Source organism: Pristiophorus japonicus, chromosome 16, assembly GCF_044704955.1.
Source record: "Pristiophorus japonicus isolate sPriJap1 chromosome 16, sPriJap1.hap1, whole genome shotgun sequence".
In the NCBI taxonomy this organism is placed as follows: Eukaryota; Metazoa; Chordata; class Chondrichthyes; family Pristiophoridae; genus Pristiophorus; species Pristiophorus japonicus.
In genome coordinates, this window is record NC_091992.1 from 50,920,604 (window position 1) to 50,992,692 (window position 72,089).

Here is a 72,089-nt window from a genome sequence, read left to right on the forward strand (position 1 = left end):
TCTTATATTTATGGCCCCTAGTTTTTGAATCCAGAAATGTCTTCTCTATGTTTACCCCTATTGAACCCTTTCATCATTTTAGAGACCTCAATCAGATTCCCGCTCAGCCTTCTGAGAGTGTGTCAGCTGTGGCTCAGTGGGTAGCATACTTGCCTCTGAGTCAAAAGGTTGTGGATTCAAGTCCCATTCCGGGAAATTGAGCACATAAATCTAGGCTGACACTCCAATGCCGTCCTGAGGGAATGCTGCATTGTCCAAGGTGCTGTCTTTCGGATGAAACGTTAAACCGAGACCCCGTCTGTCCTCTCAGGTGGGTTTAAAAGATCCCATGGCACTATTTTGAAGAAGAGCAGGGGAGTTATACCCGGTAATATTTATCCCTCAAACAACACAACAAAAACAGATTATCTGACCATTATCACATTGCTGTTTGTGGGAGCTTGCTGTGCGCAAGCTGGCTGCCACGTTTCTCACATTACAACAGTGACAATACTCCAAAAGTACTTCATTGGCTGTAAAGCGCTTTAAGATGTACGGTGGTCGAGCAAGGCGCTATAGAATTGCAAGTCTTTTTCTTTTTTTCAGAGAAAAGAGCCCTAGCTTGTTTCCTGCTAGTTATCTCTCAGTTTTGGTATTATGCTTGTAACTCTTTTTCCAGTGCCTCCTATATTCCTTTTATGTGGAAACAAGAACTGTGCACAATCGTCTAACCCAGACTACACAATTTAAATTGCTCCTGTTCTGGACCAGAGAGATTGATTTGGCAGTCATTAACAATTATCATGCCATTAAAAGGGTTCTTGGGCCATTAATTACCAGTTGCAACTTTCTGCGGGGAATTGGATGAGTAAATCCAGCATGTTTATACAAAAAGGAGGGCAATTAAAAGAGTTCTGAATTAGAAGCTGATGAAGTACTTGTAACTTGTTTGATTGTCAAAAGGTATACAAAGAGGAGGGTATTTAAAAGAAATACAAAAGCAAAATACCGCAGATGCTGGAATCTGAAATAAAAACAGAAAATGCTGGAAACTCTTTTTGGAGTTTATCTGAAAAACATAAAACATTAAAGCGTGCCACCCGACCTGGATGACACACCAGACATTCTCAGCAGGTCAGGCAGCATCTGTGGAAAGTTAACGTTTCAGGTCGAGGACCCAAAGAGAAGATAATTAAGCAGTTATAACTTCTTTGACTCTCTAAAGGGTGTACAAAAAGGGTGTAGTTCAGAATTGCGAGCTAGAAGTTGATTAAGCAGTTATAATTTGTTTGGCTCAAAAGTGTACGAAAAGGGAGGGTGTAGTTGTGAGCTGGAAGCTGATTAAGCAGTTATAACTTGTTTGACTCAAAAAGGAGGAAATTGGGGTGAAATGTTGTTTGTGCAAAAGAGCCAGTCAGTGCTGGTGATTGGCGGCATTTATCAGAATGTCCTGAAGTTGCAAGATGTGTTTCCCAGCCGGGTCACATGGCCGACGCGCGGCACGCTGTCACAAGCCCGCGCGGGTGACGGTGGCGCATGCGCCCAGGGGCCCGGCGAGCGGGATTTGCTCAGCTCGCGGAGCAGTGGCTGCCGGGTAATGGCGCGCATGGGCGCTGACTGAAGTGTCCGGTAATGGCGGACAGACCGAGAGGAGAATGGCGGAGAGTGAGCTGGGATTAAAGCCGCCGCCATGTCTCCCGCACGCAAGCGGTCGGTGATAACCTGGGCGGCGGGGCTGGGCTTGGCTTTATTGCTTTCCTTCTACATCTTGGGCTGGTACCTCTTGGGCCTGCTGGCCGTGGCGCCCGCTTGGGTTTACTACTCGTCCCTGCAGGGGCTAGGCCCCAGGCCCGGGCCTCGATTTCTGCCGAGTCGCCTCAAGGCGTTGGTTCTCGGGACGCGTTGGGCCGACGCGGTGCACAGCAAGTTGAACGGCGGCGGCCAGTGGAGAGGGAGAGGCCGGGGCGCCAGAGGCAGGCTGCAGCCGGGGCTGTGGAATCCCAGCCGGGCCCAGTGCAATAGCTGGAAGTGGGAGGCGGACTACGAGGAGCGAAACTCGCTGGCGGCGCTGGGTGCGAGCGAGCGGAGTCCGGCCGACCTCATGATGGGCAGTTACCTCTCGAACGAAAGCTCGGCGCAGGCCACGGTTGGCAGCAGGGAGCTGAAGAACCGCTACAGTCGGCCGAATCCCATCCCGAGCCCGACTCGGAGGTTGTCCTTTGGGTAAGAGCCTGGAGACCAGGGACCCGACACCATCCGCTCACACACTGTACTGTGATCACCGCCTCATCCATTCAGCTTGTACCTCTCAAGCTTCTATCTCACGAATTGCTCAGGTGCTAAAGTTATCCAAGGCAATTCATCCCTAATTTGCTGAGAAAGTAGTTTAGATCCGAGTTAATGTATCATTTGGGACTGTTTCACTGGGTTGAAGATGGAATATAGGAATAAATATTTTTTAAAAAGCAAATACTGGAAGTTTGCATCAAATCTGCAAAAGAGAACGCAGGCTTACGACTTAGCTAATAATTTTTCATAAGACTATTGAAAACAATAGACTGTTTCATAAAAATTGTGTATTTGCATTATTTTTTTCCCATGTCAGTGATGCAGTGATTTCTTGTGGGCACTTCAAACTATACATATTTAAAGCTCGTGAAGAAAAACATATTTTTATCTTGCACCTTTCATTAAAGCAAGAGAGCATTGCATTTATATAGTGCCGTTCGCTATCTCCGGACATCCCAAAGTGCTTTACAGCCAATTAAGTACTTTTGAAGTGTAGTCACTGTTATAATGTAGGCAATGTGGCAACCAGTTTGCACAAGGTCCCACAAAGAGCGATGTGATGACCAGATAAGCTGTCTTAGTGATTTGGTTGAGGGCTAAATATTGGCTCGGTGTTTGCGGAGAATGCTCCTGCTCTTCTAAGAGAGTGCCATGAGATCTTTTGCGCCCCCCCTGAGAGGGCAGACAGGTTCTCTGTTTAACGTTTCTTCTGAAACACGGCACCTTTGACTGTGCAGCACTTCACTGGGATGTCAGCCTGGATTTTGTGCTCCAGTCCTTAATATCCAGTGAAATACTTTTTGAAATATAGTCACTTGTCGGGGAAGCCATATCCAGGTATATGTTCTTCATGGTGGCATATTTGAGATTGCCACTACATAGCTTTTGTCTAGCCCTGTTTACAAACTATTTAGTTTGTACTCTGCTGTTGAAAACATATTTAGCCTATAAAAATATAAATGGAATTGAGGAGAAAAGGGATCTGGGGTGCAGTTACACAAATTACTAAAAGGAGTCACGCAGGTTAATCAAAAAAGCAAACCTAAGTACTGGGGTTTGTTTTGAGAGGGATAGATTGAAAAGCTAAGCAGTAGTTGTGTTAAACTTGTATAGAATGTTGGTTAGATCACACTTGGAATAAGAAACAGGAGCAGGCCATTTGCCCCTCGAGCCTGCTCTGCCATTTAATAAGATCACATCTGATCATGGACTCAGCTCCACTTCCCTACACGCTCCCCATAACCTTTTATTCCCTTATCGCTCAAAAATCTGTCTATCTCCGCCTTGAATATATTCAATGACCCAGCCTCCACAGCTCTCTGGGGCAGAGAATTCCATAGCTTTACAACCCTCCGAGAAGAAATTTCTCCTCATCTCAGTTTTAAATGGGCGGTCCCTTATTCTGAGACTATGCCCCCTAGTTTTAGTTTCCCCTGTGAGTGGAAATATCCTCTCTGCATCCACCTTGTCGAACCCTCTCATTATCTTGTTTCGATAAGATCACCTCTGATTCTTCTGAATTCCAATGAGTATGGACTCAACCTATTTTCATAAGTCAGCCCCCTCATCTCCGGAATCAACCTAGTGAACCTTCTCTGAACAGCCTCCAATGCAAGTATATCCTTCCTTAAATACGGAGACCAAAACTGTATGCGGTACTCCAGTTGTGGCCTCACCAATACCCTGTACAGTTATAGCAGGACTTCTCTGCTTTTATACTCTCTCCCCCTTGCAATAAAGGCCAACATTCCATGCTGTGCATAATTCTGGTCTCCCAATAATGAAAAGATCGACACTGGAGATGATGCAAAAATGATTTGCCAGATGATACCAGAACTGAGGTTATACTGATCACGAAAGATTGTACAGGCTGGGGCACTTTTCTCTCGAAAAGAGAAGACTTAACTGTGACTGATGGAGGCCTTTAAGATTATGAAGGGGTTTGGTAGGGTAGACAGAGAGGAGATGTTTCTACCTGTGGGGAGAACAAAAACTAGCGACCATAAACACTCTTCTCTGCAATTGTTCTGGGTCCGCGGACCATTCCAATTTTCGTGCATGTGTGGTTATTCCAAATGGAAAGCTGGCAGGCGGCCTGTGCGGGAGCTCCAGATTGCTATACAGCCATGCAGATTACAGGGAACACTGGCCAGAAGTATAAGATAATTACCATGCAATCCAATAAGGAATTCTGGAGAAACTTCTTCAGCCAGAGAGTGGTTAAATTGTGGAACTTGCTACCATCAGTAGTTGAGATGACAAACATAGATGCATTTAAGGGGAGCTAGCTTTAACAAATTAGGGAGAAAGGAATAGAAGGTTATGCTGATAGTTAGATGAAGAGGGGTGGGAGGAGGCTCGTGCGGAGCATGGACCAGTTGGGCTGTGTGCTTCTGTGCTGTACATTCTATAAAGTAGATGATATAAATGGTAGTGTTCTAAATAAACAGTTCACAAAGTTACTGGTGCATTAATGTTATAAGTAGGTAGAATTTGATTTAACTTGCCACTGTTTTAATACTAGGTTAGAATCAGATTAGTTTACCATAATTCTGTCTGTAATGTTGCTTTTAAACGAATGAGTCAGCTCAGGAAACTGAAAAACAAGGGGGGAATTGAATTTTTAGAAGCAAGTATTTGTTGAGATGTTAAGATTCTAGGTGAAATTAAAACTGAATTTGGAGATTTAAAAAAAATTAAGATGTATAGTCCCAATGTTGCTTGTGATCAATCTGTTGGGTGAAAGATAGATTACACAAACCCATACCATATATAAGCATAAGTGCATTATTTGTCATATTTTAATATAATTCCTCAGCCTCAGTTGCCGAGATGGGGCATTGCTCATCTTTAGATGCAATGGCGAGGTGTTTTGTTGAACTGAAGGGAGAGATGATGGCCAGGGTTCTGCTATGGGTTGTACCACCATCCCATGCCAGGTAAATAGAGTGGTGACAAAGACTCTAGGGTCTGTCACCACTCTCTGTTTAACTGACAGTGGTGCTGATATAGGATAGATGGCAGAGTGTCCACCAGCTCCTTTTTTTAAGTTATCAGTAGTAGCTATATTATAGAACTCTTGCATTAGTCTATCACTTTTGGTGTGTTGGCTGCAGTTGAATTATGATGGAGCTCAGAAGGTTGACTGGATGACCTGAACTGTGTTGAAAAGAATGGAGGTATGTTTCCAATATTATGAATGTGCATATATAGTGCTGTTGCCATTCACCATTTGGAGAGCAAAACTTTCCTAAGTGGTTAACGACTGCAGCCATTGTGCAAAATTGCAGTGAAATAGGGCAGCAGGTTCTTGAGCAAAACTCTTAAACTTTCCGAGTCTAACAGAAACTGTCGCATATTGATTTGGCAGCATTTAATTTGCTATTTAATTTATCCTTGCACCTAATGTGTGGTTTATCATATTAGCGTTGCACACAGGTGCATGTCTCAGTGGTGGTGTGAAACCAGTAACTGCAGTTAAAACCACAAGTTCTTCAGGACATAAACAGGTGGAATTGAACTGCTAACCTTTTCAGCAGCAAATTGAAGCAAAGCTATCACAAAAGTAAAGTGGGTTTCTGTCTTTGAGTCCTCATTTATTGCTTTTCAAAGTTAAGTTTTAGAGTTATATCTTGAGTGTCAGTAGGTTGTGAAACCAAAGTTGTATGTCAGTACACATAATGACTAGACACACACATTTATTATACTGTTTCCTTTGTAATGCAGTATTCACAGCTGTTAGGGTGCTGATGCCAGCTTCATGTGTGCATTTGAGAGAATCCTCTGAAACAGAGACTTTTGATTCAGAGTGTAATTTTTCCCACATTCAGGCGTGTCGGTCACAAAATAGATACATATGCAGAAGGCCAATCTGCTCTGTCTACTTCATCCAGTAAACCATTCTCGCCATACTATCCAGCTTGATCACTTTATGTGAAGAACATCTTTGACTTCAGTCCTATATATTTCTTTTCTCTGTGACCCTCTGCTCCCTTGTCCTACTGTCAGGGTTTCGTTTGCAGTAGTGTTCCAGTTTACTGTATTGTATCATTCAAGAACATTACTTCTCAGTTGCTTCCCTTCGTGACTCATTAGTCCAAGTTTCTTCAGTTTTTCCCCATAATTTGATAGGTGTTTGCACTGCTTCTAAGGCTTAAATATGTCATCTCGGTGATGAGAACTTGTCATGGTAGTCAAGCTATAAAATGATCACAACCCTGTACAATTCAAGCATATCCTCTGACTTGTTTCAGCTATGTAGTTAGTAGTTATGTATTTTCCCTTGTTGATTGCTGCTCAAGTGATTGGACACCAAGTCTACAAAGAGCCCTATTTAAATTTGGCCTTCACCTACAAATAGCATTCTTGGGGTACTAATAACACCCATTTTATACCAGGACGGCCTGAGGGCACTCTACTTCCCCGAACAGAGGCCCAACCAATCCCTCTCCATCACCCTCCTCAGCCTGGCTGAACTTGTTCTCATATTGAACAAATTCTCTTCTGACTTCACTTACTACTTCCAAATAAAAGGTGTTGCTATGGGAACCTGCATGGGTCCTAGCTATGTCTGTCTTTTCATGGATTACGTGGACCAGTTCTTCTCGGGTCCCCTTCCTCACCCCTTCTGGTGCATTGATGACTGTATCTGTGCTGTTTGCGTCCGGAACTGGAAAATTTCATTCACCTTGCTTCCAATTTCCACCCTTCTCTCGCCTTCACCTGGTCCATTTCTGACTCTACCCTTCCCTTTCTCGACTCCTCTGTCTCCATTTCTGGGGATAGGCTATCGATCAATATCCACTATAAGCCCACTGACTCCCACAGATACTTTGACTCCGCTTCCTCCCACCTCACTTCCTGTAAGGACTCTTTTCCATTCTCCCAGTTTCTCCATCTCTGGCGCATCTGTTCTGACGATGCCACCTTCCACACCAGTGCTTCCGATATGTCTTAATTTTTCCTCCGCTAAGGATTCTCCTCCACCGTGGTTGACTGGGCCCTCGTCCGTGTCTGTTCCATTTCCCGCACTTGTGCCCTCACCCCTTCCCCTCCCTCCCAGAACCACGATAGGGACCCCCTTGTCCTCACCTTCCACCCCACTAGCCTCTCCATTCAACAGATCATTTTCCACCACCTATAACGTGATCCCGCCACCAAACACATCTTCCTCTCCTCACTTTTCAGCGTTCCAAAGGGACTGTTCCCTCCACGACACCCTGGTCCACTTTTCAATCACCAACAACACCCCTCCCCTTCCCACGGCACCTTCCTGAGCAAACATAGGAGTTGCAACACCTGCCATTTCACCTTCTCCCTTCCCATTGTTCAGGGCCCCAAACACTCCTTGCAGGTGAAGCAGTGATTTATTTGGACTTCTTGCAATTTAGTGTACTGTATTCGCTGCTCTCAATGCGATTTCCTTTGCATCTCAGAGACCAAACGCAGATTGGGCGAGCGCTTTGCGGAACACCTTCGTTCAGTCCGCAAGCATGACCCCGACCTCTGGTATACTGCCACTTTAATTCTTTGCTCCGTTCCCATTCTGACCTCTGTCCTCGGCCTCTTGCTGTTCCAAAGAAGCTCAACATAAGCTCGAGGAACAGCACCTCATCTTTCTATTAGGCACTTTACAGCCTTGCAGATTCAACATTGAGTTCAACAATTTCAGATCATAACCTCTGCCCCCATTTTTTTGGGATGACAGCTGTTCATAATTTTGCTATTGCTATTTCCACCTCCTGGACCCATATTTTGTTCCTTTAGTTGTCTCATAACCATTTCCTTTTGCTTCGCATCATCCTCTTTTGTTTTTTAATCTCTCCTACCTTTCCCCCATCACAGACCTTCCCTTTTGTCCTTTACTCCCTTTCCTGTTTTCCTTGCCTAGCATTTGCTTGAAACCTGTTATATCTCTAACTTTTTTCACCTTCTAAGGAAAGTTTTCAGTTAACTTGGTTTCTCTGTCCACAGATGCTGGCTGACCAGTATATCTAGCATTTTCGGTTTTTATCCCATTTGATACTTATGTGCTTAAAGTCAAACTTTGCACTTGAATTCCATCTGCCAGAAATCTGCCCACTTACTTATTTTTATCCAACGCTAAATCATGGCTGCTGTCTCAGTTTCAACTGCCATTCCTAGTTATGGTGGTGAGTGCAGTTTTGACCATTTGGCTTGAGTTTGCTTCACATTCAGGATAATCTGTGTTTGAGTCCCAAAGCTATGTAACAGTTCAGTTTCTTAAGCTTAGATGAGAGCTGCTCAGTTTTTTGGCCAGGTTGGAGTAATCCAACATTATGATGCATTGAACCATCACAATGAGGTGCACTTCCTAAGTACATAGGCGGGTAATGGTAAAATACTTTTGTTTTTGAGTACTTCATATAATTCAAATGAGCCATCATTGTTCCCATTAAAGAATCTGCACTTGTGTAACATAGCCAATGAATTACTTTTTGAAGTGGTCACTGATGCTTTACGGGTAAACCTGGCTTATTTATATACATCGACGCTGATAGCTCATCAGAGAAACCAGATGAGGATAAGTTTAGTGTTGTGCTCATCAGTTCCTGTGTGCATCTAATTTGTCATCTCAAATTGTTCCCACCACTCGTAGCTCACCCTGGTTTTACAATGCTCTGAATGCTCTAATTAGATAGCACAACATTTCTAATTGCTGTCTGTTTTTCACAGTTGAAAGAGCTGCCATATGAAAACATCACATGCCCATTATTGCACTGGACTAACTCTAGTGATAACACTGATCCTGGTTATTTATCACTGGGTGCAAATGAGTTTGACTTTTTTTGTTCAGCAAACTTTTTGGTACTTTTTCCAAAAGTAGTTTAGAATGAGTTTTTTTTGACAGCGGATATTTAATGAAGGACAATAACAATTTGCCAGGATTTGTCACCACTTCAATTGGTGTGCATCTTACGAGCACTGCAGCTTGGTGAATTGCTAATTGCAGAAGTGAAGCACTATACTGCAGTTGAATTGTTTGTGATGTCTGCCCCCAGAGCTTCAAACCCGAGAATTTCTTTTCAGTATCAAAATTTCAATGTGTGTGCACATTTTGTTGCCTGTAATTTGCAATTTTTTTTTTTTCCCTTTCTAATGCTCTTCCCCATTTCTCCTTTAAATGCCCCTGGCTTGCTCGGCTGTGGCTCTGTGTGCCATATGCCTTTTGTTACCTTGGTGGGGTAGCCATTGTTTGAGGCTAATATCCAGTGTTATAAAGCCATTTCATCCTGGGGAGCATTATGAGCAAGTCCAATCAATATACGAGTAACTAAAATACCAATAAGGAATTCAGGAGACGCATCTTTACCCAGATAGTGGCTGGAATATGGAACCCGCTACCACATGGAGTACTTGAAGCGAAAAGTAGAGACTCATTTAAAGAGAAGCTAGATACGTAGATGAGGGAGAATGGAGTCAAAGGATATGTTATTCGGGTGAGATGAAGGGTGGGAGGAGTGTCGTGTGAAGCATAAACACAGACATAGACCTGTTGGGCCGAATGTCCTGTTTCTGTGCTGTAACTATGCAAAACCACATAATCCTGACATCCATGCAAGTGTGCTTTCCAGCAGGCATTACTGGATAGCAATGGAGGTGGGAACTCTGATGTCCCGTTCCCTCCTTGCTCCTTTACCCTGTAGCACTAAGGCCAGTTGACGCACCCTGGCTGCAGTCTTGGCTGAAATCAGTTGACTCCGCACAGACTGGTATTAAACCTGTAACCTTTTTGTTTTGTATGAATCAGTACTTGATTGATGCCAATCCCAATTGAGCCATTAGGGAGGACATGTAATGGAGACTATTTGGCTGTATGGATTTTCCTGGTTTTGTGTAATCAGCTTCAGAAATATTCGATCGTTTTTTTAAACTGATGTTATACGCACCAAACCAATGTCTTAAAAGCTGCCAAGGACTCTCTGTACTTAAGGCTAACCTCTGTATCTGAATTATTTTGTCTCTTCCAGGGAACATCAGGCTATGATGAATAAATTTACAGTGACCCCTCGGCGACGGTATCCCATCCATCAGCCCCAGTATTCGATACCTGGTACTCTGCCGACTGTCCGATGGGACGGCTACCAGAAGAAAAATGTTTTGTCCTCCAGAAACTCATCCATGCTACATAGTCCAGTAACTGTAAAAATTGCACGTCCTGATGCAAATATAATGCGTTCACCTCTGTAAGTATTGCTGGTAACTTTTTAAGTAAATATTTCTCTGGACTTTCCCAGGTTATGTAGAAATGGTCTGAATGCGTGCAAAATTTAAGCTATAGAAGTATGAGAATCAGGATATTGGACAGTACCAGATTCATCTTAATGAGAGACCAACGGTTAATGTCTTGTTTACATATATATCTTCAAAACCCTATAGAAGATGGTGATTATTCTGATAAAACAGCATATGTTAGCTCCATGAAATAGATATGCAGTGAGTCTTGTTTCTTTACAATCCCTTGTCTCTCCTCTGATCCTTGGGGGTGAAATTGCGGTGCAAAATTTGCTTTAATGGAACCTTGGTGTTTACATGGCAAGACTTGGTGACAGAAGTTGTGAATTTAAATGGGGGAGAATGATCACAAGATAGGTACATATTAGAATGGCTATTGAGCTCATCCCTGCAGTCCACTCTTCTTTCTCCCTCCCGCTGTTGGCTGATACCAGTATCCTCATCTTCACTACCCTCTCGTCTATTCCATGCGCTAAGTCCATGTTGTGTGAAGCGCTACTTCCTGACGTCCTAAATTTGCCTTTTTCTATTTTTGAACCTGTGTCACTTTCTGTGGAGCAGTGTTTTGGATTTAACTTTTCTATTGTGTTTATTGTATGTTATACCTCCAGTCTACCAATTTTCTTAATGGCTTTCAACATCAACCCTTACTATTTTAACCCTGTTCATTGAGCATTAAAGTTACCCATTTCTCCTCTTGTACTTGACACTTGCATTAAATTTCATCTGCCACTGGTCTGCCCATTTACATGCATAGTCCTGAGTTGCCCCCGTTAGTTTATACAAAAGCAAAATACTGTGGTTGCTGGAATTCTGAAATAAAAACAGAAAATGCTTGGACCACACAGCAGGTCAGGCAGCATCTGTAGAGAGAAAAACAGTTAACGTTTCTGGTCTGTGACCTTTCATCAGAACTGTTTATGGTAGATGGGTCCCTGAAAAACAGGGCTGGGCTTTGGCATCAAGAATGGGACATGCATTTTTGGACAAAAGCCCCAGATGTGTCTGAAATTAGATGCTGTTTTCAAGTTGTATAAAACAATGGTTTTCAGAACTTGAGATTGTCACTTCACAGATTGTAAGCAATAGTTTAATATTGCACCTTTCTGTATTGTGTGTTTGAGCTGCTTGTTTTGGTCTTGTGCACTGTGTGTAATAAACACAATGCAGAATAACTGAGCAGCAATGAAATAACAAGATAGACTTGAGTGTATTGGTTTCTCACTCTTTAAAAGCAGCGGGAATAATATGCTATTGCTTACCAGATCCCTTAATGATTACGAGAAGTGGGTTTATATATAAATGATGTTTCTGCTAAAGTGGGAAATACTGTGTAGACAATTTTCTTCCCTCCTTTCTGGTATGGATGTTGCTAATGTCTGATTCTACATTGCTTTTCCCAAGTGGGCAATGATGTGTCAGCCTGTGCATTGAACGCCATTCAATGATTTGACCATGAATGCCATAAACTGGTCTTGTCTTCACACATGCAATTTCCAGCAGGAGCCACTGACTAGTGACCAAGAGCAGGAAGCCTGGCAGATAGCCCTCACACCTCCCCATCCAGCCTGTAGAGGCTGAGGTAACAGTAACACCCCTCATATTGCTCTAACAAATCCACTATCTCAGCACTAATCAAGGATTGAACCTGGGACCTGCCATTCTGTCTCGCTCATGAAATAAGTCTCTGTACGAATAGAATTGTTGTCACTAGGCTTATTAAGCATGGCAATTGTTATCGAAACAATCACACTTAAGCTAGTACATTTTTAATGTAAGATGCACATATGTGATCAATTCATCACAAATTGCTCCATCATTGTAACTTGTAACCACCAGTACCACTCCCTAGTATTATACAGTCACAACTGTTCTCCAGGCACAGCAGGAGTTATGCCGGTGGGTGTTTTGCATTGTTCAAAAAGTCTACCATTATGCTTGTATTGTTAGATGACCAAATGTTGACTCCAATTAATATATAGGGGGATTTTGGACAACATAAAATAAGCCATAGGTTGGTTTATGAACGCAGGCACATGTATGCATAGTTGTGAGCAAGACTTGTTTGTTTTCTCTTTGTAGTAGCAAAGTTTTAAAAAAAAAGAATGAGAACCCGCTGGGCAGGGCTGTAGTGGCTTATGAACTAAATCAGTATAAGTGAACTGATGCAGAGATGGATTTGTCGGATGGTGACCACGAGCAGCTATGATGCGAGAAGGGGTTAGGGGCAGAGAGAGAAATTTGAAGCTAAAATAAGCGAGGGGTTAAAATTATTTTCTGCCATCGTGTTGCGTGCAAAAGTGGTTCCAAAAGAGCGATAGTTATGTTTTTGGGGCTCGATTTTCGCATGATTTGCAACCCAGTTTTTGCTGGGTTTTGACCCGCCGTGTCGAAAAATGGGGCGGTGAGCTCGTCTGCGTCCAGGCGAGATCCTCCGGTCGTTTTTTGCGGCGGCGCTTAGAAGCACTGCCGGAGAGCGCTGTGCCGGGTGCGCAATGCCTCACCTTGTGACACCGGCAGTAGTTTAGATAAATACCTGAAATGCGCCCCGCGATGACCGCTGGTGGCGGTGAGTTGGATAAACTGCAAAAAAGGTAAGTTCCAGTTTTTATTCTCTTATATTTTTGTAGCGATTTGTGTTGTAAGGGTGTTGGCAATGTTTTTGAGGGTTTTCTTTCCCCTCTCAAAGCCTCTCTCGGAGTACTCCCAGCTCTGCACTGTGAAGTTCCCGTTTTTGCGCTGCGAAAGTTGTACAACGCCTCTCTGCGCTGGCGCAAGGGCCAAATGACAAAAGTTGCTCCACAGAGCGCAAACTTTAATCGGGCACCAAATTTCCCGCCCCGAAAACGCCAAAGCCAAATATCCAGCCCGTGGTCTTTATCGAGCATTGTTGAAGTTTGGAACAACAGAAGACACTAAGCTACTTGGAGGCAGCTTTAGCAACAGAGCACATGTGGGAGTTGTTCAAATTGAGAAATTTGGCCAGGTGGTGGTGAAAAAGCACTGCTTGGGCCCATTTCCTCTTTTTTTCCCCAGCTGTCCTAATGTGCCTGTTTATATCTCAGTCTAAAGCTCTGATGGGTGCACACCTGCAGTGGCATAATCTTTTTTCTCTCCTTGATAGGTGCTGACTGATCTGTATTTTCTATTTTTTTAATTTCAGATTTTAAGCAGTTTATCCTTTTTACTTGCCTTCTGATTTAATCCTGAAATTGATTTGACATTTGATATGTGAAATATAAAATTAAGTCAGCCAGTTCAGATTCCCATGACATCAGTGGACATGTATTTAAACTGTTAACTTCCCAGGTTTGACCACATGATGTCCCCTGCTGTGTCTCCTCTGATTGACCCTTGCTCAAAAGCAACTGTGCTTAATGCACTCAAGGAAAGTCGGAAGAGAATGGTGGAAGATGATGCCGAAAGAACTTTAATCTCTGAACGTGAAAATAAACGCAGGTATGTGGGTTCTAAAAGACTTAATGTGATGGATTGGGAAAGGGGGATTTATGAGCGAGCTGGAGGGAATGCTTGAGGCATGAGTTGGAAAGAGATGTTGAGCGGTTGTATTTATTTTCACGTGCTAAAGCAATTATGTTAATAGAAATGACTGGAAAGGTCCAGTTCAGGTGTATTTGACTTGATCAGTCATGTTTATATTGCTGCATCATCGCGCCAACCTTCTTCTCAATCTTCCTCGCTGCAATGATCCATCTCATGCTCAACAAGCTCCCCGCTGGAGTGGAACTAAACTACAGAACCAGTGGGAACCTATTCAACCTTTGTCGCCTCCAGGCTCGATCCAAGGTCTCCCCACCCTCTGTCATCGAACTACAGTACGCGGACGACGCACATTGAGGCTGAACTCCAAGCCCATCATCAATATCTTCACCGAGGCGTACGAAAACATGGGCCTTATACTAAACATCCGTAAGGCAGAGATCCTCCACCAATCTGACCCTGCCATACAGCCCTGCTCCCCGGTCATCAAAATCCATGGCGTGGCCTTGGACAACGTGGACCATTTTCCATACCTCGAGAGCCTATTATCAGCAAGGGCAGACATCGACGACAAGGGTCAACGCAGACTTCGGTCGCCTGAGGAAGAGAGTGTTCGAAGACCAGGACCTCAAATCTGGCGCCAAGCTTATTGTCTACAGGGCTGAAGTGATACCCGCCCTCCTGTATGGTTCAGAGACGCGGACCACATACATTAGACACCTCAAATCGCTGCAGAAATACCACCAACGCTGTCTGCAAGATCCTACGAATCCCATGGGAGGATAAATGCACCAACGTCAAGTGTTCTCGATCAGGCCAGCATTGAAGCACTGACCACAGCTCCGTTGGGCGGGCCACATTGTTCGCATGCCCTACACAAGACTCTCAAAGCAAACACTCTACTCGGAACTCCTACACGGCAAGCGAGCCTCAGGTGGGCAGAGAAAACGTTTCAAGGACACCCTCAAAGCCTCCTTGATAGAGTGCACATTCTCTCCGACACCTGGGAAATCCCTGGCCAAAGACCGCCCTAAGTGGAAGAAGAGCATCTGGGAGGGCGCTGAGCACCTCGAGTCTCGTCGCTGAGAGCATGCAGAAAACTAGCGCAGGGAGCGTGTGGCAAACCAGACTCCCCAACCACCCTTTCCTTCACCGACTGTCCCACCTGTCACAGAGACTGTAATTCTCGTATTGGACTGTACAGTCACCTGAGAACTTAATTTTAGAGTAGAAGCAAATCTTCCTCGATTTCTAGGGACTCCCAATGATTGAATTCTTGCCCAGTTATTCTTTTTGAATGAATTATTAATGGTTACTTCATTGATGTATTGGAGCCGATTGTGATTCCAACTCCCAAGGATGTGCAATGCTGTTTCAAAGCAGGTTTGCTTGATGTACAGGCAGAACACAAGCAGAGTTATTTTTTTGCAGCTGTAGTGTATCCCAGTGTTGTAAAGTGGACAAGTACTCATTTGTGGTGCACTATAAATTTTGCTCCTTATTGCATTGTGCAAGTCATATTGGATAAAACAAATCATTTCAGGCATTTACTGTTGCGTATGGTTATGGAGTGGTGTAAAAATGAGCATTGGTCCATGTTTGGTGAGTTAGCTTATCTTGGATAGAGCACAGCAGTTTGGGGAGTTACATTTGACTCCTGGGCGAAGGAGGGGTAAAAATGGCCGCAGTATTTGCGCTCATTAGATATTCAGGAAGACCTCTTCTCTCTCTTTCTCCTCCCCCCCCCCCCCCCCCCCCGGTGCTGTAAAGTGGATGTAGGATGAGGACACAATTAGGCTTGCCTGTGATTCCTCTCCTCCCACAGACTAATGAAGTATGGCCACTTGGATAATCTGATTTGCTTGAGAGCAATCGACACGTGCAATAGTACTCCAGCAACAGTTCAATTCAGGCCTCTGGTGGGGTGGGGGTGTTTGGAATTGTCAAATTAAGTGGCATTGGAATTCCTATAAAAGTAGACTTAATCCGAAGTGAAATGTCATGTTTGGGTAATCACTAGGAAATGGCGTCATATAAACATAGAAAATTGACGGGCAGGAAAAGACCAGCTGATCAATTAAGTGCCCCACACCACAATTGACAGCATCATAACTAAACACTTCTTCACTGCTCCCAAGTGTTACCTAGCCTTCTGTATGAAGCGATCTCTGCCCAGTCAAGAACGGGTCCAGCTCCCTCTAGAAGGTATAAAGAGAGCCAGCATATCCATCACGCCAGCCGGGAATGCATTCGAGACTCGCTGCTCTCTGGGAAAAGAAGATCGGCCTGACATTCCCCTCAATTTCAAGTGGCATTGTTGCCAAAAGTGTTACAGATACAGCATCTTGTAAAGACCATTCTATTTGTACAATTTGCTGTTAAACAAAAAGCTAGTGCAGGTCTGTGAGCTGCTGCTAGATATTTTTAGTATCTAATGAGTGGAGTGGTAATGTGGTTGAACAGAGTCAAATTTTAAATTTGTAAATCTCGATCCTTGAGATGAACTAATTCAGTTAAATAAACTCATTTACAAACTTGGTGTAACTGAGTCTCCTGTGAAGTCATTACAATTCTCATGAGCACAGAGAAAAATTAACTTCATGACTGAAAACTAGTCTCGAATTGGCATGAGTTCTAATCCTGTCTCGTAATTTTGATCTAACTTGCTTTCTGTTTATGGATTGTTTCCAGGCGCCATGACAGCAGTGGAAGTGGTCACTCTGCATTTGAACCCCTGTTGGCCAACGGAGCTCCAGCATCATTGGTTCCAAAGTAAGTTGAGTGTGGGAGAAAGACCCGGGAATAGGTGTATAATAAACTGGTCTCGATGATAATTGAAGTTCCACCTATTACCATTTTGGGACAGAATTTCAAAATGCTGTTCCAGGCATTTTTATTACTTGTGCAGCTTTACTGTGTTCCATCAAAATGCAATTACTTCCTCTGTTGAATCTGTGGAATTATTGAATTTGTACCATTCCAGTAACTTTATTAAACAATCAAGTTTTTATGACTTTTGTGACAGTCACGGGATGGGGATGGACATCACCCTCACGCTTTTTTTTTCTGCTACCCAATCTGTGGTACAATACAGGTTGAATCCAGAACTCCCTTATCCAGAACCACCCCTTGTCCATAACCATTCCTGACCACCGGGTGGAGCATACGCAGAACACTGACATGAACAAATTGAAGTCCTTCCTCGCTGCCGACTCCCACGATCCACCCCCCCCCCCCCCCCAAATGATCTCTCTGCCGCATTCCCAGCCCCAAGCCGGCCAGCCTTGATATCTCCTTGCTCAGTACTTGTACCATCCAATTTAACGTGACCACCCCTCGACCGGAAAAATCCTTTATCCAGAACAGACCGGGGTCCCGAGGGTTCCTGATAAGGGAGTTTCAACCTGTAGTTCTATCTGACATCGTCACATGAACACCTTTCAGTCTGATTTCAGGGTAGTTATGAGGAATGCAACTTTCACAAACCTTTGAAATGGCTGGTTTCAAACCTATGTTTCAAGTTTGCGTTCTCCCTAAATCGAAGCAAGTTTTAATGGCTATGATGGAAGTTTCATTGCATAGTAGTGGTTTTTGCATTGGCGACTAAGTCGGACAGCTCAGCCCTTGCTGTTCTAAACAGGTTAGCCAGTCAAAGATACTATTTATGTTTCTATATTCGTGGGCAATTAATTGAAACTGATGGGTGTGACTGGCAATATAAAGCATTACACAAACTGGTCTATCGGATATATATAATTTGGGAAGGAACATTAAAAAGTTAGTTTTTTATGATCAGGGCATCATCTTGAAGTCCAAAAATACTGTGCCACTGAATGCTAGCACATGGGTTTATGCCTCTGGCTTCCCATTTCCATATGGTGATGTCTTTGTTGGACCCTCCCCAGATATTTTGCTTGGGGAAGATTAGAAAATTGAGGGACAATCACCTCCTGCTCTTAAAAGCTTCCTGTGGAATGGCAGAAGCTTGCCATGTCAGATGAAATAGCTGAGCTGGTTTTAACAGCTGGCTTGATTATTGTCTCATTGAATCGTTTTGTACAGTTGTAGCTTTTATCTGAGTATGTGCTTAACGTTACTAACTCAGGCGTAGGGTGACTTTCTTCACAGATTTATATCCTCCAGTTCACATGGGCAGCTAGTTTGCTCTCCACTTTTTTTTAACCAACACCTGTAAGAAAATCACATGGGTTATTGTAGAAAATCATTTCTGCATTCAATTCAAATTGGACAGTAGAAAAATTAATTTCTTCTAACTGGCACTGGAAACTTCCCAGGTATTTTTTAGTTCTGGTGTAAATAAAACTGCTCCACTCAAAGTGGCAATAGTTAATTTTTGAGTCACATTTAAAATAAAACGAAGTGCTGCCATGACTGAACAGTTTTAGATTTCTATCCGAGTCAAATATCCTGCAGATATTAAATGTTATGGGGAATTGTGTCCTAGATGGCTTAGTGTGCTGTCTGGTCCAGGAGCTCCTCAGGTTCAAAACCCTGATCTGTGAGCAATTCAGTATCAGTTGGTTCAGCAGTTGTGACACTGCAATTGGCTTCTGTGCCCCTGCTTGTTCAGCAAACGGGTTGAATGTCTGTATGTGACACATCCTTTCCAATGGGGAGCACTACAAAGCGATCAAGTTTGGTAGGGGCAAGATCGGGATCAATGCTGGATTCCTGTCGTCGTCAAGGCTGTTGACATTCTGTCTGGGCTTACAATGAGGGATCTTGGGGGAAAGTCCCAGTACTCCACTGCTGGCTGTGGAACCGTACCCTAACAAGAGCCAGTGCATTCATGAGAGGCTGGAAGGAATATTGGGAAAAAGAACACAATGTTTCTAAAAGGTGTACTTTAGAACTTGAGATGTCGGTTATTTGAAATAAAGTAAGCTCATAGTGGATTATTTGGAAAAAGGCATTGCTCGCTGAACTGAGGACACATCATTAGATATAAACCTATATTATTTTGTGCAATACTGTCTGATTTTTGATTTCACCTTTTTCTCTTTTCTAGACCTGGAACCCTAAAGAGGGGCACCAATTCTCAGTGTTCGGATGACCCTATCTCCAAAAGGTCACGAACATCCTCCATCAGCTCCCTGAATAGCACATGTGTGGGTAGGAAGCATACTTCTGCTCGCAATCCCATCTTCAGTTCTTATAGTTCCACCCGGGGCCATGCTCAGGTTAGTATATAGTGGAGCACGTAATACTGTTCACGGTATGATGGGATGTTGGGGATTTTCTGCGTCTGTACACAGCCTATTTGAGAAATGGTTTTGAAACTGAGTCAGTGGGCTGTGGGTGCTAGCCTCAATGTACGTTGTCGGCTGCCACATTAGTGCATTACTGAGGGAATGCTGCCTTTGTTGCCGATTGCCTTTTGGATTGGAGTCTAAACTGAGACCTTTTCGGGAAGATGTGCAACGTTCAGTGGCACCATTTGAAGAACAGAGTTCTCCTGATATCCTAGCCAACATTAATCCTTCAACCACCTTCACCAAGCAGATTAACTGATCACTCATTTGCTGTATATGGAACTTGGTGGCAAATTAGTTGCCCATTGGGCTGCAAGCAACATTGAGTACACTTCAAAAGTAGTCCATTGCTTGTAAAACTCTACCTCTCCCACAGAGGGCTACCCTTCACTTCATACCCCCATTTCACAAAGCCCATGTTTCCGAACTTCACACATGTGCTCTGTGATGATACTTCCTCCTCCTCCTCTGCTTCACTGGCATTTGGATTTAATGATAAACTATCAACAAATATTCTTGTATTGAATGCGACTATTTTATAGTGTTGATTTTTTTTTTTCCTTGTGTTGTGTACACAATAGGATTTTATCCCCTTCAATTGTAACTTTACATAAGTCTGACTTTACATTGGATGATTAAATCTGTAATTCTGAAAACTTCAAAATTCAGCGATGAGAAATGTGAGCATAACATATATATCTATACAATAAAAATGCTTCTTCTGCACAAACATCTCGTCAACTTTCCCATTGTATATTCCCACAGACACGCTTAAAATAGCAACTGCCTTTGTAAACTTATTGGGCTGGCAATCCTGGCTTCCCCGGGTCCGTACTGAGTGTCAAGGGACCCAGGAAGGCATCGCAAAAGCCAGTTTTCAGCGCATGCACTGAAAACCGGCTTTTCCAATCTGTCAAGCTGGAGCTGAACAGATCCTCCGCATCTCGGGAGCGAGGACATTTGCAAGGGCAAGATTGTGGGATTTACCCATATCTTGCCCAGCAAATGTCCTCACAATTCTTGTGCCTGATAAAAGCAGGCGTATAGCCTACTTTTATAGGTGTAAGAGTTTAAAAACATACAAAAATATAATACAAACGCATTCTTTTTAAAAATCTGCCCACTATGTTACATTTATTTTTAACCATAATAAAAAAACGTGGGGGGGTGGGGGAATGTCTCTAAGATATTTATTAACTTTAATTTCAATTAATTTTAATTATGTGAGGTGTGTTTTATTTTTTGTGTTTAGTGTGTTTATTTTCTCATTAATAGCAATGAGAACTCGTAGATATGGAATTCTCATTGCTATTAATGAGAAAGCTGTAGAATACTGTACCTGATTGGTTGAGTAGTCACACGTGACTGCACCTTCTGCGTGGGAACCAGGAGGATGGGAGCGCGCTTCGTAGCACGGGAAGAGAAGGCCTCCCCACCGAAATCCCACGCTCCTCCTGGACCACCAGGTAAATTCAGTAAAATGTTTCGGGTCGGAGACAATTGCCCGCGGGAAGCCTCTGACCGCAATTTCAGCCCCAATATGCGGTCATTATCTGCCCTCCTGCAGACACTGTACTGCAGCACTATCATTTGACAGAGTATAATGACAGTGTTACAAGTTTACATAAGGAGCTTCCATTATAAATGTGACAGGAATTTGTAATGTAAATGTGCACAGACTTCAGATTTTAACATTTCTGATGCTGAAGATAGATACATGCCAAAAGCAGGTTTGTTGTTAGAATTGGCCAGATTTCCTTCAGTGCAATGTTAACTTATTGCTGTGTAACTCTCTGCATAAATAATCTGACTGAATTTCTTTGTTAACCTATAGGGTTTGAAGAACTATCTCTCTGTACGAAATACTTCTCCGCTCTCTAGCCCTGCATCTTCACGTTCTCAAACTCCTGAAAGACCAGGCAAGAAAATGAGGTAATCAACTGCAGTTTTAAAAATGCGTCCCACTGAAATAAATGTTCATTAAAACATCCATATGTGTCCGTTGAAGTGGTACAGACACCCCTTTGCAGTGTTTCATTGTTGATGACGATTGATACAGTTCATGTTGAAGAGAATTTCAAGATTAGCATTGCATTCCACTTTGCCAAGCTAATTGTAACTGAAGTCAATTCAAAAATGAACTCTTTGAGTTATGGGCAACACCAAGGCTACATTTACTGCCCATTCTTCGTTGCCCTGAGAATGTAGTGGTGGATCTTGTCATTATTTTTACAGCATGGGTTGCGAGGTTACTCAAGAGTCAACTAAATAGTATGGCACTGGAGTTATTGATTGGCTGGCTAGGGTAAGGAGGGGCAGGTTCGCTTTCCTCCAGGTTATCCATGAAATAATTGTTTTTTTTTTTTTACAGCTTTCATGGTTTGTTTTCTTAGGCTAGTCCACAAGTTACCAAATTTATTGAATTGGGTTTCACATCTTGCCAGCTTGGGGAATTGACCATGGCCTCTTGATTGCTAGTCCAGTATCATAATTACTACAGTACCATAAGCTTTTTGAGCCTAGTTCGCTGCACCACTTAGTCACTACTTTTTAAATTTTTTTTACCTGTTGGTGCTCCCCTTATAGCTCAGTCAGTAAAGTACCATATAATTCAGCCATGTATACCAGCAGTTCCCAGGATCAACTCTGCCAAGTTAGTTGATCTCGACCAGGTACCAATAGGTGCTGCAAATGGCCTCTGCCCCTGTGACGAGGAGAGAAATTCAACCAGGATTCTTGCACCTAATCGCTATCGAGTGACCCCAGGTGGAATTTGCCCCTATGGATGTTGGGCGAGGACAGAATTGAGTTGGCCAGTGTAGCCTTCTGGCAATCACTGTTTTGGCTCATGAAGAAAAAAATATTAATTCAGTACAGTACCAGAGGGAGACGGGCACCTTTTGGAATTGTACCTTGCCGGGGTGGGGGAAAAGGAGTGGGGGGGAAGTAATATTCTACAGTGCAAAACCTTAGTACTGTTTGCTTGGATTGAGGAAGTGTTTTTATTTTATATGATGTTGATCCACAGAGAGGAAGAAGTACAAAGGTCAAATACTTCTACTCCAGTTAGAGTGGACAGGGCAGAAAAAGACCAGCCTGTGGAAGAAGGTAAGAAGGAAATGGAATATCATTTTTTAAAGAAAAAATAATGATACGTGCATTGCAGATTAATCTGGTAGGACATGGTTTTTGACAAAAATGCTTTGGTTGAAATTTCAGATACTTGATGCACTTCAACTTTTGTGACAAGCTCATATCTTGCATCATGTACATAATCTCAACTAACAATGCAATCTATTTGCCTGTTTATGCACTGGTTGCACAACAGGCTTGTATACCGCCATCATCACTGTTGCTAGCTTTCAGTAATGTGTGTGGAATATTTCTGTTCTGTCTATCTGAAGTAAAGCTATTCATTAGCACAGCTTTAGATTTTGTTGTTCCAAACTTCGACTGTGCCCAGACATAACATTTTTAGCTGCTGAACTATTACTACTTGTAATGTGAGAAGCTGACTAAGTTAGCTGAGTGGGAGAGATTAGCTCTGAGGTAGAGTGGGTATTGAATCTTCACTAGGTTTAGAGTTCACAGTTAAAATTTCCATTTCCTGCAGTATACTGCACAATGCACCCTCATTTACACTGTTAATTGGTTGTTGGCTAAGTGGGCAGCCTTTAAATCCAAGTTTGGTGACTGGTTGGTCACTAGCACTTCACGTACTTGTCCTTAATGTCTGTAGCAAGTGGTCTGGTCTGCTCCACTTAACAAACTGGTCTGTTGGTGTCCAGACCCTTGCTTTGACTTTCCTCTGGAGTAAAGGCTGGCCCTATTGCCATTGCAGCTAGTGGGACTCCTCCAAGCCCTCCTACAAAAGCAAAATACTGAAGATACTGGAAATCTGAAATAAAAACTGAAACCGCTGGAAATACTCCAGGTCTGGCCGAATCTATGGAGAGAGCAACAGAGTTAAGGTTTCAGGCTGATGACCATTCTTCTAATGAAAGGTCATCAACCTGAAATGCTAACTCTGTTTCTCTTTCCACAGATGCTGCCTGACCTGAGTATTTCCAGCAATTTCTATTTTTATTCTTCTAAGTGCTCTCTTTTATATCCAGTGAACTTTTCCCCATGGCTTCCTGGACTTGGTGCTTCTTCCTTCTGACATGAAGGCTGGACCACTCAAAATGATCAGAGTTCACCCCTTGTATTTTGCAGACAGACCCTCCCATTTTCCCTGCAGAATGTCTGTAAGCACTCTTCTCTCGGCATGCTTTCTCTGTGGCTTCCAGAATAATGCTGCATGGAGGAGTATGCTGTAGCTGCTTTCGTCTAGTGCAGAGAGGACTCTCTGAAATCTGTTACTCAAAAGCTGCTTATTCTTCATCTACCTCCACTTTAATGCCGTAAAGCTGAGTGTGGTGTCAGCATACATCTAATATTTTAAGATTCAGGACAGGTCTCTGTCCTGCAGCCATCCAAGGAATTGGTTTCAAATGAGACCTTCACACATTGTCATCCCTGTAAAACATCTGCAGTTGTGTAAACATCACAACTTGTGAAAACCAGTAGAAATGTCCAAACAGTGGGCTCAATTTTCCTGGGTCATTTGTGCCGTTTTTTTGGCACGCACCATTTTTTCTGGCGTATTTATTTTTTTCAAAGTTTCTCCCTGCGATCTGCGCTGGCATAACTGAGTTAGTTAAGATTTTCTTAGGTGAGTTTTTTAGGCTTGTCTGCACCGGTTTTCATCATTTTTCGCAGTTTGGTCAAAAATGTTTCCTCCTTGGATGGTCTATCTGGCCACTATCGAAAAACCTTCTGGTGAGTGAGCAGAAAGCAGCGCACATTGACAAATCGGCGCTGAAAGATGCCATTGTTTTTAATCGGAGATTTTGGAGGGAGTCAAGAAAACTCCAAAAATCAATAAGAAAGTTCAACTTTTTTTACCTGTCGATGTAGTAAATGGAAGTTTTTTTTGATTTCAGAAGTTTTCGTTTTTTTCCTTACTCACATGCCACCACCAAATGTCTTCAAGCAGGACTGGAGGGTTGTAGCTTTGGTTGGCAGAATAGGCCCCGCGCCCTGACATGGGCTTGGGGCTCGGCTGAAAAACAAGCCCCAGGGAGGAGGAGTGGGGGAAAGAGAGGGAGGTTGGGGAGCGAGGTGCCGATCAGAAGGCTTCTGAAGAGAGAAGGGGAGAAGTCGCAAGACTGCAATTAGTTTGGGAGAGGGAGAGAGAGAGATTTTAATAATCGAACAAATAATGGAAATGATTCAGTTTTAATGTAAAATGTATTTTACTCAAAAGTTTAAGAAACAGTTTGTACTTAAGTTAACTTTAATAAAATTATTCTTGTATCAAACTTTAAAGTTGAGTTAAGATCACCTGCAAACTTTAAGATCACTTCCTAATGTGTAAATTTACATAACTTACAAAAAACTTTTAATTTGAACAACAGTAACAACAATAATAATAATGAGCAGCAGCAGAAAGGCTGCACCCATCTCCCCTCCACCTTATTCTAAGACCGCCCACCACACTTGGTCTTGGTGACTCCACCACCCCTGCCCGCAGGCGGTGGCGCAGTGTTTCTGGGGTTGGTACCAAGCTTATTCTTTCTAACATCTCGTAGTGCGCACCTGTTGGTGGGGTGGGGGGTGGGCGCGCCAGGTGGCAATGTGGAGGTCCTGGCTTGGGGCTCTTCAGAGGCTAGTGTGGGGATTGGAGCGGAAGTGACAGTTGATTCTGTCAATAGGCACTGGGTCTGGGTGTGTTCCCTTATTGCCACAGCTAATTCTAACATGCCGTCCCAAATGAGCCCTGAAAGTGTTTCAACGCCCTGCAACATTCCCTTCCTCACATTGAGCAAAACTGTCTCAACTACCTGTGATATTCCCTCCTTCGTGTTCATCTCTGACATTCCCTCCTTCATGGTCACTGACATCGTTCCCTTTTCTCGTGAAATTGCTGTTACTTCTCCCAACAGTCCCGCTACCTTGTCACCCACCCCACTGATGGTGTCCAAGAGTGATCGCATAAGGTCAATGCTCTCCCCACTCATTGCCATCATCTGAAGCACATCTGTTAAATCCTGCAACTCAAGAGAGCGTGGTCCAGTTCTCCTTCCCCCTCCTCCCCACAGGTGTGGCTTGCACCCCACCACTGGGACCCGCAGCCTCAGAATGTGGGGGCCTGGATGTGCCCTGCTGCACCACAGCACTGGGACCTGCAGCCTTGGATATTCGGAAACCGTGGTATGTCACGGAAGAGGCTGTCATTGTAATGAGATGCACCTCCTCCAAAGTCCGAAATAGTGGGGGCTTCATCCCACTTCATCCCCTCCCTCTCCCCCATCCCCATGTTCTTGGTCTGGAGGGTTGAATTCAAAGATGTTATCCTGTTCAGGCTGGTCCTCATCTGAATTTTCTTCTACATAGTCAGGGTCGGCCTCAAGTTCTGCAAAATATAACGGAACGCAGACAAATGGTTAGCAGCAGATGAGGGGGCCGGGTGGGTGGCATGAGTAGGCGCTCTCAGTACAGGCCAGGCAGCAGGCTGATTTGAAGGACCACGATGAATGATGGCACATTGCATCAACCGAAGCGTAACTGACGGAGACATCCCCAGGAACCGAAGCATGGCTAGCCCGCGCAGTACTTAACATTTAGCAACGCCAGACTGTGGAATTTGCAGGAATTACCCTCTCCCTTAGTGTGGGCTCAGCTTGTGCAGCGGTGATTGTTTTTCCCCAGGCAGGACCCATCAAAGCAGTGACCCTCCCTTCCAAGACTGTCGGTGGCTGCAGATTTGCTCGGCCGCCTCCTGTTTGAGTACTTTTCCTTTTTATTATGTGCCACCTTCCTCTGCAAAGATGAAAACAACTTTTTAGAGAGGGTGTCTTTCTGCTGGGTGGGACATATACAGCTGGTTACATTTACATTTACAATTGCAATTGCATTGAATAAGTAAAATATTACTTGCACTAACACTTGACCAAGGTCCTGCCACTTCTTTTTACACTCCATCTTGTGGTGGCCACCATTGCGCAGTAATCTTCTGCAACTTGGTTCCAGTGTGTGTTCATTTCTTTGGGTGGAACTTTTATGTGACCTCTGCTGGCGTCCAACTCCAGACACCTGTTCTCAATCACAGTGACTAGTGCCTCCACTTCATCTTGCAAGAAATTTTTGGTCCTTGCACTGCGTTGCAGCTTCGATTTTTCCAATCGTCTCACAGCACTTCTTCTCACACACACAACAGGCTCTCTAAAAATGGCCGATTGCCAGCTCAGAGCTGTACTGTGCATGTGTTTCCATTGCAACAATGTCAAAAGCGCCACTTTTGTTGTCGCGCATGCACAGAAGGTGCAGCATTGTTTTTCGGCACAGACAGCAGGCTCCTTCCCCCCCCCCCCCCCCCACAAGGCAACTGGACACGCTGTGCTGCGCCAAATTTGAATTATAGATCGGGGAAACTTCGGCAAAATATTTCTGACACATTTGTGGCCGAGAAAAAATGGACGCAACTCTGGCAATATGCCAGAAAATGGGCTTGGGCAAAATTGAGCCCAGTATCCTGTCATCCTTGAACCCAGTTGAAAGAGATGCCTTGTTATTTGAAAAGCGCTTGATTCAAAGAAATGCGTAAAGAATGAAAAGAAATAGAATGGAGGCAGATGTCCATTATCATAAAGGCAAATAAATTTCTTTTAACAGAATAATTCTGAGTATGCAAGACAAATAGGTACCCAAGATTAGTGAGCTCAGACTAAAGTGTGGCCCGAAGTGAATTAAGATCAAGGTAAAAGTGGAAAAAAATTACCTACAAACCTTTCAGGAATATCGGACAAGTGATTCACTGGGAAGAATATGGAAACACACAAACATGTCAAAGGGTTGATTGGAGAGGCAAAAATACCTTTTTTAAAAGTATAGCTGCAGTGGCAAACTTTTAACGGGAAACAAAATCTTTGTGTTACATTAACAAGAAAAGAGGTCAGAAAAAGCAAATTAAATTGAAACTGCGGATGAGTGTGAAATGGTAAATATTCTTGATAATTATTCTCAATTATTAACAATGAAAGACCACGAACATGCTCGTCTTCCAAAAAAAACTACCAGCAAAATTTAGGACTGCAATATATACATGATAAATGTGCCAGGCAAGTTGAAAGGGCTTAAATTAAATAAATAAATCCCCATGTATAGATTATATTCCAGGAAATGGGAAGGAGATTTGTGCCCATCATTGGATACTGGGGAGATGCCAGTAGAAATGGCCTAACGTGCCGCCTGTTTCCAAAAAGGGTGACTAATCAGGCAGCAACATACCTACTAATCTTTCTCCAGTTCCATGCAAAGTCATGGACTCTCATCAGGAATAAATCTGTTGTATCTATACGACAGTCATCTAGTAAACAGTTAATGAGGCGTTAAGTGATATACAATGTTCCCTCTTTTTTTTTTCCCCGTGTGGGCCCTTTAATTTGCATTCACCTTATCTCTTCCAGCAAGCAGCGCTGGTGAGCGGCCTGCGCACGGCCACGCACCTTAATAACAAACCAACCCTACAGCATTGTGCACTTAGGTTTCCAAAAGGTTTTACGATAAAGTTCCATAAATGAGGCTACTAGTTAATTTCAAAGCTAGGGCATTCAGGGCGATAGGAAATTTCCCGATTGGTTGAAAATAACCAGTACTGGTTAAGGGATTAATATTCTGATGGGGGAAAGCATTGAGTTGAGTGCCACAGGGCTCCGTGCTGGGATCACTGTTGTTTCTAATTTACTGCGGCCACTTGAGTTCAGAAACTGAATGCAAATTTGTCAAGTTTGCAGGTGATAGCAAACTTGGAAGAGATCATCCAGAAATTTCAGAATGAGTTAAACAAAAGGTGTGAATGGGTTGGACATTGGCAGATGACATTTAACGTGGACAAATGTATGACAGATGAAGAAAAAATAGGTTGCATATATATTCCATGAATGGTGTTGCAATAGCTCGGTATGAAGTTGAAAGAGACCTTAGGACTTGGTAGATTGGATGTTTCATGTGTGTAACAGAGCAGCAACCAATAGAATGTTGAGCGACATAGCCAAAACAGTCGAATACAAGTCCGAGGAAGTCATTATCAAACTACAGGGCTCAGGTTAGACTTCATCTTTAGTGGTATCCAGTTGTGGTTGCTGAGAGACAGAAAAGATATTCAACAGCTGGAGGTAGTGCAGAGAAGACCCACAAAGCTGATCCCTAGAGTCCGGGATCTGAGTGATGAGAAATGACTGGAGGGACTTGGGCTTTCAACCTGGAAAGAAAGCAACTTGAGGGATGATCTTCTACATAATAAATGGTGTGCAAAAGGTTTACTCTGAATTCTGCTTCAAATTCAATGGTGATAGTTAAATATCACACATAGAAACATAGAAAATAGGTGCAGGAGTACGCCCTTCGAGCCTGCACCGCCATTCAATGAGTTCATGGCTGAACATGCAACTTCAGTACCCCATTTCTGCTTTCTCGCCATACCCCTTGATCCCCCAAGTAGTAAGGACTACTCCTTTTTGAATATATTTAGTGAATTGGCCTCAACAACTTTCTGTGGTAGAGAATTCCACAGGTTCACCACTCTGGGTGAAGAAGTTTCTCCTCATCTCGGTCCTAAATGGCTTACCCCTTATCCTTAGACTGTGACCACTGGTTCTGGACTTCCCCAACATTGGGAACATTCTTCCTGCATCTAACCTGTTTAAACCCATCAGAATCTTAAACGTTTCTATGAGATCCATTCTCATTCTTCTGAACTCCAGTGAATGCAAGCCCAGTTGATCCAGTCTTTCTTGATGTCAGTCCTGCCATCCCGGGAATCAGTCTGGTGCACCTTCGCTGCACTCCCTCAATAGCAAGAATGTCCTTCCTCAAGTTAAGAGACCAAAACTGTACACAATACTCCAGGTGTGGCCTCACCAAGGCCCTGTACAACTGTAGTAACACCTCCCTGCCCCTGTACTCTAATCCCCTCGCTATGAAGGCCAACATGCCATTTGCTTTCTTAACCGCCTGCTGTACCTGCATGCCAACCTTCAATGACTGATGTACCATGACACCCAGGTCTCGTTGCACCTCCCCTTTTCCTAATCTGTCACCATTCAGATAATAGTCTGTCTCTCTGTTTTTACCACCAAAGTGGATAACCTCACATTTATTCACATTCTACTTCATCTGCCATGCATTTGCCCACTCACCTAACCTATCCAAGTCACTCTGCAGCCTCATAGCATCCTCCTCGCAGCTCACACTGTCACCCAACTTAGTGTCATCCGCAAATTTGGAGATACTACATTTAATCCCCTCGTCTAAATCATTAATGTACAATGTAAACAGCTGGGGTCCCAGCACAGAACCTTGCGGTACCCCACTAGTCACTGCCTGCCATTCTGAAAAGTACCCATTTACTCCTACTCTTTGCTTCCTATCTGACAACCAGTTCTCAATCCATGTCAGCACACAATCCCCAATCCCATGTGCTTTAACTTTGCACATTAATCTCTTGTGTGGGATCTTGTTGAAAGCCTTCTGAAAGTCCAAATACACCACATCAACTGGTTCTCCCTTGTCCACTCTACTGGAAACATCCTCAAAAAATTCCAGAAGATTTGTCAAGCATGATTTCCCTTTCACAAATCCATGCTGACTTGGACCTATCATGTCACCTCATTCCAAATGTGCTGCTATGACATCCTTAATAACTGATTCCATCATTTTACCCACTCCTGATGTCAGGCTGACCGGTCTATAATTCCCTGTTTTCTCTCCCTCCTTTTTTTTAAAAAGTGGGGTTACATTGGCTACCCTTCATTCCATAGGAACTGATTCAGAGTCTATGGAATGTTGGAAAATGACTGTCAATGCATCCGCTATTTCCAAGGCCACCTCAAGTACTCTGGGATGCAGTCCATCAGGCCCTGGAGATTTATCGGCCTTCAATCCCATCAATTTCCCCAACACAATTTCCCGACTAATAAGGATTTCCCTCAGTTCCTCCTTCTTACTAGACCCTCTGACCCCTTTTATATCCGGAAGGTTGTTTGTGTCCTCCTTAGTGAATACCGAACCAAAGTACTTGTTCAATTGGTCTGCCATTTCTTTGTTCCCTGTTATGACTTCCCCTGATTCTGACTGCAGGGGACCTACGTTTGTCTTTACTAACCTTTTTCTCTTTACATATCTATAGAAACTTTTGCAGTCCGTCTTAATGTTCCCTGCAAGCTTCCTCTCCTACTCTATATTTTCCCTGCCCTAATCAAACCCTTTGTCCTCCTCCTGCTGAGTTCTAAATTTCTCCCAGTCCCCGGGTTCACTGCTATTTCTGGCCAATTTGTACGCCACTTCCTTGGCTTTAATACTATCCCTGATTTCCCTTGATAGCCACGGTGTAATCAGCACTTTGAATGAACATTGAGGCATAGTAGCAAAGGCAAAAACCCTGGCATAATTGAATAAACAATTAGATGCAGCGAGAGGGGCGGGTGGGGGGGAACCTTGGCCTCTTTCAGAATGGAGGGAGGTGGGGGGGACCTTGGCCTCTTTCAGAATGGGGGGAGGGGGGGGACCTTAGCCTCTTTCAGAATGATTGAATTGTGATTGATCCAGTAGCCTGCCTCGTCCTTGAGTATCTTGTGAACTTGTCGAGGAGCATCTAATGTCCCAGATTCCTAAAAGGGAGCTTCCACATTATTCTCTCCATCTTTGAGCACCAAAAGGACCTCCCTCTATGCATTGCCTTCCAGATGAGTGATTACTATTTCTTCACGACATGGGTTACTTGGAGTTCTGGCATGCTAATCAGCCAGTGCTCTGAGGGATTCAATGAATGTAGTGTGGCTCAGCTATAAGAACACATTATTCTAGGAATAGCCTGAGCACATCCCTGGCATACCTTCTCTTCCTCCTCACTGTCTTACTTCCTGACTGGACACTGCTTTTCCCAGAGTCGATTAACTGACTAACTTGAGTCCAGGAATAGGTGAGAATGTTAAATTCACCCTGCAGAATGCTGCTGCAGAACCCATCATAGGGCTTGCTAAAGAACCTGTTTTGTGGATTTTTATGCACCTCTGCTCATCCTTGCCAGGGGTGTCTGGTTGCAAGAGAAGGTTCAGCATATCTCTCTCACATTGCCAGTATGAGCCATTTAAACAATGTTGCTTCCCAGACCTATTATCTGGAACCTGTTTAAAGCGGCACTTCCATTTGCAAGCGAGGTACTATTCTGGAGGTGCGCACCCAGCTCTGCACTGTACACTAACGTATTTTGAACAAACTGAATAATTCTGAACACGCTGTTTCAAGACTGTCAGCTCTTATGCACTTCAAAATGAGAATGTTCCACAGATTTGGGGTGCATTATCTGAAAAATAAAAACACAAGGTAAAATGGAATGCATTAAAAGCTAATAAAGAGGATGGGGCAAGCAGGAATATTCTCAAGAATTCTAACCTAGCAAGATCTAGACTGGAGTGGGTTGACGGGGTTGGAAGGAATCGTAAAATCACCAGAAATACAAAGGAGCAACTGAGGGTAGTTGAAATGAGAGAAATAGAAAAACAAATTGTCCAGGAGTGCTAGAGGAACACACAAGTTTGCTACGGTTTTAATCGCATGAAATTCAAAGAATGAATGGGTCCATTTGAAGAATAAATTGGACGGAACTGTTAACTGATACCTTGACAACATTGCGATCCTATCCTGGAATAGACTTTTTTGCTTTTTTAAAAAAAAAAATTATTGCTATAAAACTGTTTTTCTGTTTCTAGAAACAATGTCTTCATTAACAAAACTGTCACCCTCAATAGTGGACTCTTCTCCCTCGGAAGGCGATGGGAAACGGAAACGGAAGATTCCTCTCCTATCGAAACGCAAAGGCGACCAGCTTACTCTGGTTTGTATCATACTGCTTATTGCTTAACAATCCATTCCAATGCTAATAGTTTGCAATGAGAACGCATCATCTTTTAGAACCAAATAAAATTAACAGACGTGCTGCTGTGATTTGACCTCATTGCCACAGATTAAGAAATATCAACGCATTAGCGTTTCTACTGCTAACTGTTGGTCATTGCTTGCCACTGGAAGGTGAGCATGCATGGACATTGAATCAGCTCAACGTTGTGGTTGCCTATGATGCAAACTGTGATGAATAGTTTATGGGCATTCACTGTGTTGACTCATGAATACCTACTTTGATCAAATCTCCGTGCAACTGGAAATATACCTCAGGATGTCATTGCTTTCAGGCATTGTTACTTTTTTTAAAGGTTTAATTTTTTGCTTTTAGAAGGTCCCCAGTACACTAAAGAGGATATGGGAAATAGTTCAACAAATGCTTTGCAATGAACTCACAGTTCAGAGCTTTGTTACTGAACAGTAGTTGATTGGATTTATTTTAAGTTGCTGCCAATGTTGACGTGTGCTCCCTTGGGAAGCAGTTCTCCCCGTGCAATTCTCATTTGCTGCCAGTAGATGACACAACTAAACGCCTTAAGGGTTGTAAGTGCTATTTAATAAAATAACATGCTTTTACATAGGGCTTTTCATGTCCTCGAGCATCCCGCAGGTTCACGAGCACTGAATTAGTTTCTTGTTATGTCAGCTAATGTGGCAACAGTTTTACAGACAACAAAGTCCCACAACCAGCAAACGAGATAAATGACCAGTTCTTAGTGGTGGTTGAAGGATAAATGTTGACTAGGAGAACTGCCTGCTCCCTTTTGAATGGTGCCATAGGATCTTTAACATTCAACTGAACAGACACTCGGCTTGGTTTAATGTCTCATCTGCCAATGACCCTTTCAACAATGTGTCACTACATCAGTACTGCACTGCAGTGTCAGTCTAAATTATTTTCTACTGTCTCGGGAGTGCGGTTTGAACCTACAACCTTCTGACTGAGATGATAGTGCTACCAAATGAGCAAAACTGACACTTATAACCCCAGCACTGCTTGTACTTTTAGCATTGTAAATGTATTTCTTTTTAAAGTTGCTGAGAAAATGATTTGATATAAGATTGTCCTGCTCATTGCCTCTTTCCTTCAGCATCCTCCGCTCGAGCTTGGATACACCATTACAGCGGATGATATGGACTTTGAAAAGAAAGCAGGTCTTGACAGAATTAAAAAAGTATTACAGGAAAAGGAAGGTAAGGCAACATTTGGGGTGAAGATTGTCTTTGTGGTCCATGTTCTATGGTTAAGTAAGATACGTGACTCATTAAACTTAATTACATTTCATGACTAGGCTCTGTCCAGTGTTTTTAACCTGACTTGTACTCGACGTGTTAAAAGTATAGTTTGGGTTATTTAACTCTTGCAGAGTGAAGCGTATAAATATAGAATATGGGGCTGTATAAAGCAAGAGTCTAATCAGTTGTGTTTTTATGTAGTTTTAGCTGTGTTTGCTTAATCAAATTAATTAAAAGAAAAGCTTCATCACTCAGGTTTATCCAAAGAATACATCAGGAAATAGCGCTCAATTTATATCCTAGAATCTCCATGAACATAAAGCTATATCGATATTCAAACCTTTTTTTTTCTCCTCTCATGCTGGGGTACAGTTACATGGATACTGGCAGCTCTCTGACACCTTGGCCAACTGACCATTTTCCGTGTGAGCCTTCAAAGCGAATGACCGGCTGTTCAGCTGTGGATAATAAAGCTGAACCTCGTCCTGTGCTCATCCAATGTCCAGCAGAGATCATTGGATAGGGAGCAGGACCTAGAACATTGGGTGATTCTTTTTCTTTTCTTTCCCATAGCCCAGCAGTATGGAAGCTTGTTGCAGCACCCTAGGTTCTGCCCTATTTGAGACCTTTGTGAATCACTATCACACCAGGAAGCGACCTGAATTATTCTATATTATGGCTGGGTAATCATTGCCTTCAATTCCGAGCTTGCAGGAACCGTGTGCAACATCTTGTGCCTCGTTAAACACTCCTGAGATGCTCCATTATAGTGAATAGAGCATCTCAGCTACTGAACACGGCTGTCCAAATTACAGCCTTGAGCTATATGTAGCTCGCAAGCCCACAGTTCCGCTTTTATTTCTTGTTGATTTTTTTCCAGTTTAAATGTGGGTTTGGAGTTTGGAAATGCCTGCTTTGAGCACTATTACCTCATTGATGGAAAGGTCCTAAATCAAAATATCGAGTTCAGTTAGTATCAGCAAATTCAGATATGTGCAAAATAATAGGAACATTGATTTTAAATAATTTGTTGGCTGATCGGCTCCATGGCATGCACCCAAACGGTCTATGAAGGCGAAAGGCTTTTGAGGTCGTTCCATTTATAATCATTCGTAAATTCCCAAGGTGAAAATTTTTTTCTGCAAAAATTCATAAAAAGTGGTTAAGTAATGGTGAATTACTTAACTCTCCAAATACTTTCACTCTCAATCTGTTTTTACAAATTACATTTGTTTTGAGATTTAACTATGTTTGGTGCAGCAGTGCAGCTTCCTGTTCACTGGGTTTGACCATGTAGCGTATACTCGTGGCAGGTTAATGTTCACTGACACTTTTGAGCATGTAATCAATGAGACTTAAATGATGATGCTTGCTGTTAACAGAGCCTTCAAAGTCACCAGCGCCTGTAACGACAGCATCAGCACCCTCTCTGTCGATAATGTTTACAACCCCAGCAGTAGAAACCTCTGCTGACCCAACAGTCACTTCCACCTCCATTTCTGCTGTAGTCTCTAACCCTCTGCTGGACAGTTTGAAGAAGATGCAGAACTGCTCGAACTTGATTGCCACTTCAGGTGTGTAATAATGGGCTTGTGCTAACAGCCCATAACTACTTCGTTTTGCTGCAGTATGTGTTCAAGGATTAGAATAAATATCTTTCAAGTGTCAGCACAGTAACTTGAGAAATATCAGGCAGATAGAGCCTGTATGCAACCGGAATCATTTTCTCCATTGAATTAATTATTCAGCATAGTCCAGTGATACACAGGGAATACTGTGCCTGTTTGCTGTCTATTATGTTCCAATGTGAAATGAGTTTGGACAGTGTTATTCCAGTTCCTAATGGGCATGAGCCTACAGCACAAAACTGTCCCCAATTTGGCACGGATTGGAAATCTCAGTCAGAGGCGGGCCATAGCATGGTTGGTGTGGGAAATGGAGAAAATGTCACATGACAGTCGCGGTGCTCTTCTTAGTTTTGGGGTTGAGGCAGAGCAGAGGGCGCTTTACTTTGCATTTGGCTGTGCTATCCCAGAACTGACCTGGAAGTGCTTGATGTTGACATTGAGTGCTGGAAATGGGAAGAATTCTCCTCTCAGCACAAATTTCCTTCAGGAGAAGAAAAATAACTTCTCATCTCAGTCAGAGGGGCTACAGCATGATTGGTGTGGGAAATGAGGAAAATGTCTTTCCCCTTATTATATTTGTTGTACTTTGTTTTCACTTCCACAAAAAAATCTTATTTGTTTGATGTTTTCATCCTGATTGTGTTGGGTTAGGACCATCTCCCCACTTGTAAATCATCTGCTTGCTTGCACTATTCCAGTCACTATATTTCAGCAGTAAGTTTTACTTTGGTTGCTCACTCAAAATATGATTCTCCTTGTACTGAATGGCTTCCTTCCATGCTGTATTATTCAGTGATCATTTGCCAGTGTTAATAATATTTTGGATTTGAGCATTATGTGAAGGCTGAGAACATGTGTTGGGTTCTTGCTACATATTCAACCTATAATGTATTTTTGACAACTGGACAAACCAGTCCAAGTCAGAATTGTGTGATGTAAGTGACGGTGTTCCAATGATACTGTTAATGTTATCCTTCTCGGTTATATAATTTCAGTGGAGGGAATTTCTGTGGATATAATTTTGGTGAAATTCTGCAGCGCATTCTGTAGATTTGGTGGTTGTGAATTCTGTAAATTTGGCTACTTAAGTCTGGAATTCCCTCCCTAAACTTCTCAACCTGTCTTTTTGTTTCTCCCTGTGACTTCCTTTAAGGTGACTCTTTGAGCAAGTTTTTAGTCACCTGTCCTAATTTCTCCTTAGAATATAAGTAGCAGTAGTCTCGCGCTCTCCTGCTCTCTCGCGCGCTCTCCTGCTCTCTCGCGCGCTCTCCTGCTCTCTCGCGCGCTCTCCTGCTCTCTCGCGCGCTCTCCTGCTCTCTCGCGCGCTCTCCTGCTCTCTCGCGCGCTCTCCTGCTCTCTCGCGCGCTCTCCTGCTCTCTCGCGCGCTCTCCTGCTCTCTCGCGCGCTCTCCTGCTCTCTCGCGCGCTCTCCTGCTCTCTCGCGCGCTCTCCTGCTCTCTCGCGCGCTCTCCTGCTCTCTCGCGCGCTCTCCTGCTCTCTCGCGCGCTCTCCTGCTCTCTCGCGCGCTCTCCTGCTCTCTCGCGCGCTCTCCTGCTCTCTCGCGCGCTCTCCTGCTCTCTCGCGCGCTCTCCTGCTCTCTCGCGCGCTCTCCTGCTCTCTCGCGCGCTCTCCTGCTCTCTCGCGCGCTCTCCTGCTCTCTCGCGCGCTCTCCTGCTCTCTCGCGCGCTCTCCTGCTCTCTCGCGCGCTCTCCTGCTCTCTCGCGCGCTCTCCTGCTCTCTCGCGCGCTCTCCTGCTCTCTCGCGCGCTCTCCTGCTCTCTCGCGCGCTCTCCTGCTCTCTCGCGCGCTCTCCTGCTCTCTCGCGCGCTCTCCTGCTCTCTCGCGCGCTCTCCTGCTCTCTCGCGCGCTCTCCTGCTCTCTCGCGCGCTCTCCTGCTCTCTCGCGCGCTCTCCTGCTCTCTCGCGCGCTCTCCTGCTCTCTCGCGCGCTCTCCTGCTCTCTCGCGCGCTCTCCTGCTCTCTCGCGCGCTCTCCTGCTCTCTCGCGCGCTCTCCTGCTCTCTCGCGCGCTCTCCTGCTCTCTCGCGCGCTCTCCTGCTCTCTCGCGCGCTCTCCTGCTCTCTCGCGCGCTCTCCTGCTCTCTCGCGCGCTCTCCTGCTCTCTCGCGCGCTCTCCTGCTCTCTCGCGCGCTCTCCTGCTCTCTCGCGCGCTCTCCTGCTCTCTCGCGCGCTCTCCTGCTCTCTCGCGCGCTCTCCTGCTCTCTCGCGCGCTCTCCTGCTCTCTCGCGCGCTCTCCTGCTCTCTCGCGCGCTCTCCTGCTCTCTCGCGCGCTCTCCTGCTCTCTCGCGCGCTCTCCTGCTCTCTCGCGCGCTCTCCTGCTCTCTCGCGCGCTCTCCTGCTCTCTCGCGCGCTCTCCTGCTCTCTCGCGCGCTCTCCTGCTCTCTCGCGCGCTCTCCTGCTCTCTCGCGCGCTCTCCTGCTCTCTCGCGCGCTCTCCTGCTCTCTCGCGCGCTCTCCTGCTCTCTCGCGCGCTCTCCTGCTCTCTCGCGCGCTCTCCTGCTCTCTCGCGCGCTCTCCTGCTCTCTCGCGCGCTCTCCTGCTCTCTCGCGCGCTCTCCTGCTCTCTCGCGCGCTCTCCTGCTCTCTCGCGCGCTCTCCTGCTCTCTCGCGCGCTCTCCTGCTCTCTCGCGCGCTCTCCTGCTCTCTCGCGCGCTCTCCTGCTCACCCAGGGCCTCCAATCTCATTCTCCAATCTTCATCTCTCCCTCCTGACTCCCGAGGCTGTTACTGACTCCCCGGCCGCTCGCGCTTTGTGACTTGGTCTCACATTTTGTCTGTAAACTCGTGTGAAGCGCTTTGATGTTTTACTATGTTAAAGGCGCTTATATAAATGCAAATTATTGTTGATGGTACACACTGCAGTGGTAGAATCTGAGTTCGGTGTCATGGTCAAGAAGCCATAACGCACTACTTGTTCCAGCTTTAATTTGTTGGTCTGCAACCTCGTATAAATGACAGCCCCAGAACATTCAAATTCAATTTAATATAGAATATATGGTGCTCAATTATTAATTTGCTATTTTCACTTCACTACAAACCATCAGTCTTTGAAGCAATTTGACCACTATGATCAAATCTGTATGTAGAAAGTGTTACAAATTTAGGTCTTTAGCAGATACCTTCAGGAATTCAGTGGCGCTTGACTCCACGTCCATTACGTGCTGGAATTGACTCACTGCCCCAGTATCTATTTGGGACGATAGCATAACCCAGAGGAAGCACTTAAGAAAATAACTTTAAAAAAATTTTGTTGAGCTATCTGTGAAAACAAAATGGATTTGTACTTTTAAGAGATGGGTGGGATATTTATATCTCGGGAAGAGTGCATGTTGGTGATTACAGAATTGCAAGCATTCTTTTCAGTTCTTAAACCCCTGATTGCTTTGACTTTAATGATATCACTTTTTTCCCTTCCCAGATTCTGTTGATGGTGCGACTTCAAGCAACGTGGTTAAAGCATCAGAGCCTTCTATTAAAGCTTTCAAGAGTGACTTATTGCCTCCTCCTACTCCTCCTCCTCCGACTACTACTACTACGGCGATGACGACTGACATTGCAGGGTTTAAGCCAATTGATGTTTTGAACTTTTCATGTCCCTCGATCACCCAGTCTCTCATAGCTCCAATCAATAAACCTGCTACCAAAGCCATCACCACCACCACCAATCGTTAGTGCACAAGAAAGTAAAGTTGTTAGCAAAGGGTCTGAAATGAGTGCAGCTGTGTGTACTGGGAGTTCAGCACCTCCAAGCTCAAGCTTTAGCCTGCCTAGCACAGTGACTGTAATCCCAACAGTCATTGGTGCCACAGCTCCTTCATCTGTCAGCACACCCGAGTTTAAGTCGGTGTTTGGTCTGCCAGTGGCACACCAGGCCAGTATAGTATCGACAGCATTGAGCTCGAGGATGCCAGTTACTGCACCCGTAAGCTTGGTAGCACCAATAACATCAAGCTCCGCTACTTCAACTATTGCATTCAAACCAGTGTTTGGGAACTCCACGACGCCTACAACTGTGGTCACCACAGCTGCACCCTTCACATTTGGCCAGTCAACTCAAGCCGCAGTTAATAACGAAACTACTGTTCTCTCAACTTCTACGAAATCCAGTTCAGCTCTGTTCCCATTTGAAGCCTCCAGTACGTTAGCAAGTTCAAACATTGATTCGGAAGCGAAGGGCTCAAAGGCCGCATTTAGTTTTGGCTTAAATATTGCTGCTTCTTCAAAGCAGAGTACAGCACCTGCAAGCAACAGCCTATCAGCCCAGCAACCATTTCAGTTTGGTTCAAACCCTTCAACAACCACCACCGCTGCACCCAGTGCTGTGTTCCAATTCGGGAAGGCCCCTGCAGATGCAGCTGCAACATCAGCTGGCCCACTGGCTCCTGCCTTTGGACAGGCAGCAGTGGTTACAAGCCAGGCATCAACAAGCATTGCACCCACTTCAAGTTTATTTGGTAGTTTTGTCCCTTCAGTCGCAACCCCTTCTACTACTTCAAGTGGTCAGATCACACTTGCATTTGGAAACTCCGCAAAAACCTCCCTGTTTGGTAATGCCACAAGCACACCACCTTTCGGGGGCCCGACGGCCCAGCTCAACTTTGGAGGTACGGGCAGTCAATCATCGTTTGGGGCCACTGCTGCAACAACCCAACCAACTCCAAGTAAAGCCCCTGCCTTTGGCAATGCCACTACTCCCTTCAACTTTGGAGCTCCTGCTGCCAAGTCAGCTTTTCCCAGCACCACCTCGCAGTCTACGTTTGGAACCCCCAGCCAACCAGTATTTGGATCTACTACGGCTCAGACTGGATTTGGATCGACTTCTACGCAATCGGCTTTTGGCAGCACCTCAGCAGCTTTCTCATTCGGCACAACCACCTCTTCCACCGCTGCCCCAATGTTCAATGCTACCAAGAGTTCAGGTAGTAGTGCAACTGGCTCGATCTTTGGCTCTTCGCAAGCGGTTGGCTTTGGTTCATCAAACCAGCCAGTTGTAACAACCAGCGGTTTCAATATGGCTGCCTCCAATCCAAATATGGCTACAGCTGGCTTCTTTGGTTCAGGTCAGAGTGGATTTTGCTCTTCAAACTCTTCCGTCCCATTTGCCACTTCCACCTCAACGTCGTCATCTCAAAATATGTTTGGTGGTTCATTGACTAACCAAGGCCCGCAAAACCAGAGCACTCCACAGTTCAACTTTGGAGCTACAAACACAGTTGAGAACAAGCCTGCTTTTGGAGGTGAGTGAATCTTTATTCCTAGTCTTCTGACATGGAGAAAGTTGATGGATTTTGCTGCACATGTATAATAATCCCTCTTAACAGAAGTTCCTGTGGACTTATTTTGTTCCCAGTAACATTCATCCTGATGTTGCTTTTATAGATGGACAGGAACTGCAGCTGGGCCCTATTGATTGGTTTGTAGTTTACCATTTATGGTCATACTTTCATACAAATGTCTGGCTTGCTTTAATTGAATTTGCTTTTTTGCACTCTGGTGTTTTTTGTTCCTCAAAAATGAAGGTTACCGGTGATAGGGACTGGAAGAATTTTCTGCTTTTGGGCACGGCACTGCCATTGTAGGCACCACGCAGCGAGATGCAGAATAAAGTTAGCTATTGCCCCATGACTGTGCCTCAGACCTATCCTCAAATTAGCTATCCCACTACACCTATGTGAGTATTCCTTCACATCGTCTGCTTTGTGATGTCTAGGCTGTCCACGGTAGAAACTAGATTGAGACTGTCTCCGTGGCAGACTCTTGTAGCTTTGTTTCCAGTTTTCTCCCTTTTCCTCTTGTAAAGCTGTTGGATTCTGCTGGGGTACAGTTCCACAGTGCCTGACATGTGCCCGAAATGTCCCAAAGTGAGTCACAACAAATTAATTACTTTCGACATGTAGGCCATGTTGCTGTTGTAATATATTTATGCTTGGGGTCACCTGACACCAGAGGGCACCACTGTCGGATGTCATGCAAGTAATACAGGAAGTCGGATCTTGTTCTTATCCGAAGTGGAAATAAGAGATTGGGTACACCCGAGGCAGTTTATAATAACACGACTCTTGTGTTGTTACAGCTATGTAGGCAAATGTGGCAGCCAGCTTGTACACAGCAAGATCCCACAAACAGCAGAGATGAATTATCAGTTAATTTGATATAGTAGTGCTTGTGAGAGGAATATTGGCCAGGACATAGAATCATAGAAATTTACAGCTTGGGAGGAGGCCATTTTGGCCAATCTTGTCCACGTCGGCCGACCAAGAGCTATCCGGCCTTATCCCACTTTGCAGCTCTTGGTCCGTAGCCCTGTACGTTACGGCACTTTAAATGCACATCCAAGTCTCCTTTAAATGTGGTGAGGGTTCCTGCTACTCTATGAAAAAGTGCCATAGGATCTTTGATGTCCATCTGAACGAGTAGATTGGGCCTCGGTTTGTTATGTTAACAATCTATTTGTTGCATATGACCTTGTTTTAATCGCTAGCGCAGGTGAATTGGGATGAATGTCTCAGTTTCGCAGTTGAACTTAATCTGATTCTAAGTCCGGATTAATTATTCCTTGTTAACCACCATAATGAGCAAAACTTATATTGAAGCTGTTACCCATAACCTCACCCTCACCAAGTCCTGTTCACGCAAGCACTGACCATGATTCAAATCTGGCAACTTCCTGGTCTCCTTGCAGTGCATTTGCTTACAAAAATATTAGTTGGCTAACCTTCAATGTTACTTAATGCCAGCCTAAACACAGCTCTATTTATATAGTTCTGATATGAATTCTGTTGGAACTTCTCTACTATGAAGGGGTGTTAATAAAACAAGCCTGAAGGCTTTGTGTCTTAATGCAAGGAGTATCCGCAATAAGGTGGATGAATTAATTGTGCAAATAGATGTTAACAAATATGATGTGATTGGGATTACGGAGACGTGGCTCCAGGATGATCAGGGCTGGGAACTCAACATTCAGGGGTATTCAACATTCAGGAAGGATAGAATAAAAGGAAAAGGAGGTGGGGTAGCATTGCTGGTTAAAGAGGAGATTAATGCAATAGTTAGGAAAGACATTAGCTTGGATGATGTGGAATCTATATGGGTAGAGCTGCAGAACACCAAAGGGCAAAAAACGTTAGTAGGAGTTGTGTACAGACCTCCAAACAGTAATAGGGATGTTGGGGAGGGCATCAAACAGGAAATTAGGGGTGCATGCAATAAAGGTGTAGCAGTTATAATGGGTGACTTTAATATGCACATAGATTGGGCTAGCCAAACTGGAAGCAATACGGTGGAGGAGGATTTCCTGGAGTGCATAAGGGATGGTTTTCTAGACCAATATGTTGAGGAACCAACTAGGGGGGAGGCCATCTTGGACTGGGTGTTGTGTAATGAGAGAGGATTAATTAGCAATCTCATTGTGCGAGGCCCCTTGGGGAAGAGTGACCATAATATGGTGGAATTCTGCATTAGGATGGAGAATGAAACAGTAAATTCAGAGACCATGGTCCAGAACTTAAAGAAGGGTAACTTTGAAGGTATGAGGCGAGAATTGGCTAGGATAGATTGGCGAATGATACTTAGGGGGTTGACTGTGGATGGGCAATGGCAGACATTTAGAGACCGCATGGATGAAGTACAACAATTGTACATTCCTGTCTGGCGTAAAAATAAAAAGGGGAAGGTGGCTCAACCGTGGCTATCTAGGGAAATCAGGGATAGTATTAAAGCCAAGGAAGTGGCATACAAATTGGCCAGAAATAGCAGCGAACCTGGGGACTGGGAGAAATTTAGAACTCAGCAGAGGAGGACAAAGGGTTTGATTAGGACAGGGAAAATGGAGTACGAGAAGAAGCTTGCAGGGAACATTAAGGCGGATTGCAAAAGTTTCTATAGGTATGTAAAGAGAAAAAGGTTGGTGAAGACAAACGTAGGTCCCCTGCAGTCAGAATCAGGGGAAGTCATAACGGGGAACAAAGAAATGGCGGATCAATTGAACAAGTACTTTGGTTCGGTATTCACTAAGGAGGATACAAACAACCTTCCGGATATAAAAGGGGTCAGAGGGTCTAGTAAGGAAGAGGAACTGAGGGAAATCTTTATTAGTCGGGAAATTGTGTTGGGGAAATTGATGGGATTGAAGGCAGATAAATCCCCAGGGCCTGATGGCCTGCATCCTAGAGTACTTAAGGAGGTGGCCTTGGAAATAGCGGATGCATTGACAGTCATTTTCCAACATTCCATTGACTCTGGATCAGTTCCTATGGAGTGGAGGGTAGCCAATGTAACCCCACTTTTTAAAAAAGGAGGGAGAGAGAAAACAGGGAATTATAGACCGGTCAGCCTGACCTCAGTAGTGGGTAAAATGATGGAATCAATTATTAAGGATGTCATAGCAGTGCATCTGGAAAATGGTGACATGATAGGTCCAAGTCAGCATGGATTTGTGAAAGGGAAATCATGCTTGACAAATCTTCTGGAATTTTTTGAGGATGTTTCCAGTAAAGTGGACAAAGGAGAACCAGTTGATGTGGTATATTTGGACTTTCAGAAGGCTTTCGACAAGGTCCCACACAAGAGATTAATGTGCAAAGTTAAAGCACATGGGATTGGGGGTAGTGTGCTGACGTGGATTGAGAACTGGTTGTCAGACAGGAAGCAAAGAGTAGGAGTAAACGGGTACTTTTCAGAATGGCAGGCAGTGACTAGTGGAGTGCCGCAAGGTTCTGTGCTGGGGCCCCAGCTGTTTACATTGTACATTAATGATTTAGACGAGGGGATTAAATGCAGTATCTCCAAATTTGCGGATGATACTAAGTTGGGTGGCAGTGTGAGCTGCGAGGAGGATGCTATTAGGCTGCAGAGTGACTTGGATAGGTTAGGTGAGTGGGCAAATGCATGGCAGATGAAGTATAATGTGGATAAATGTGAGGTTATCCACTTTGGTGGTAAAAACAGAGAGACAGACTATTATCTGAATGGTGACAGATTAGGAAAAGGGAAGGTGCAACGAGACCTGGGTGTCATGGTACATCAGTCATTGAAGGTTGGCATGCAGGTACAGCAGGCGGTTAAGAAAGCAAATGGCATGTTGGCCTTCATAGCGAGGGGATTTGAATACAGGGGCAGGGAGGTGTTGCTACAGTTGTACAGGGCCTTGGTGAGGCCACACCTGGAGTATTGTGTACAGTTTTGGTCTCCTAACTTGAGGAAGGACATTCTTGCTATTGAGGGAGTGCAGCGAAGGTTCACCAGACTGATTCCCGGGATGGCGGGACTGACCTATCAAGAAAGATTGGATCAATTGGGCTTGTATTCACTGGAGTTCAGAAGAATGAGAGGGGACCTCATAGAAACGTTTAAAATTCTGACGGGTTTAGACAGGTTAGATGCAGAAAGAATGTTCCCAATGTTGGGGAAGTCCAGAACCAGGGGTCACAGTCTGAGGATAAGGGGTAAGCCATTTAGGACCGAGATGAGGAGAAACTTCTTCACCCAGAGAGTGGTGAACCTGTGGAATTCTCTACCACAGAAAGTAGTTGAGGCCAATTCACTAAATATATTCAAAAGGGAGTTAGATGAAGTCCTTACTACTCGGGGGATCAAGGGTTATGGCGAGAAAGCAGGAAGGGGGTACTGAAGTTTCATGTTCAGCCATGAACTCATTGAATGGCGGTGCAGGCTAGAAGGGCTGAATGGCCTGCTCCTGCACCTATTTTCTATGTTTCTATGTTTCTATGTTTCTAAACTTACTCGAGTTTAGAGATCTGAAAAACATTACGTTTTTTTTTAAAAGGTTAGGCCTTCTCTGAAGACATATTTTCTTTGGTTTGGGGCAATTCTGAGAGAGTGAGGCCAGTTACTTTGTGAATATGAAATGTAAGGGTTAAGAAAGCAAATGGCATGTTGGCCTTCATAGCAAGGGGATTTGAGTACAGGGGCAGGGAGGTGTTGCTACAGTTGTACAGGGCATTGGTGAGGCCACACCTGGAGTATTGTGTACAGTTTTGGTCTCCTAACCTGAGGAAGGACATTCTTGCTATTGAGGGAGTGCAGCAAAGGTTCACCAGACTGATTCCCGGGATGGCGGGACTGACCTATCAAGAAAGACTGGATCAACTGGGCTTGTATTCACTGGAGTTCAGAAGAATGAGAGGGGACCTCATAGAAACATATAAAATTCTGACGGGGTTAGACAGGTTAGATGCAGGAAGAATGTTCCCAATGTTGGGGAAGTCCAGAACCAGGGGTCACAGTCTAAGGATAAGGGGTAAGCCATTTAGGACCGAGATGCGGAGGAACTTCTTCACCCAGAGAGTGGTGAACCTGTGGAATTCTCTACCACAGAAAGTTGTTGAGGCCAATTCACTAAATATATTCAAAAAGGAGTTAGATGAGGTCCTTACTGCTAGGGGGATCAAGGGGTATGGCGAGAAAGCAGGAATGGGGTACTGAAGTTGAATGTTCAGCCATGAACTCATTGAATGGCGGTGCAGGCTAGAAGGGCCGAATGGCCTACTCCTGCACCTATTTTCTATGTTTCTATGTTTCTATAAGTTGCGACTTGGGCTTGAGGGAAATCAGTTGGAGCTCATTGTTACTGAACCACACTATTTTGTGGAAGTAGAACTTTTTAAGTATTCAGTCTAGGAACAGTGCATTTGCTTAAGGTCCTGTGCTTTTAGTTCAATTATTTTAACATATCAATTGATTTTGGCCTGCAAATTTTCTAATTTGTGAGCACTAAAGTTACTTGTGCCAATGGTATACATTGTTGGTTCTGGACCGGAGAGTATTTCACTAGGAAATAATTTATTTTCCTCCCATCCTCTCCTAAACCCATCAGGTCCTTCACTACAGATTCAAAGCGCTGGTTGCCCAAGTTACCATTATTCTTGTGCGAGTCTCAACTAAAATGCTGAGGACATTACAAAAGCAGCCCCTGCCCCAAGAATATTGTGACCAATTAAAGTATCCCCACTGCTGCCCCAGATTAGATCAGGTGACTCCACACAGGTTATCGCTGGATCCTGAAACTTCGTGGTCTATATGGTGCAAAGATTACCTTTGTGCCATTGGCATTTCTAAGGAGCTGTACTCTTAAAGGTTATCCATTGAACTCCTGTGTGTATGCATCAAGTGCTATTTATTGAGTTCAGCACTGCCCGCTCCCAATATACAAGTCTTGCACAATTGACGTTAATAACCGGGCAGAATTTTACAGGATCCGGATTTTTAAAGCAGTTTTACTCCATACAACAGAACTTTGGTCTTTTTATAGGATGATGATCCTGCCTGAACATTTTGAAAATGTAAAAAAAAATCACACTGATGTGCTCTTTGCAGTATCCTGGTTACTCAAGCTTTGGTAATGCAATGTTGTGATTGTAAACAAGCTACATTTGTGCATAAGAACACATTAAAGATGAGTAAGGACTCTTTCATCCATCAGCAAAGACCCTTCTGTCTGTCATCTCCTTCTCCCCACTATTCTTCCGCCCTTTCCCCCCCCTGTCCCACTACTCAGCACTTTTTGTAGAAAAGATCATCCTGTCTGTCCTAATTTAGCTTTTTAAGTGTGAAACATGACCCCTTGTCTTATCCCCTCAATTTAATTTTGAAATCGTTTTCACGATCTGCCCTTTTCATATATTTGACTGTTTTACATAACTCTTTGGCTTCTTCCTCAGTCCTATCCTTTTAGACTGAAAAGCCCAAGTTTCTCATGTCTTAATAACTCTGACCTCTTGACACTCTGGATTGGTCTCCTGTCTCTTCTCTGTACTACCTTCAACATTTGAATGCCTCTCCTGTGCCTCTGACCAGAGCTATAGTATGAGCATGACTTCCTCTAACCTGTACTCTGTTGTTTGGCTATCGAGTTCAGAATTCTTTGTTCCAGTTCTTTACGGTTTAGTGATGTGATGTATTGTCAGCATTTTGATCTCCTCCAGCTTTATCCTTGGCGATTTCAGCACCATTGATGGAGTTCACGTTGTGCACTTTTCTTTCTTCATGCAGCACTTGGCACTTATCTACCGGTTGTTTCATCCAGTTACATCTTTTGTCTAATTTTTGTATTTTCCAAGATGCCATCTCAGAATTGCCCATCCCTCTTAGTTTTTGTACCATCTGCAAATTTCACTAAAATGCATCCTGACATAACTCCAGTTCCAGTGTAGAAAGCGGAGTCATTGTAGATGAGCCTTCAAAAGCCGTGTTCAGGCCAGTGCGAGTCTACCTGGGATTGTGTGAATACAGTATGTGCATTTTTTTGTTCTTGCCAAACTTTTAACCATCAATAATTGTTGCTGGTGATCACCATTTTTTTTCCACTAGGGTTCAACTTTGGAACTCCCAGTTTGAATTTTGGGACTGGTAAGTTAATGCAATGCTGCAGTGTTCTGTAAGCTTTGGCTGCTCACTACTGGCTGCTTTCTACCAGTAGCAATGGCAGACACGTGTATTAAAAAAAAAGTCTGCTTTAGAAGATCATTTTGACTTGATTCTGCTGTCTCTGCTCCTTTGCTCCAGCAAATCTAGCTGCTTAACAGAAATGGTACAAATGTGTTTCTGTAGACGATGCAGTTAATAACCGTAGCTGCTGCTTTAGTAGTTATCTTTCACTTAACACATGTAGCAGATTGGGAGCAATGTAGATAATGTATGTACTTGATAAAGAATTGATCTTAATATAAGAGAAAACAACATTCTTTCATTTATAGCAGTGCATCAATTTAGATGACTATTATACCGCAAAATGATATGTAATAGTTGCAATATAGTTGTACTCTTTATGTTCCTTCTCGGCAGTTGGTATTTATGTGCCCTAATATTCCATGTGTCATCTATTGGAATGAGAGAGAATTTTTAATTATGTATTTCTATGTTGTTGGACTTTTTCCAGAGAAATAGAATGTTCTCTTCCTTTTCTTGCTCGATCAGCATGGTAACTCCAGTGAATGTTATGCTAAAAACTATCTGAAAATCCAGACTGGGGAGACATTATAGCTTCCCGAATGTAACAGCCCACATTATGAAGGTAGCACCTGACCGAGTATGGCTTCAAGGATCCCTAGCAAAACGGAGGGCAGGAGGATAAACCTCCAGTGGCTGCAGTCCCTCCTGAATGCAGGAAGTTGCTTGTGATTGTTGAAGGCACCGGACATCGCTGCTGGAGTTTCTTCGAACAGTGTCCTCAGCCCAACCATCTTAACCTGCTTCCTCAATCAACTCTGACGTAAGGTCATGAGTGAGGATATACATGGATGCTTCTTTAGCATTGATCCAAATTCGCAGTTTCAATAACACAGCAACCCATGCCTGCCTACAGTAGGATGGGCAACATCTGTTTAGGCTGACACATGGCAGGTAACATTGAACCATATGTTTCAGACAGTGATTATCTCCAACAAGAAAAGGCTCAACCCCCTTCAGTGGTAACACTACTGCTGAGTCCCCCACCATCAACATCAAGAGGGTCACTATTGACAAGAAGCTTAACTGGACCAGCATAGTACTCTGTGGTACTCTGATAAGTGGCTTACCTCCTAATCGCTCTGTCATTCGTCTATAAAGGTGCAGTGTAATGGTATACTCACCACTTGCCTTGATGTATGCAGGTTCAGAAAGCACTCTCAGCTCAAACCATCCAAGACAGAGCAACCTGCTTACTCGGAGCTCCTACTTCTCTTCTCAATATCTATCCACTCCTCCATCAACACACGGTGGCTGAAGGATGTATAGGATGCATTTAGCAACTCAACAGTCTACTTCAGTAGCCCCTCCCTGTCCTGTGATGTCTACTGGCAAGAAGAGAAGCAATGGCGTTAGAATCCCATCACTTCTAAATCACACACCATCTTGACGTAGTCATTTATCATTGTTCCTTTGTTATCACTGGGGCAAGAGCATCATCACCATAATGACTGCAGCAGTTTGAGGAAAAGAACTCTCCACCATCACCACCTCCAGGCAACTGGAGATGAGCAATAAATGTAATCTTGCAGTATTGCCCACATCCCGAGAACAACATTCCAAAAGTGAAATGTACCTTTTGCATGGTTCCTTCCTCGGGTAGTCTATTGAAAATATTTTCTCCAAGCAGGCACTTCCCACAAGTGCTAACTCTTTACATCAGACAAATCATTACTGAATTGCCAAATCATTGCACTTGGCCTTCTCAACGGCATCTCAGCTTTCAGGATTTTTGGTAGGCAGTGGAGCAAAGGGGCATACGCAATGGGAATATTTAAGCCCTTTCCAATAATAGCATATTTAGTGTTGTATTGCTACTATGTTATTAAGAAAATCAGACAACCCAGTACAGATCAGTGATTTGCTGATATCACCACCACACATGGTTCCCCTCCCGCCACTAGTGGTCGACCTGGAAACACCTCTACAGCTTCAAATGCTTTATCCAAACACAACCCAAGTTTGGAACGACAAAATCGAACCATGGATGTTTACAGTATAGGAGGCTAATTGGCCTATTATGCCTGAATCTGCATTTTCGAGAGCAATTCAAAACAATTGACCCTCGATTGTAATTTGAAATTATCTCATTGTAATTGAAAATCTGAAAGGCTTGTTACTGGGCCCGATTACTTGGAAGAAAGCAAAAGATGGAAATAGAGACAGAGCATCCAATTGCTGGGGGAAAATAAAAACCGGTCTGTTCGAATTCAAAAAGAAAAAGCCAGGTTAATGTTTTGGTTGGTGATCCTTCTTTAAAAGGAAGATGGAATCCTTGAGGCTAGTTCATAAGAACATAAGAAATAGAAGCAGGAGTCGGCCATTTGGCCCCAACTCCACTTCCCTGCCCATTCCCCATAATCCTTGACTTCCTTATCACTCAAAAATCTGTATCTCCACCTTAAATATATTCAATGATCCAGCCACAACAGCTCTCTGGGATAGAGAATTCCAAAGATTCACGACCCTCTAAGAGAAGAAATTCCTCCTTATTTCCATTTTAAATAGGCGACCCCTTCTGAAAAAAAGTTCAAATGAAATGGGTGTTGTCTTAATGAAAGCTGTTTTTATGTTGTACTGAGACCTATGCTAGTGGTGCTGCCACCTCGCGAAGCTAGTTAAAACCTATAAGTAAACTTGCTGGATTGGCTAAAACTGGCAGCAAGGGTGTTCCAGTAAGTTTATTTTGTGATTGAAGCTTATTTATGAGAACTAGATTTTGTGAGCCAGAACCACTAGCGCAGGTCTTCCCGCAATAGAATGGACATTTGAATCCTCCCATACCGTAGCGCAGTCTGACTACAGTTCCAGGCTTTGCACTGACAGTTTTGTTCATACACACTGTAAAGTCTGATTGGTTTACTGCACAGTGGATCCCAGGTTGCAGATGATTACACAAAATTCAAAATCCTTTTGTGTGCGGTTTGTTTAAGCATGATTGGTGTAAAAAGCTCCATTTAATCATGTGGTAAGAGAAGGGTTTAAACCAATATTCCACACCCAGTGTCTCTGCTGAAGAAGACAATAACCAGTTGAGATTCTTAGAGTGGGGAAAATTAGGTAGTTGTGTAGCCGAGGTCACTCGTGCATATTTCCAGTTAAAGTGCAACAGCCAAATGTAGGAGCAACTCACTTGCTTACCTGGGTGTGGTGTCTGGCAGAGGGAGAAGGGAAAAAGGTTAGGGGAAAAAAAATCTCAAACGCTGCATATGCACAATCGGCAGAAGTACGAAGGTTGTTGTCTGCCCCATTTTAATCAGTTAATATAACCAGTTTTAGAAAAAGGTCATATGCCAATATATTTAATATACTATGCACTTGTAGAAATCTTAATTCATCACCTCAAATTGTACTCACCACAACCAGTGATGCTTCTGTAACCTGCGTATTCTACACCTTTCTCTCAGTAGAACCTACATTTGGAACAAAGTCTATACTTATAATGCTGGGTGTTTGGCACATTTCAAATGGGCATACTATGAACATTTCAACCACTCAACTATACTAGGAAAAAGAAAAATCAGATTTCTGATGCTGGGCTGTTCGGCTCTGTAAAGACAGATTTCTCATTTAAGGGGAACAGTAAACCCAACTAAAAATGCCTTTGCCCAGAACAGGACAGAACAGTTCTGATCTTCGCCTGCATTAATCTGCCACTCGTGGAAGCACCAAATTAGTTTTAATGAGGGCTGTGTTGAGACAGGTGCCCTCTGTTTAACTTCATCGAATTTATTTCACACAGTTGATCGAGGTGCAGCACTGCATTTGTACATTAGAAAACAAGATGTAGACAGTAAAAATGGAGAATGCACCACAAGGCTGATTGAGAAGGTGCCATCCTTCCAGTGCTGTAAACTGGAATGGCCGCCTTCTGTGCCGTAAATTTCTATGATTCTAAACTGATTTTTAAAATAATCAGTAAATCAGAAATGTTTTGGTTTGGACATCTACAGTATAGTTGCTGTTACAAACTGCCTATTAAAAAAACTACATTTAGGATGAAGAAATGTTGCTGTAAACTAGGCTTAACAAACTTCCTACAGACATGTACTGTTAGCAAGGTTACAGCACCAGGGGACTGAAGAACATCACATTATACATTGGCTTTTCCATGCATACACTGGAACTCTATGCACGTATGTATCCAACGGGAGGTGTGGGGGGGGGCTCGGCACCGTCAGGAAATGGGAGCAGAGTGTTAAGTTAAACGTTGACCTTTCAGAATTGGCTTCTTCGATTAAGTCTGTGAATTTGTAATAAGTTAGCTATTTTAGCTTGGTTTATGCTTTATTCTGTCATTCAATTTGCACCTCGTGCCATTTTGTGTTTGTTCCTCACTGTTTTAGCACTTTGGGGCTTTACTTGGCAGCACGGCTAGTATTTTGGGGAAGATGGGACTTGTGTTGGCTAGTGTTTCAACCATATTAACTGCTGCAGTTTCTGATTTCTTTGGGATTTTCCTTGTTTTGCTCCGTAAATTCAGGCAGTTTGTGCCAGATGCAGGAAGTACTTGCACTCCTTTCATCTTTAAACCGAAGAATGCATCCATGCCTCTTCAGATTTGTGGTAATATTTTGGGTGCTCTGGTTATACTGCAGACGTGTGGCAACTTTGTAAAACAGAAAGAAAATAATTTATAAACGTTAGTCTCATAATCTACAAAAATTAAACAACCTGCAGTGTTTTTGATATTTGTAACCTGAAGTGACAGTGCAGTGGTGCTCCATGGCATTGTACTTGGATTGGGAGGATTTGCCCTTGTTGTGTTCCCTATCTTGGCTGTGCCAGGGTAGCTCGGTGATTAGCAGAAGCAGGATGTTTTGGCATAGGGAGTGAGAATTAGGAGGTTCAAGAGCAGCAGTAACTTGTGCTAGATCTTTGGTCTGCACACAGGACTGGGAATGAGCATTGTGGTGGGAAGGGAAGAGTGGATTTGAAATGGAATTTCCAAATGTATTTTTGATAATTAAACTGCTAGTATCAATAGTGTCAGCAAGTAATCAGGAAGGCAAAATAATGTTGTTGCAAGGAGGATGGAGTATAAAAGCAGGGAAGTCCTGCTACAACTATACAGGGTATTGATGAGACCATAACTAGAGTATTGCATACAGTTTTGGTCTCCTTAGTTAAGGAGGGATATACTTGCATTAGAGACAGTTCAGAGAAGGTTCACTAGGTTGATTCTTGAGATGAAGGGGCTGACATAAAGAAAGGTTGGGCCTAAAGTCATTGGCGTTTAGAAGAATGAGAGTGATCTTATTGAAACGTACAAGATTCTGAAGGGGCTTGACAGGGTAGATAGAGAGGATGTTTCCACTTATGGGGGAATCTCGAACTAGGGGGCATAGTTTAAGAATAAGGGGTCGCCCATTTAGAACTGAGATGAGGAATTTTTTCTGAGGGTTGTAAATCTGTGGAATTCTATGCCCCAGAGAGCTGTGGAGGCTGGGTCTTTGAATATATTTAAGGTGGAGATAGACAGATTTTTGAGTGATAAGGGTTATGGAGAGCGGGCAGGAAGTGGAGCTGAGCTCCGGATCGGATCAGCCATGATATTGAATGGCGCGGCAGGGTTGAGGAGTCAATGGCCTACTCCTACTCCCATTTCTTATGTTCTTATTCCCAGATGGTACCACACTATTTTTGTCATAGAATCGCTCTGTATTACTTTATCTGAAGTTGCATTTAATACCAACGTCAGGTGAAGGAGTAGTCAGTGTGCATTTGAGTTCTGTCCATATTACTATTAGAAGTCATATTGAATGAGATATTCTGAATATTAGAAATGGCAAATTTGGAGGTAATGGGCAGGCTGAGAACACTTAACAGGGGACAAGGGCACCTGGCCCAGATGGACAACACTTCGGTACATAAGGAAGTGGCTAATGTAAATCAATCACATTTTCAGATTTCAGTGAAAACAGCCTCCAAGGATTGGAAAAGGTCAAATGTAACTCCAATTATATAAAAGGTGTTAAAGGTAAACTCAACTATTGGCCAATAGTAGGTAAAACATTGCAGCACATCTTGAAGGAGGGAATAATTCCTCTTGTGGGACTGTAAACTAGAAAACTTTTACCTGTAGTATTAGAAATTACTAATTATTTCACAAAAGCCAAGACATTGTAGCATTTGCAACTGATTCTGTATAAAATGGATATTCAAAGGCTTGGCCTATTCTCCTGTTTGTTTTCCAGGGACTACTGCACCTGGATTTGGACAGAGTACTCCAAGTGGCAGCTTTTCCTTTGGGACCACTAGTGCTCCAGCATCAAACTTCGGGAGTCCAGGAGCAGGCGCGGCCGCAGCAGCAGCGTCGGCATTTGGTAAGGAAGTCGCCGTCGTCACCAACCCCATTCTGTGTGTGTACATTTGATGATTGTCTGCTTCACCTCGTCACTTCCATTGAGTGTCTCTGGTGGCTTAGTAAGGAAATAGACCATGCAGGGAACTAGTTGGCAGGTTCCTGTGTGTGTTGGATTAGCTGACCGAGCCAGCTCAGAAGGCTTGTGTGTACATCAGATGATGTGGTAAAGTTGCTGTTTGCAATAATTACTAGAATGCAGGGTATAGAAATCAGATTTGTCATTTATCTGACCTGTGCAGCCTAATGTGTTTCATTGAGTCACAGGCTGTTAAATACTTCCAGTTTGTATTTATATAATGTGTGGCACCCTGGATGACTTCAGATCCCAGCAGGAATGAAGTATTATAGGGCTGTGGTGTGAATGGATCACACAGCAGGCTTTATGGTGTTATCGATCATCCACCGTTGTAGCCAATAGAACATTTGAGCTTGGGGTAGTGCGTAGAGCTGTTAAGAGTATAGGATGCAGATTCAGAGTAATTACCCCTCCGCTATCTTTCATGTCAGTTGCAGTATTGCTAGAATCCGAAATGACTGAGCGAAGGACCTCCTGAAGATTGTGGATTTGTCATTATGTTGGTGTCGGGTGGGATCTCATTGATCCTGCATGGAAACCTTCTTCAGATGAGCTGATCCAAACTGGAAGCTTTGGGACAAGCAGAACACCTGGATTCAAATATATAATATTGAAGTGGATAAGTCCACTATATTAAAGACTTGTCTTGGAGAGTTTGTCCACAAAATGTGTGAACACGTGTGAAATGTTCCATCATAAATATTGCACCAGGAATTTATGAAGAATTTCCTTTCAAGCCATTTTCAGCAATATAAATCCTTGGTAGCTTATTTGGATATGGCCTGCAGATTTTCTTTTTCTACAAGTGATCTTTTGTACCTGGCATCTCTAACAGTATGAAGCTCTTCAACAATCCCACACCTTTTGGATTTTTTTTTAAAGCTTTTCATTAATATGCAAATTGGATCGTTATGCCAAAATGGGGCCCCAAATCCACCAGCTGATTTTAGATACAGATGCTTCTGAATTTAAATACATGACTGCTCTTTCTCAGGATGGAAGGGTATGACCCATAACTTAATTGAATTCAGCAATTAACTGTGACCAGGCATTTGATATTTCAAGAACTACTGCTTGTCAACAAGTTTACAGTCCACATAGATAACGCCTGTTTACAGTAGTTGTTCTAATTCAAGGAGCACTAGTAGTGTTCGTAGCGGGGTAGGGGTTCTTCACATTCCTCGGGTGGCCTGTTGGCTGGAGGAACTTATGGGCAACTATAACGTGCCTTTGCTGTTGCAACAAACAGCTAGAAGGCCCTACCTTTATTTCATTGTCATATTGGAGCATGACTTAGATGAGGAGAAATTTCTTCTGAGGGTTGTAAATCTGTGGAATTCGCTGCCTCAGAGAGCTGTGGAAGCTGGGACATTGAATAAATTTAAGGCAGAAATAAACAGTTTCTTAAACGATAAGGGGTTATGGGGAGTGGGCAGGGAAGTGGAGCTGAGTCCATGATCAGATCAGCCATGATCTTATTAAATGGCGGAGCAGGATCGAGGGCCTGAATGGCCTACACCTGCTCCTATTTCTTATGTTCTTATGTTCTTCTTATCAGAGGGCAGTTAAATCAACCATGCTGGCGAAGGCCAGGCTGGGTAAGGACAGCAGATTTCTTAACCTGTTGGGCTTTTATGACAATCGCTCACTTTTAAAATTTAAATGCCATGGTGGGATTTGACCTTGCATTTTCTGAGTTATTAATCCAAGCCTCTGGATCACTTGTCCAGTAACCCAACCACTATGCTACCGTATCCCTTCAGGCAGCATCAAAAAGCCTGATGAATCGATTAAACAGAAGTCCATGGAACATCTTATCCAATGAGGATACTGTTTACAAGAAGCCTTGTTCACATAGGACTTGTGTTCAGGAAACAAGTTTTAAACTGGACGAGAGGCATGGGTACCCCTTAAAATGACCTGTTATCAATTAATCAACGGGACAAAATTCCACCTGACTATTGGGCTCGAAAACAACGAGAGAAGTATATAGAGAGCAAAAGGTGTATTATAAGTGAATAAGTGGCAGACCAATCACATTTGGAGATCTGGTGGTACTGTTGGACTTTTGCGGATAATCCAAGAAACTCTTGGAAGGACAAATATGAAGTTGAATAGAGTTGTGCACTTTGGTAATCCTTACATGTAATCGCATGGCAGAGACTCCTAATCTGCTCCTTGATCTGTTGTGGTAGTATGGATGAGACGGTGGCAGGCCCTCAGTATAAAAACAGTGTAAAATGGTGCTGCCCTAGGAGGCCTTATAGCCTGTCCTAACCGTATAACAGGGAACCTTCTGCCAGATTTGTTTTAAAAACGTTATGGCAAGTGTTCACATAAGCCCCGAACATATTTTAGGTAAGATTTGTACTCCCCGGTGTTGACTGTTCTTTGTTTTCTAAGAGGATTGTGATGCACCATGCATCGTCACACATCACCATGCCCCTTGTGCGCTGATGAATGTAGAATAGTAGTCATCTATTTGGGCTCTCTGTGGATCATCTGGTTTGAGCAGTGACTAGCTGATCCATACACACTGGCAAAGATCTCCACTTGCATTGCCTAACATTTGCTGAGTTAGCTGATCGTTTCTTTAGATCTGTCTGTCCCTCTCGGTTCATCCTTCCTTGTCCATTGTGTCTGACTTTATCCTGTTATATCACCTTATACAAAAAGAAGTGCATGGCCCTTTTGTTAGGTGGCCCAGGCAGTACTTGGGAATGTTTTGGGTCTCCACACATCAATTCCCTCCTGATCATTCACTACTGTGGAAACAGTCATTTCGTGGGTACATGGGAGTGAGGAGAGAGAATTTCCACATGTTATATTAACATCAGTGTTCAATGATTAACTGTCCTACTTCGATTCTGTTTCTCTCAGCAGCAACACCAACCTTTTCTATAGGAGCTGGATCTCGACCTACTGGAGCCAGGCAGAGATTGCAGGCTAGACGGCAGCATGTACGGAAGAGATAGACGTTGGGATTGTGAATAGTGCACATGAACATTACTTGTTGACTATTCTGAAAACCATTACCACTTTTTACTTTTGTACCCTAAACAACGCCGGTCGTGGATGTGCAGGCAACTGACCTCAAAAGCCGAGAATATATACTTGAGAAAAATTCTGTTTAAATTTAGGGTTTTTTTGGCTTGAACTGTCAGAACGAATGGCTTGTGGCTGCTGAAAAATATTTCTCTGCAACAATGCGGGAAGCTCATTGGACTGCAGTGAAGTCCTCCTCGTCTTAAGTTTGTACACCCTCTTTAAAACTGACCATTGCAGAACGGTGATCTGAGTTTGGTTCAGGGTACAGCAGTAATGGGTGACTCAGTAAGCGGCAGACATAGCTTTACTTGAAACGTTCTATTTTAAAGGTTGCTGTAAAATGTGATTTGCGGACCTTTCTGGACTGACCCTTTTTTGTACATATCGCTGCACTTGAAAAAATGTTTTTTTTTTGTTACATTTCTTAAGGGCACAATTCCCAGTAATGTCACCACTTTGTGTGGTGTCTTGTGTCCAAAGGCAAAACTGAACTGGAGGCTAATGTTAACTATTTTTCCCCCTCTTTCTCTTTGTTCTCTCTCCCCTTTTCTTTGGACACTTCCATTCATTTTAGTTTACTTCTGACAAGAATTGTAAACCTTGCCGAAAACACCTTTTTGTTTTTGGGAAAAGAAAATGTTGTGCCTGTTTGAGTCACTTCTCAACATCTTTTGCTATGCTACCTACCTCTTTTTTTTTTCCCCTCCTGTGCGTGATGTTATAGCCTCCTTTTTAAATCTGTTGTTTAGTTAGGTAAGGGAAACAAATCCAATTAGCTCTCTATCCCATGCTACTTCCCCCCCCCCCCCCCCCCCCCCCCCCCGCCCCGCCTGCTCCCTTTTCCCTTCCCAAGTGTCAGACCATTTTTTTTTTTATATACAGTAATGTTATCAGTGTTTGCTTGTATATCTCACATTTTTTGCTCAGTGAATCGAGTTTGGAGGAAAAATTTCAGTATGTGTGGCGGCATGTTGGTAATGCCGGACCTGGCTGGTTCATTGGATATATGTGAATCTGACTCTTGCTAATCTGATGCGATAGTGTTTTGCTACTATAACTGCGTGACACATTAAGCAGTGTTCTATGGAGAAATGGCAGTCATGGCTAGTTTTAGAGGAGGTTCCCATTACACAATATATAGGACTCAAACAGATTTTAAAAATCCGGTGCTATAATGAAAAAAAATACAAATTTCTTCAGCTTCTACCAAAACTTTGGCTGGCAATGTTGAGAATTGTACATGTATACATATATACCGTGTATATTTTAACCGCGACTAGGTACGCGCATCTTATTTTGGGTGCAGCTTGGAAATGTGCCCGTTTTAATTTTTTTGATTAAAAACAAACTGATTTTTCAAAAGATTTTTTTAAAAAAAGAACTGATTCATCAAAACTTTTTGAATAAATCTTGACTTTAGTCTCTCAGCAAATTTTATTAGGAGCAGTCATACTGGGTACATAGTGTTGTTGGGTAGTGCTTTTTGTAACCGGTAGGATACTGATCACGTGTTGTACAAACCCCATGCCACCTGTTGCCATAAAAGTCTGGTATGAGTTGAGCCTTGAAGTTGGACCTCACCAGGCTCCTGGTTGTGATGCAGTTCTCATGCCCAGTTCAAACCAAGTTATGAGTTTTGATCTATTTTTGTTTTTGATATTTTTGGCAGTGTTTTCTTTAGTAAATCTTGTGACATACACTGGAGCAGTCTTCTCAGGAACCAGAATAGTGTTGGGCAACTTGACCACTTTTGGGGGCCCTTATACTCCTATGTAGTAGACCAGTGTTAAAATCTCAGGATGGACTGGCATTCAAATGATGCTGCTCTCTATGCCCGGTAGTCCAGATAGCAATGTCTCATTGGGCAAATGACCAATGTGCTCGTGGTCAGTTAATGTAGAGCGGCACAGGTTACCATAGTGAGATGTGTGTCATCCTCCTAGTTGGTGGATAGCCATGTATGAGCTGGGAAAGGACTTGGAGAGGAATGAGAGGAGGTAGCAATCCCACACAGGTTGATCTGAATATCTTTAAATCGAGAAACAACAATTCTCATTGTGTCCATGAAATCACGTGAAAATTTTGCAACTCCTTCAAACTACTGTCAAGCTGCCTGCATGTGGTAATAGAAATGGACTGTAATGCCCTTTGTATTGTCCATTTCCCCACGAGACTGCTTATCAAACTTCCTAATTCCCATCCCTAGATGTTTTTCATGTTGGCAACAATATTCAATTGGTTTTACTGTGTGGTTCCTACAGGTTAAGCATCCAGTAACTAGCGAGGCCTTTGGTTGGGTAGCATCGTGAGATGGTGTTTTTCCATACAGCCCATGAAGTGTCAGTGTGCAATGCTGCCTCATCTTCCATTAATCAATCTGGAAATGAGTCCCCTTCTGATCACCGTGACTGCACACTGACTTGGGTGGAAATAACCTGCAAAATCGTGGGTGGTTTAATGGAGGGGAGGACAAAAATAAGTAATGGGAGGGAGGTGGAGTGGGGGGGGGCGGGGTTGGAGGTGCGCAGAAGATTAAAAAATTGAGATGACCTCTTACAACACAGCATCCAATCATTGATTGCATACATTGCTCTGTTAGAAGACACTACGATCTAACCATTCATAAATTTTCAGAGAATGTTTGTACTATTTCCATTGGAAAATTTTTAAGACAATTCTGGCTGTGCAAGTGACAAGACAGATTGAAGGTTCCTCCTCATCCCAGTAAAATGGCTGCCATTTTGTGACGTCTGAGTATGAATGTGTGCGGGTGATTGGCAACTTCTAAATTTAGATAAAATTGTTAAAAAAAATAAAAATTTTATTTTTATATTTAAGCAAAAACTGCCTTCTACGTTCCTTCAAGCTTGGTTCATTGAGACTTAATGCTACACTGGTTAAATAGTATGATACTTCTGGTAAACAATTGTATGTACAAATTGGTTTTTAAATATGAAATATGAAGTTGGTGTGAGTAAGTTTGGGAAAAGAACTAATGGTGTGTGAGAAAAAAGTTGGGATGCTATAATTTTTCTTGCTGAAAGTTGCACATAGGTTGGTATACACATGCCTGTATTTGGGCCAAAATATTATTGGATAAAATTTGGATGCTGTTTAGTTCAACATGTTTTTTAAATTTCCTTTTGATGTTTCAGTGGATAAAGGTACATTCTGAGTTAGCACTAAGCCGTAGAGATGAAAAAACATCCCAAGTTCAATTCCTGGTCTGTTCTGGGTTAGCAGAACACAGTTAGGTTGGCTACAGGGATGCTGCATGGGGCTTCAGCCCCCTAAACGATGGTAGGGAAAATATATTGCCCATAGTTGCTGTTTCTGATTGCTGTCCAGTGATGCCTCCAGGAAAGTGCCTGTATGTATGGATATTGTGTAGGCAGAGGATCTGTTGGATGCAATACCCTCTGCAGTCAAATTGCCAGGAAGCAGTCACTGTTGAGACTTGCATTTGAAATGGAGCGAGGGGAGCATTTTGAAGCATTTCTTTAAACCCCCGGACAGTTGCGATACCCGTTGATTATCTAAGGTATAGGTTAGAAGTGAAACCATGTCAACGGTTAGTGTTAGTTTTCTTTCAGTTCACCAGGATGAAAAGGGTGAGTGATTATTGTTGTTTGCATGGAGAGTTTTCCACTCCGTTTTAAGTGATGCATGATTGAGTATTGAAATTAAGTTTAAAACTAACAACCATACTGAACAAAGTGAGATTGCTCCTCCAGAAAATACTCAGTTCTAGATGAACAATATTTTTTGACAGGAACTTTTTTTGAGGTGTGATTTGCACTTCCCTCCTTTTCTCCCCTGAAAGCACTTTACCTAATGACAGTTGTATGTTTCTAAACATCTTTGTTCACCCTTGCGTCCCCCCTCCCTCCCCGTGATCATTCCTCAGTCAATAGGAGCAAGAACTCCAGTGGAGCCTTTCGCCAAAGACAGTTTACATTGAAGCCAGTTATATTTGCCCTGCCCCTATCACATTGGACATCAATTAGCATAATGTCAGAACCTGGGATCTTCCGAGGCTGTAATGTTTAGGCTGTATTTGGCAATGCATTTCGCAGCTGCGTTAAGGGAAGTTGGAGGAAGTTACTACTTGGAACTACTTTAAATTTTTCTGTGCATAAATGCACTACTTGGTATGGTGCCGAATCATAAAAGGCAGCAAGGTCTCCGCTTCATTCTTCGGCTAACACAGGACATGCTCATCACAAATTGGGGTCGTTGAGTAGGTACTGCAAATTATGAAGCCCCAGCAAGGGGGAAAAGTGATCCAAGTTGCTCCTAATCATTTTCCAGTACTCCCACTAAAATGTCTCCATGTTTGGTGTCTCATGATAACAGGAATGGGCTCAACTGTGATCAGCTCAACTATGATCAGTTTGAACAGCCTACTGACCCTCTAAACTCGCTCGTGAAGAATGCTCAGTTGCAAGGTACCAGAGTGATGCTGGCCCCCGTGCGATTGCACCCTACCAAGAGACTGCCTTCAGTAAAGGAAGAGTGGGAGGAGGAAGAAAATGGTTGACTTCTAGTTGTGAATAGATTTTTCACTTGAGCATGCGATTGGTTTTATTGCTGTACTTGCCAGCTGTGCACACGAGTCTGGATTCTGATTTCCGGTGCCTCTTTAGTCAAATGTCCACATTTAATTTAACACTAACTATGAAGTCCTGTGAATTCTGTGTTCATAAATACCAATATTGCCTCAATCAATTTTCTGCAGCTCATGTGTCTCAGAAAATGGCGGTCACAATTGTTGCTTCTTCCTCACCCACCTCCAAGACAATTGTATAAGTATTTTTCAAATTAGACACCGTTGATATTGGAAATGTATAAATACATTTGATTGCTGCTGAATAGATATTAAGTGCAAGACACTACTGACAACTTTGTGATAGGAAGCAATGGTTTTAACCAGTTTCTTTTCCAAGAATTAAGTGGATCATGGGACAGTAAATGAAGAAAACTGGAGACATTTTCAAAATTTAATTTGTGCCTTTTTTCCCCCCCCTTTTAACTTGCTGCACGACTAGTGTATTCCGCACAATCCATCATCTTGGAGAGCAAAACAGTCTGAGCCATTGGTCCTTCAGTAACGGCCTGTATTTTAGACCATTTCCTTTCCCATCATACCACAGCAAGGTACAGCCATTTACTACACTATCGCACAACTGATAGCGCTCGTACCCCCAGCAGTGGTCTTGTGCTGCTGCCTTATTGAAGCATCGAGACCAGTCCCCTTTATATTAATATCTCTAAGAATTTCAGGAATGTTTGAGTTATATTGCAGGTTTTAATGGGGGATCCTACACACCTGTACTAAGGCTGCAGACATCATTTGTCTAGCCCTTTGTACTTTTACAGTCACTATCATTACTCTTGTTTAGTCATTATTCCCCTCTTCCCTTATCTTTGCAGTATAATGTGCACTCGTTAAGTGTTTAAAACTGTGTTTTCTCAATTCTTATAATTTGTATTTGACAGTGCTTAAGTGGATAAAGGCACCACACCGTGTTCTACACAAGTCTAAGTGAATAGTTTGCTTAATTGATTGACCTCTCTGCACTGATTCTTTTTCTCCTTCACATTATCCAGATCATTTAAATCGGAAGCCTTGTTCAGTCTTTTATTTTAGGTCACATAGGTGGGTGCAGTGGGGCCTTGGGGGTGGGGGAAGGGGGGAATGCTACATAGAATGTTTAATTCTATGTTCCCATTTATTTGTAGATATCTCAAATTGCAGATGCTAACAGATCTTGGTGTCTGGATTTAGGATTTCTGCAGCAGAGAGGTAATGGAATTTGGAACAGTCTTTTCCAAACTTCCAAGCCCCCAGAATTCCAATGGGACCAAACCATAAACGACTACGATTGCAAACAGAACTGTGTTGCCAGGGCTCAGGGGTTGCAGCAAGCTTCCTGCTTTAAGTGAATTAATTAGCCTATGTTAATGAATGATTTAGCTCATTTTAAGTGAATTGAAACCAGCTTATTTCGTATGCTTTTTATAACGGTGCATTTCAATAAGTGCAGCTGAGTCATAAATATTCATCACCTGAAATTCATATTAATCTAGAGCAGAGATGCAGACCATAGAATTTAAATCTGTTTTCTCATTGTCAGATTGAGACTAACTGGTCTTGGTTTTCTGCATTTAGAGCTTCTCTACTAATAAGGCAACAGCATTTAGAACAGCCTTCTCCAAACCTCCAGGCCTAGGAAATTCAAAGCAGTAAATGAGCAATTAAAGTGCAAATTGAACTGATGGATGAGGGGTTGGCAGGAGCCAGGATGTGCTGGATGTGACCAAGTGGGGTGTAGCCCTACTACCAACATGGACTATACACTCCATATCTGGCAGCTAAAAACTGTACCTGTCTGGGTTTGGAGGCTCTGTCGCCCAGTGATGGATTTCTGTGAGAAAGCAAACAAAGGCCCTTCAATAGAATAGGTGTAAAAAAACTCTTTTGCTTTGTAAGCCCTGCAGCTGATTGGTTATTATACCTAATCTTTCCCAGAACCAGGACTGCAGTATTGCAGCTAACTGCCTGCCTGTTTCGTCCATGGTAACATTCCACATACACATAACATAAATAACAGGGGCTGGACTAAGCCATGCGGCCCCTCGAGCCTGCTGTGCCATTCAGTAAGATCATGGCAGATCTTCGACCTCCACTCTGCTTTCCTGCCCAAAGTCTAAAAATTATCCATCTCAGCCTTGAATATACTCATCATATAAGCATCTATGGCCTTCTGGGATAGAGAATCCCAAAGATTCACAGCCCTCTGAATGAAGAAATTTCTCCTTGTCGACCCCTGAGAATATGCCCCCCAGTTCTTGACTCCCCAGAGAACTTGCTTTGAATTTCTGCTCCGCGAGCTTATTAGTTTTATTACAGTGGCACTTTGCAGCCAACTGAGCAGCTGTTGGAAGAATGTTCTGAGTTTTCAAACTGTTGTGTTGGTCTGGTTTAAAATGGCTTTGAAACATCTAATATTGTTTTGTCACTGCAAGGTATGGACAGATCATTCAGAGAATTGCTCAAATAAGTGATCACTGAAATGTGCTCTCTTGTTGAGCTATATTCCCCAGAATGTCCCAGCTTTGATTCCCAATCTGTATTGAGTAAGCGGATCTCTGATGTGGCAGCAATGGTGCACCACCATTGACTTGATCAGCACTGGATTGAGGGAGTGGGGGGGAAAGCAGCTAGGACCCTGGTTTCTGCTCATTATCCCCACTCCCACTCCTGCTAGAAAGAGTGCGTGTGTGGATGTCTGGTGTGAAGATTGTTTTCAACTGTGGTGCCATACAGTTGTCTAAGCTTGCACATGGAGATGGGCACTGGACTGAGTTGCCACTTGAAAATGGCCCTATGGAACTGTAGCACAATTTGCTGTGATCAGCAAAGTGATGGGTCTAACGAAGGCAGTGAATATTATGCAAAAATAAACTGATTGCAGGGAGGCCAAAATAAAACCAATACTAAAAGCCACATACCCATCTCTGATCAGAACAAGCAGAAAGAAAATAGGGCAAAAAGTGAATTCTAACCACTAACTTGCACTTAATTGTGTATTTAGCATAATTTCGAACTGACAAAAGGGGTGTGAATTACACGAGATTAGAATTAGTATTTGCAATAAAGACTAAAAAACTGCTCTTATGGCCTTTATGGAAGTGAGTAGGCTTTTATACAACCCCTGCCCCCCTCTCTCTCACTCTCTCTCACTCACTCACTCACTCACTCACTCACTCCTCTCTCACTCACACACACACACACACAGGTTTATAGCCGAGACTGGGGACTGGGTCTATGTTTTTAATACTGTCCTAAGCCTATGTAGAGGAATTTATAAAAGATATTGCATCATGTTAGTGTGCGAATCCTAGGGGTGGAGTTTCAGTACCTCCATCAGTACACCACTAAACTCTGAAATCACCAGTCTGAATCCCAGTTTCACCAATCATTCAATTATGATTTCTTTTTTGTGGTGTTGGCCCTCTACCAGGCCACTGGGTAGAGCACTTTGATGGCAGAAGTGTGCTACCTTTTTGTGAGCATGGAAATCTGCATGTCAGCTGAGCACCTGCATCCTAAACCATCCTGGCTGGCCAAAGAAATGTGGCTGGAGTGTAGTGTTCAATTTAGATTTGGGTACGCAAAGGCCAAAGAACAAGCAAGATAGTTTAATTGAAGCGTTTTCCTGCTCTACACCACGAACCATGAAAAATGGACATGTATAACTTACACTTGCATACCACATTTCCATCCAAACTCTGAGGGGGTAGGGGGGAAGTGGGGGTGGTGTTAGGGCTGAGGTTTATTTTGTAACTACTTATTCCAAAGATCCATTTATGCCTAAATTTTGACATTGGAACTTCTGAGTATCTTAATAAATGCCTAGGTTCCATTGATTCCCTCAGTCTTAGTAACCTGCGAGGTATGTTTCTATATGTAGGGAATGTTTCGTGCTTTAAACAGACCATTTTGACCCAGAAGAGGCATTTACAGAGTGAATACCTATGTACCTCTACTGAATATATGTAGCAAGAAATTCCATTGATCCCAACGCCATGTATGGTCCCCAGTGACTGAATGGTAACAAACCTGTCTGCGTGACGAGTGCTGATGAAGTTGTAGAACGGGTGGATGTGGAGATTTGTTAGTATGCTTTTTTTTTTAAGTTGTAGGTGTCTATCATTGCTACCTAGCTTGATAGAACTAGTGAGTGAATGTGCAGAGATAGAGCTGGCTGCAAATGTGCAGAGATCTGATTTTTGCTTATGTCATTAAATGGAAATGGTTTTAAATAAAAAGCTGTGATTATAACACCCCGGCTGTTTTTTTTGCTCAAACACTACATTCTAACACCATTCATGCACTCACTTTGCCAGCCATCACCTGTTCCTGAATGTAGGTGGTAGCCATTCTTTGCTGTGCCTTTTTTGGGCAAGCTTTCCCCATCTCAAATTTGTGTTGAGGTTTTTATTCTATCATTGCAAGTGTTGACAGGACTTGACTGAGCTTATCACAGCTGAGCTTGATCCTCTCCTCACTCAAAATCCACAGATACACACTTTGCAACAGGAGTTGCTGGTTAGCATGGAACCCTGCCTATAATTTCCTCCCTCCCCTAACTCAGGGGGCCTGAGGTCATTTGTAGCACAGCAACTGTTGTTCCAGCACAGCCAAGAATCTTAAACTGGAACCTTCTGCTCTATGGATTGGTATGTTAACTGGTCTTTAGCTCATCAGTTGCTATGCTTTCTGGCGGTGGTGAGAAGGAAAGTTCCTTTATTCCCATCACTCCTCCCATGCATTTTAATCTTCAGTCACTAACCCAAGTCAATGAGGATCAACGGGAAATATCTGCAGTGTTGTAGTCATATCTGATGCAAATAGTTGTGATTGTCACAGGCAAGTCATTAGAGCCTCAGGATATTGCTGCAGGAGTTTCTCAAGGAAGTAGCTGTGGCCCAACTACCTTCCACTCCTTCAATGACCTTCCTTCCGTCATAGTCACAAGTGGCAACGTTGGATGATCATTCTACACTAAGCTCCACAGCTCCAGTCATAACCCTTCTAATAGTGAAGCAATGCATTCCAGCCTACAACAAGACTTGGATAACTTCCAGGCTTGGCTTACAAGTGGCCAGTAACATTTGTGCCATAGTGCTAGCTAATGATTACCCTAAGACCTTCAATGACATCACCATCTTCAGGGTTATCAGTGACCATATGTTGCCAACTGCACCAGCTACATCGACACCTTGGCTAATAGAGCTGGGCAGAGGCTGGGTACTCTGCGACGAGTGACTCACCTTCTGACCTCACTATCTCTCCACCCTCTACAAGGGTCAAGTCAGGACTGTGACGGAATACTCATCACTTGTATGGATGTAGGTGCAACATCTTTCAAGAAGCTTCACACTATCCAGGCCAGAGCTTGATTGGTCCCCTGCCACTAGATTCCATATCCACTCCCTCCATCACCAGAGTACTGTGGCTGCAGTATGTACGATCTACAGGCTGCTGAGCAGCAACTCACCAAGGTTACTTCAATAGCATCTCACTTCCCTGTGACATCCATAACCAAGAACAAGAGTAGAAATGTGGGGAAACACACTATGCTGACTTGAACATGCATAACTGTTGCTTTGTCATAGCTTGCTCAATATCTAGGAATTCCCTATTGCGGGAGCACTATCACCGCAAGGACTTCAGTAGTTTGAAGACCGACCACCAACTTCTCGGGGCAATTGGGGCTAGTCAATTACTATGCTAGCATTGCTCATCTAAGAACAAATTAAACACAACTTGACAAGATTTCTTCACCAGGTGTGTGCACAGTGGGGCGTAGATGGAAACTATTGTGAAGGCAGGGAATCGAACCTGGGTCAACTGCTTAGAAACCATGGGCTAGACTTTCCACTCAGATCGCTACTGGCCAAAAAACGTGTGATGATCCAGCCTTAGCGATGTTTCAGCCTTCGATAGCTGGAACATCGCCCATTTTTGGGATCGCGACTTTCAGCATTTGGTGGGGGGGCAATCACCCAGCGATGTGAAATGGGCCTCAGTGATGTGGAAGGAAAGGCTTCCCTAGCAACGGCCTTCTGCGCATGTGTTTTTTTTTTAGTAAACAGGTTTTCCCGCGATTCGGGATGTCGGGTCATCCACTCATGCGCAGAAGACACAGGGAGGGTAGAGAGAGAACGGAGGAAGGCAGAGACAGAATTTTGAATGGAAATGTCTAATTCTGACACTATGCACGATGTGGAGGGGGGGAGGAAATGGGCAAAACCATTCAGCGATGAGGCGCTGGTGCAGGAGGTCCACTCCCGGTGGGCCCAATTAACCCGGGGTGGGAAACCTCCACTTCGGGCATACCGAAGGATTTGGGCCGAGATCGCTGACCTGGTCTCGTCAGCCTCCCACGAGGTGAGTGGGTCCGACCAATGCTGGAAGCGCTGGAACAGCCTGGTTGCTTCGGCAGGAGTAAGTATAGATTTTAAATTCTAATAATGCAAATTGTAATTAAAATTATAAATCTCCAGGATTGAAATTAATCTTGTTATTCTTACATATATTCCCTGCTAATATCTGGACAGGGTTATGAACTTGTGCTCTTTTTAAGTTTGTCTCGCTGCTGTCTCTTACACAGTGACCCAACACAGACTGGGGGAGAGCTGTCCTTGCTCACTTGTCTGCCCTGGGACACTTTGGGACATTTGCTCCTGTCATTGTCTAGTTCACCAGTTATCCTGATTCCCACAACCCCCGGAGGCCCTTCAAGGGAGATTGTAGTCGAGAGAGATGTTTGTGTCAAGCATTAGATTCTAAACACGATCTTTGTTATAACCATGCATCAATTGTGGATAAAAACCCTATTGGCATATAACGTTGGAGACTGCTGTCTTTCCATAATAGTACCTAGTCAATTAGCTTATGCCATGCTCTTTTCATGTTTGCAGAAGAAGTTAGGGGGTTGTGGGAATCGTTGGAGGCCCTGCCCAGCTCGGCATCCTCACTGAGTTGGAGGAATGGGCGGTGGGACTGGTGGAAGGCCATACTCGGACGGCCACCCGTGCTGAGGCAGAGCCCTCACTTGCTTCAAGTGAGTAACACATCAAGCAGTGTTAAAGTAATGTAACGTCTTTTCATTATAATATACGAATGATGTCATGTTATGCATGCAGCTATCCTAATTCCCATGCAGCCTCTGTGCTACTCTCAGGTTGACAAAAGAGATAAGAGCAGGAGCTGGCCATCTGCCCCTTCTCTGTCCGCTGTCCGCAAACATTCACTCCCTTATCATTCTGTCTTTCTCCGACTGATCCAGCCTCTACAGCTCTCTGGGTCACTGAATTTTAACTTGGATTTACCACCATATCTACTATCGTGTGATGCGTTATTATGTAACGTCTCTTGGTCTCATTTATTGTAGTAGTGCTGCTCTTCCTTCTTATGCCAGCGCAGCACAAGAATGTGTACCCTTCCATTCTAATAAGCTCAATTGTGTTTTGCAGGTCCAACAACACCCATGCACAGCAAGGCGTGACCGGAAACTCAAATGAAACCATCAACTTTGACCATGGTCCTCACTACGGGTGGGGAGGAGAAAGAAGGAGATGATGATGACCTCATGGAGACAACAGAGCAGGAGGAGGAGGAATTAATCGAAATTGAGGAGGATGTCCAGTGCACCGCTGAAGCGGAACAATCATCTGTGGGACCTGCGGTCATAACGTCTGTTTTGACAAATAAAGAGTTAGCAGGACCAAACGGTTTGCAGCCGGTGATGCCAAGGCACATGTTAGTGCTCACGCTGACCCCACAGAGGTCGAGACAGCGAGGTCAGCACACGTCTGCTCTGGCCGATTGCATCAAGGGCTTGACCAGCCTCTGCATGGAGAGTGTCACGATAAGTCGCGAGCTCCTCCAGGCGTTCGTGGTTTACACGAGGGACATGTCGCGGGCGTCTGCTCGCAATTTGGAGGATATTCTGCAGATGATCCGGGAGATGCGTGCGACGACCGCCTCTGTCGATGCCTTGCGGCAGGCGATAGTGGCGAGACACAGCATTGAACTCCAAGGTGCCCTTCCTTCTGACTCGGAAGACGATTCCCCAGCTTCATCTTCCCCTCCAGCACCCCAAGAGTCGATCGAGTCACCAACACCCCCTCCACGGCAGGAAGTCTTGCCGTCGCCCGCTGCACGCCAGACTCGTCTTGGAGCATAGGGACCAAAATGGGTGGATGGGGTTAAGACATGGTGGGGGGGTTACAGGACCTGGAGGGAAACGTGGCTGCAGGTAGAGGGGCGTGCTTTATTGTTTTACTGTTCTTGTTGATATATTCATTGTTTTTTAATTTATTGTTGGTTCACTGTTGGGGTGTGGGTGTGGGAGGGGAAGGTGTTACATTTAAAAAGTATTCAAATTTTGTTAAATCACTAAAAAAAATTATTTCACTTTACAATTGTTGTGCAGTGTCTTCTAATAACGTAGGGTAAGGTAAAAAATGAATACAATTGTTGGAAAACAATGGCCAGGCCAGACCAGGCAAGGGTGAAACGTAACACAACTGCAACTGTTGTCTTTCCGTAACTGTGACTGTCCCCACTGTAAGTTCATGCAAAGAGTTCATTATGAGCTGCTGGCGCAACAGCTTTGCAGCCGCGTAACTCCCACCGAGTTTTTCCAGTCTTGCGGGGGGTGGGTGGGGTGGGGAGGTGAGACCGTGGATTCATCGCCAGGCTGTTTGTCCTCCCAGAGGTCCTCACCAGCCTCTTCCTCCTCCTCCTCCTCGTCTGACTCTTCCGCCTCCACTCCTTCCTGAGGTGGACCGGCAGCCCCATCTGGTAATTGTTGTCCTCTCCTTATAGCCAGGTTATGCAACATGCAGCACACAATAAATTCAGGGTGGTATTGTAGGCTGACTCCAGAGTGGTCCAGGCATCTGAAGCACTGCTTCAGTACTCCAATTATCTTTTCGACGATATTGCGTGTGGCTATGCGGCTTTCATTGTAATGCTTCTTGGCAGCCGTTTGGGGATTATGCAGGGGGGTCATGAGACAGCTGGCAAGGCCATATCCTTTATCCCCCCCCCAGCATCCAACCATAACCTTGTGGCTGGCTGACTAAACAGGTCAGAGACAGCCCTCTCTCGCAGGATGTGCACATCATGAATGGTGCCTGGAAATTTAGCATTTACTGCCATGATTATTTGATTGTGGTCGACAACAAGCTGTGCATTCAGGGAGTGGAATCCCTTTCGGTTACGAAACACCTCCGCATTCTGTAAAGGTGCTTTCAGGGCGATGTGCGTGCAGTCTATTGTTCCCTGCGCCTTGGGGAAGTTTGCTATTCTCGAGAAACCCAAAGCTTTCCGGTCTGTGCCTCCCTGGTCATAGGGAAGCTTATAAAGTCCATCCTGCGAGCGTAAAGGGCTTGAGTCACCTGTCGAATGGAGCAATGTGTGGCGTGCTGAGATACCACAGATCTCCCTTGATGAGCTGATCTCATCGATGACCTCCTTTCGGAAGCACAACTTCCTAAAGCACGTGTTATCAAACAAGTTGAGGCATGATTCCTTTTCCCTGTAAGTTCGTTGGGTGTACGTTCTCCTCCGCCTCCGCATTAGTCTGCCACCTCTTTGATTGGGCCCTTCACTAAACCCAACTTCAGACTCCAGCATGTGAGCATTTACAAGTAATGGTAGAGAAGTTGCAGACCCCATCACTATTGCTATAAATTCCCTTTGTACTAAAATAATTATAAATATAACTGAGTGGATCAATTAGCAACTTAAAGGCCCATAAATAACTCACAAATTATAAGCCCCTTCTTTAAGCAGCGCCTCTCTTCCTCCGACGTTCAAAATGGCGTCCATATTGGCAAGTTCTGTGAGGAATGCCAGGTAAGAGCAGCTTTTCTCCAGTGATCTCGGCGAGTGATCAGCCTGGCAATGTGTGGGGGATGTGCCGAAAGTTGCATTGGGTGATGTGTGGGCGATCACCTCGGTGACGTGACACGAAAGTTGGTTCGGTGATGTTACGGCCCAACTTTCCACTTTTTAAGCGAAATGGGCGATAGCCTGCATTTTTGGGCGCTATAAGGGTGCTACCCAGCGATCTCGAGTGGAAAGTCTAGCTACAGCACAGGAGGCCATTTCGGCCCATTGTGTCTGCACCGGCCAATAAAAGAGCCACACAGCCCTTGGTTAGCAGCCCTGAAGGTTACATATAAAACCTATGAACAATGGTGGAATGGTAGCGATCCAGCCCAACCAGTCCACTCCACACAACTGCGACACTCCTTGCACTGCACCATTCTACACTCCCCGCCTCCCCCCCCCCCCCCCCCCCCCCCCCTCCGCCAACTCGAGCCATGCAATCTCCTGGGAGAGGCTAAAATACCAGACCAATTGGAGGGAA

General features: G+C 43.8%; 1 protein-coding gene across 1 annotated transcript; it reads left to right on the top strand.

The window, feature by feature from the left end:
• Positions 1-1,570: 1,570 nt before the first annotated feature.
• Positions 1,571-57,928, top strand: pom121 (POM121 transmembrane nucleoporin). Its single transcript, XM_070857289.1, is given in 15 exon segments — positions 1,571-2,202; positions 10,260-10,475; positions 13,834-13,983; positions 16,717-16,797; positions 19,055-19,226; positions 21,133-21,230; positions 22,327-22,406; positions 32,111-32,235; positions 33,392-33,494; positions 34,919-35,110; positions 38,595-38,841; positions 38,843-40,413; positions 47,504-47,542; positions 53,839-53,967; positions 56,965-57,928. Coding segments are annotated over 15 exon segments (3,831 nt in total). The 5' UTR covers positions 1,571-1,669; the 3' UTR covers positions 57,060-57,928.
• The last annotated feature ends 14,161 nt before the right edge of the window (positions 57,929-72,089 follow it).